This window comes from Hemiscyllium ocellatum, chromosome 6 (genome assembly GCF_020745735.1).
Source record: "Hemiscyllium ocellatum isolate sHemOce1 chromosome 6, sHemOce1.pat.X.cur, whole genome shotgun sequence".
NCBI classification, from domain to species: Eukaryota; Metazoa; Chordata; class Chondrichthyes; order Orectolobiformes; family Hemiscylliidae; genus Hemiscyllium; species Hemiscyllium ocellatum.
The window spans coordinates 65,501,964-65,574,052 of NC_083406.1; positions in this window are offsets into that span (position 1 = coordinate 65,501,964).

The window sequence follows — 72,089 nt, forward strand, 5'->3', positions numbered from 1 at the left end:
TGAAAAATATCAAGGACGGAGTCTCCTTGAGCCAAGGAACAGCTTTGAGAAATAAAAGGGATTAACTTTATGACTGCAAATTCCAGGATTTTGAACCAGCGACAATGAAGGAATGGAATATATTTCAAAGTCAGAATGTTGAGTGGCTTGGTTAGGAACTTGAAGGCAGTAGGTTTCCATACATCTGCTACCCTTGTCCTTCCAGATGGAATTGGCTGTGGGTTTGGAAGGTGCTGTCTCAGGATTATTGGTGAATTTCTGTAGTGCATCTTGTAACTAGTGTATATTACTGCTACTGAGCATTAATGGTGCAGAGAGTGGATGTTTGTAGGTGGGATGCTAATCAACTGGGCTGCTTTGTCCTGGATGATGTCAAACTTCTTGAATATTATTGGGGCTACCCCCATCCAGGCAAGTGGAGAGTATTCAATCACACCCTGGCTTGTAACTTGTCAATGATCGATAGGCTGCATTGAGGTGAGTTCACACCACAATATTCCCAGCCTCTGAGCTGCTTTTCGAACCACTATGTTTAAATGGCATGTCAAGTTCAAGTTCTGGTCAATGATAAGCCTCAGGATGTTAACAGCGGGAAAGTATGAGATAGTAACACCACTGAATGTCAAGAGATGGTGGTTAAATTGTCTCTCATTGGAGTTGGTCATTGTTTACCAATTGTGTGGTGTCAATGCTACTTGCCACTTGTGAGCCCAAGACTGGATATTGTCCAGATTGTTTTGCACTTGAATGTGAACTGCTTCATTATCTGAGGGGTCACGAATGGTGCTGAGCATTGTGCAATCATCAGCAAATTTCCCCAGTTCTCACCTTATGATGGTGGGAATGTCATTGATAAAGTGTCTAATGATGGTTGGGCTGAGGACACTACCCTGAGGAACTCCTGCAAAGATGTCCTGGAGCTGAGATGACTACCCTCCAACAATCATGACCATATTCCCCTGTGCTAAGCATTACTCCAAACAGCACAGGTTTTACCCCCTGATTTCCATTGATTCTTGTTTTGCTAGGGCTCCTTGATGCCACACTTGGTTGAATGCAGCCTTGATATCAAGTACTGTCACTCTCACCTCACTCCACCTCTGAAATTGTGCTCTTCGTCCATATTTGAACCAAGACCATAATGAGGTCAGGAGCTGACTGGTCCTGACAGAACCCAAACTGGGCATCACCGAGCATGCGCTACTTGATAGCACTGACACCTTCCATACTTTACTAATGATCAACTGATCAAATGATGGGTTGGTAATTGGCTGGGTTAGATTTGTCTTGCTTTTTGAGTACAGACATGCTTGGGCAATTTTCCACATTATTGGGTAGATGCCAATGTTGTAACTATACTAGAAGAACTTGGTTAGGGAAGTGACATATTCTGGAGTATAAGTCTTCAGTACTATTGGCAGAATGTTGCCAGGGCTCATAGCCTTTACAGTATCCAGTATCCTTCCTGAAGAAAGGCTTATGCCCGAAACGTCGATTCTCCTGCTCCTTGGATGCTGCCTGACCTGCTGCGCTTTTCCAGCAACACATTTTTCAGCTCTGATCTCCAGCATCTGCAGTCCTCACTTTAGTATCCAGCATCTCCAACTATTTCTTGATATCACATGGTGTGAATCGAATTGGCTGAGGACTAGCATCTGTGATGCTGGGGACCACTGGAGGAAACTGATGTACATCATCCACTCGGCATTTCTAGCTGAAGCCTTATCTTTTGCACTGTTATGCTGGACTCTTCCATTGTTGAGAATGGGGTTATTTGTGGAACTTGATCTTTGCGTGAATTGTTTAATTGCCCACCACTATTCATAAATGGATTTAGCAGGAATGCAGAACTTAGGGCTGATCCATTGGCTATGATATCACTTAGCTCTATCTGTCATTTACTAGTGCTGTTTGGCAAGCATGTATTCTGAGTCATAGCTTCACCAGGTTGACACCTGAGTTTTAGGTCTGCCTGGTGCTGCTCATAGCATGCCCTCCCACACTTTCCATTGAACCAAGTTGATCAATTGGCTTGATGCTTAAGTGGGGGATGTGCTAGGCCATGAGGTTACAGATTGTACTGGAGTATAAGTCTGCTGCTGTTAATGGCCCACAGCTCCTAATGGATGCTCAATCTTGAGTTGCTAGATCTGTTCATTTAGCATGGTGGCTGTGCCAAACAACACAATGAAGGGTATTCTCAATGTGAAAGTGGGACTTGGTCTCCCCAGGGACTGTGAAGTGGTCATTCTTGTAGATACTGTCATGGACAGATGCCTAGCTAGCTGGTATATTGGTGAAGATGAGGTCAAATGTATTTTTCCCCATTGTTGATTCCCTCACAAACTGCAGGAGAGCCAGTCTAGCAGCTTTAATATAAGATATAGGAGCAGTATTAGGTAATTACGCCCATTGAGCCTGGTGTACCATTCAATCATGGCTGATATGTTTCCCAACCTCATTCTCCTTTCTTCTCCCTGATCCCCATACCTATCAAGAATCTAACTGATCTTAAAGACACTCAATGACTTGGCCTCAGCCTTCTATGCAATGAGTTTCACGGATTTACCACACTCTGGCTGAGGAAATTCCCTGTCATCTCAGTTCTAAGGCATCTTCCCTTCACTTTGAGGCGGTGCAATTGGGTTCTAGTCACATCTACTCATGGAATCATCTTCTCCATGTTCACTCTATCAAGGCCTCTCAGTACTCTGTAAGTTTCAATGAGATGCCCCGCATGCTTCTAAACTCCATTAAGTACAGATCTGGAGTCCTCAACTGCTCTTCATATGATATCACTTCATCCCCTTGTAATATACTTGTAAAACTTCCTCTGGACCCCCTCCAACATAGTACATCCTTCCTTAGTTATGGGCCAAAAACTGCATGCAATATTGCAAACAAAATCTGATCTGACCAGAGTCTTACGCAGACTCAACTGTACACCTGTGCTTTTTTTTTCTATCTTTCTTGAAGTAAATGCTAACATTGCATTTGCCTTCCTAACCATTAACTGAACCTACACGTTAACCTTAAGAAAACCCTAAACAAGGATTCCTAACTCTCTTTGTGCTTCAGATATCTGAAGCCATTCCCCATTTTAAAAATAGTCTATGCTAGCGATTTTTGACAACAGTTCCAGGAATGGTCACTCCACCCAAAATGTCAACTCTGATTTCCTGCCACAGATCCTGCTGGACTTGCTGAGCTTTTTTCAGCAATTTCTGTTTTTGTTTCTGATTTACATCATCCACAGTTTTTTTCAGTTTTATCTGAGGAGAATGTGCTGGGAAAGCTGAAAGGTCTTAAGGTGGATAAATCACCCAGACCAGATGGACCACATCTAATTGGGCAGCATGGTGGCACAGTGGGCGGCATGGTGGCACAGTGGGCGGCATGGTGGCACAGTGGGTGGCATGGTGGCACAGTGGTTAGCACTGCTGCCTCACAGCGCCAGAGATCTGGGTTCAATTCCCGCCTCAGGCGACTGACTGTGTGGACTTTGCACGTTCTCCCCATGTCTGCGTGGGTTTCCTCCGGGTGCTCCGGTTTCCTCCCACAGTCCAAAGATGTGCAGGTCAGGTGAATTGGCCATGCTAAATTGCCCATAGTGTTAGGTAAGGGGTAAATGTAGAGGTATGGGTGGGTTGCGCTTCGGCGGGTCGGTGTGGACTTGTTGGGCCGAAGGGCCTGTTTCCACACTGTAAGTAATCTAATCTAATCTAATCTAATCATCCCAGTGATGGCCAATACACTCACTTCTGCCCACTGACTCTCTTGAACTTCTAGTATGGTCCTGGTGTCTTCCACTAAGAAAACTGATGCAACATATCTATTCCATTCCACCACTATTTCCTTCTTCCCCATTACTACTTCTTCAGCATCAGCTTCCAGTGGTCCAATGTCCACTCATGCTTCTCTTTTACCTTTTGGATATCTAAAATAAATTCTTGCAATCTTGTATTGTGTCACTTGCTAAATTACCCTCATATTTCATCTTCTCACTCTTATTGTTTTTTTTAAGTTATCCTCTGCTTGTATTTGAAGGCTTCCCAATCCTTTAGCTGCCCTTTACTTTTCATCACATTGTTTTTTTATTGCTTTTATGCCATCCCTGACTTCCCTTGTCAGCCATGGTTGCTTCATTCTCTCTTTAGTATATTTCTTCTTCTTTGGGATGATTTTCTGTTGTGCCTCCTCAATTACCCCCAAAAACTCCTGCCATTACTGCTCCACTGTCTTCCCTGCTAAGATTCCCATCCAATCAACTCTGGCCAGTGCCTCCCTCATACCTTTGTAGTTACCTTTACTTAATTGTAATGCCATTACATCTAATTCAGCTTCTACCTCTCAAACAGCAGGGGGAATTATATCATATTATGTTCACAGCCCCAGAGGGATTTCTTCTCCTTCAGGTCCCTAACCAACTCTGCCTCATTACACATCACCAAATCCAGAATTGTCTGTTCCTTAGTTGGCTCCAGATCAAGGTGCTCCAAAAACCTATCTTGTAGACTTCCCATGAATTCCTTTTCCTGAGATCCATTACCAATCTGTTTTTCACAGCCCACCTGCATATTGAGGTTCCTCCGTGATTATTATAATTGAGCCTTTCTGAAATGTCTTTTATTTTCTGATTTATTTTTTTCCCTCACATCTTGACTTCTACTTGGAGGCCTGTACATAATTCCCATCCCAAGGGTTTTTTACATTTGCAGTTCCTCAACTCTACCCACACATATTCTAGACCTTCAAACTCCACATCACGTTTTATTGTCAAGGTAATTTCATTTCTTATTAATAAGGCAGGTCTGTCCCCTTTGCCCATCTGATTGGAGACGTTTAGAAACATAGAAGATAGGAGAAGGAGAAGGCTTCTTCACCCAGAGAGTGGGTGGCTGTGTGGAATGCTCTGCCCCAGTGGGCAGTGGAGGCCCTCTTCTCTGGATTCATTTAAGGAAGAGTTAGATAGAGCTCTCAAGGATTGTGGAATCAAGGGTTGTGGAGATAAGGCAGAAACAGGATACTGATTAAGGATGATCAGCCATGATCATACTGAATGGTGGTGCAGGCTCGAAGGTCAGAATGGCCTACTCCTGCACCTATTGTCTATTGTCTATTGTCTATTGCCATTCAGCCCTTCAAACCTGCTGTGCCATTCATCACAATCATGGCTGATCATCCAATTCAATAGGCTAATCCTGCTTCCTATCCACAACCTTTGATCCCATTCACCCCAAGTTCTACATCTAGCTGACCCTTGAATACATTCAATGTTTTATCAACTACTTCCTGCGATTATGAATTCCACAAGCTCACAACTCCTTAGATGAAGATATTTGGATAGTTACTTCCCAGCCCTGACCCTCCTGCAGCTACATCCCTGTGATACGCACATCATTCCCTGTTTCAAACTGTTCTACATGCTAATTTACTTTTGTTCATATGTTGCATGTTTTTCAGTTCCATACCCTCAGTCCAGCTTCAACTGCCCCTGATCATGGTCGGCTCCTTATCTGCTGTGCCTCAAGTTAGATTCCTGACCCCTTCCACACTTTCTGTCCACTTACTTGTTCTGGAAAGGTAAATAACCTCTGCTATGCCCTACCCCCTTGAAGTGTTTCTATCATTTTCCATGCAACTGAACCCACACCCCTACTCTTTAGGTTAAAGTTCTCTCCACAACAATTCACCAGGACTCTGGTCCCAGCATCATTCAGGTTGACCCTGTCCTATTGCAACAGTTCTGTCCTTCCCCAGTGCTGATGCCAGCGGGCGGCACGGTGGCACAGTGGTTAGCACTGCTGCCTCACAGCGCCTGAGACCCGGGTTCAATTCCCGACTCAGGCGACTGACTGTGTGGAGTTTGCACGTTCTCCCCATGTCTGCGTGGGTTTCCTCCGGGTGCTCCGGTTTCCTCCCACAGTCCAAAGATGTGCGGGTCAGGTGAATTGGCCATGCTAAATTGCCCGTAGTGTTAGGTAAGGGGTAAATGTAGGGGTATGGGTGGGTTGCGCTTCGGCGGGTCGGTGTGGACTTGTTGGGCCGAAGGGCCTGTTTCCACACTGTAAGTAATCTAATCTAATCTAATCAGCCAATGTCTAATGAATTCAAACCTGTTTCTCCACACCAATCTTTGAGACTCCCATTTACCTCTTTCATTTTGTTCACACTGTGACAATTAGCCCCTACCCCTGCTCCTGTTCCCTCAACAGAACCTCTTTAACCTGCATTGTTGGTACCTACACAGAGCATGACAATTGGGTCTTTCCCTTGCCATTTCAAATTCCTATGTATCCTTGATCAGAGATTCTGAAGCAAGGCAGGCAACAATGCCTTCAGGACTCTCAATCCTGATCATAGAGAACAGTGTCTGTTCTTCTGACTATACTACCTCCAACTGCATTTCTCTTTTCTCCCTCCGCATGAATGGTTCCATGGACCAAGCTGCTATGATCAGTTTGCTCAACATCCTTGCAGCTCCCACACTTAGCCACACAGGGAACAAGAATCTCAAATCCTGTTAGACAAGCTCAAGGACTAAGACTCCTTCAGCACTACCTTCTAGATCCCTCCACTGCCTTGCCCATAGTCACACCCTCCTGTTCCTGACCACTGGCCAAATTTGAGTTAGTTAATCTAAGGGATGTGATTGCCTCCGAAACTCAGCATCCCCATCCCGCAACATGATGTGTCACAGTGTTTGAAGCTCAAGCTCCAGCAATTTTTTTTGATTTTAAAAAATATACTTTATTGATAAAAAATATAATTATATATGTACACAGTCACAAACACAGTTTATTTCTGTACAGTAACATATCAAGGAAACAACTAAACATTGGAGTTTGACTCTATCCTAACAAACTAAAGGCATCTCTTACTTGAACCAGCATTTGAGGTGTCAGGAGGGTCCAGTCACTGAATGGACCCCCATTTAAGTTCAATAGGAAGACCTCAGACAGTGATCTTTCCCACAATCTTTAGTGCATCCCTCAGCATAATCCTTTACCTTGGAATATGCCAGTCTGTACCATTTGCTTAAGATCAGTTCCTTGTTCTGGAAGACCAACACGTTTCAGGCAGACCAAAGAGTTTCACTCACCCGGGTGAGTCGAATGGCATTATTAGTTCTGAGGAATTGAGGAATCCTCGACAGAATCAGGGGGCTAGACCACAGCTGTGCCTGCTAACTGCCCTGTGGAGGGCTTGTCTCTCAACCATCACATTCAAAAGTTTAAACCATTACAATCTCGAGAAGAGATCAGTATATGCCTGCTGAGACACCATCTTTTCCATCACTATTTAGCAATTTCCACCTCAGGTGATAGGTCAGCTTTTATGTCACTTCTCCAGCTCTTGAATCAACCAGCATAGTACAAGTGTAAATTACATTTCTAGTGGTTGTCCTGTCTTCAGGCTGTCTTAAATAGTTTAACAGCAATTGAGATATCTTTGAAGAACAATTATTGTGTTATGTTGGCTATTGCAATGATTTCCAAACAATATAATCCTGCCAACAGCAGTCAAATAACTGAACAAATAACCTCTTGTAGTCATGATATTTGTAGAATAATGTTGTCCAGGACCCTGAGAAAAACCTCATTGTTCTTTTTCAAATAGTCCTTTGGGATCTTTGATATTTACTTAAACAAATACATAGTTCATCAGGTTATTGTATCTGCAATCAAAATAGTGCATTCCTTAGAACAGGGCCTGAACTCAACATTTTAAGACTTTGAGGCAGAAGAATTATCAGTGATCCAGTTTTATTATTCAAGTAATGGACAAAGAATATACAACACAGGAACTGGAAAGGTACCAAAATCATGGTGTAAATGAAATATGGTTTGACAGCAAACATGAATCCTTCTCTATTAATTCTGACATTGGATAAAATACAATCATAAAAAAAATGGAAATTTGAAGCAGAAATTATGAGATGCATTGAGTAGGTCAGGCAGCATCTGTGGAGAAAGGATTAAATGAATGTTTAAAATCCGTAGCACCTCATTAAATATACCTGAACAAACTTATTAACCTTGATCTTGACCTGCTCTGTACATCTATCATTTTCTGGTTTTATTTAAGATTTTCATTAGTGGCTGTGTTTTGCTTTTACAAATGAGAAATTGCTTGATTCCAAGGTTCAGAAAGCTTTTTGAGAAATATTAGTTGTTTTAGGATAGCTTTTTCTCCAATGTAGTTAATCTAGTGGTAGTTGTTGCATACTCATGAGAGATAATTGTACTATTTTCCTAAAGTTTTGTTTAGTTCTAATTCTTTATTTATTTGTTTTTCTCTCTTTACCTAAGGAAAATTCATACAATAACTTATGATCTCCATGAGCACACCATAAACTAAATTAAACAAATTTATTGAATGAGGCCTAAATGAAGAAATTACTACAAAAATTGTCCTTTTTGAAACTTTTACCTGAGCTAGTGTGCATTGAATATAAATGGACTGAATTGATTTGATGAAGAAAACAGCAGATATCAATTTAAGTAATCAACACAACAAAGACAGGATCACAAGAACCTGTTTCACTCAGCATTTAGCAGTGGCTCTGCTCACCTAAACAAGAAGGTATTTGGGGACCGATCTGATAAAAGCTTTCAAGCTATAATTTCATGGTTATGATTATGATGACATGTTTCTACACGGCCTTCCTCCTTTGCATCATATTAGTCATTCCTGTATATTTACCAGATTTCCTTTTCAATCAACCAATAACCACCGATTCTCAATTTGGTTTCTTCTAGGGAAACAGCTAATTCTTCAGCATCTCTGAGTGATGCGCAGTTTTCAAGGTTTTAGACTGTCTTAATCTGGCTCACACATAATCCCTAAAAGCTCTTGTCTCATTTTCTTCCAAAACAAAACAAACTGACCTGAAAGGCATTTACTACTTATCTTCACAAGTTTCTGTTGTGTTTCTGCTTTCTCTTTGCTTCTCTGCATTTGTAGACAGATGGGCTTCACCCTCCACTTCCTCTGTTCATAGTCCTCCTTTGTGTCTACCCTCCTGTTGGTATTATTTTCAGGTCTGTGGTCATCATGGAATATGGGTCAGTATTTCTTTTTCTCCATGGAAATTACAAGTGATTGATTTAAATTGCTGCAAAGTCTTATGAATCATTTTCAAACATGCCTAAAACCAATTAAAGATTTCACAGCCTAAAAGAAACTAAATAACCACTCCAGCTCCTTTTCTCAGCATTGAAATGAAGAACAATTTATTTTTTTTTTAAAAAATCACAAAATAAAGGCATTCTGGTAATAAAGGACAATTATAATTTTATGCATGTTTTTATACTCAAGATGAAATTGTATCGATTTTATCTTCTTTGTAAATAGTTGTCTCTATGTACACTCTGTTCAATGAAATCATCTAGCAGCGTCAGAATTTTCTTTAAATAGTTGGAAACATCATTAAAACATCTTGACATGTTCATAATGGAAATAACCTTTCTCCCATGAAACAGTCTTATTTCAACAAATGAAGTAGATTGGACATTACCTAAGATTCAATCTGTTGTGAATAGGAACAAAATTTTTTTTTCTCTGAATTGAAGTTGCTCTGCTCAGAATTCTAATCCGCTTTTAAACAAATCAGATAATTTACTCAAATTGATAAATAAGTGTGGAACTGCAAAAGGCATCACATGAATCAAATGCATTTCTTACCAAATCTCTGCCAGATAATGTGGAGATAGATATTGGGAACAATGCGGGTCAAAGCCCACTGTGAAAAACCGCCTGCCTCCAGAAAACCATTTGTAGCAAGATTCTATCTTTTTTGTTAAAAATATCTGCAATAAACAAGTCAAATCAAATCAGTAGTGTCACAAAGAAAATTGCAGGTTTGGTCTGAGTTCAACACATAACCACTTCTGTCTTATGGGAATGATCAGCGAATCTGCACAACCTTGAAGATGGAAACAAAGTAAGGGTGGGCGATAATGGGTGGAAAGCGCTGCTGAACAGAAGCTAGATATTTATTCAGCAAGTGGTGTAAATTAATTTGGAGGATTTGTGATAATCGCAGTAAGATAACAATCAGTGAAATGCATTAGAGACCACCTTAGAAACAGGCAGCACGTGAAATGCTTATGCAATTAATCAGTCTACAAGAAAAGGAGCAATAATTGCTACAGGTGATTTCAATTATCCAGAAATAGATTAAGAACAGCATGAAACATCAACAGGGGAAATGCAGAGCTGGGAAGGTGGAGGCAGAGCAAATTAAAGGACTGAAAGCATGACAGCTTTTTAACATAATGAAAGAATCAACAAGCTAGTTGATATCATGGATAAGTAACTGTAATACTGATTAGAAATCTGCTGTTACACTCACATCAATAATCAAAATCATTCTTATTTCAGATACATTTGGTAAAAGTACAAGTGACTAGAGCTTAAATTTCCCAAGTTCTACAGAGCCATTTTCTGCTGTGAAGGCTCAGCTAAAGAAGATTGATTATGAGTTTAAATTACAAAAAATGAACTATAATAGGAAAATGGTAGATTCCAACACCAATGTGAAGGGAAAGCAAGTTCACTATCATTCTGGGTTAATGCACAAAATTAAGAAATAATTTGCCTGCTCTTCTGTTAATGCTGTTATTCTACTTGGAACACAGAAAATATGATTAATTTGATGGACAAGAAAGGCCACATCCATCATAATGGTGTTACAATGCTAGGTTGCCAGTTAAGGTAAAGGCAGGTTCTGCTATGTATTTAACACATGCAGCAAAGACATGGTTCTTCTGCCAAGAAGAATTCAAAATTCAGAGCTGCTGACTGTAATGTAATCTCCTTTTGACAATCCACTGAAAGTCAGCTTTTGATTAAAAAAAGGAGGGAGAGGTGGAAATATGTTGAGAGAGCCAAGACAGCTGAAGATATGGCTGCCAATGATAGAGAGATTAAAATAGCAGACAGCTGTTCAGTATGCATGCTTGCTTTCATTTGAATAATATTAATAGGTAACTTTGCAACCATCTCCTTTACCCTTTCCAGCTGAAAGAAATTATCTGTCCCTCCATGATAAAATGGAGACTAAAATCTCATGGAGCGATCTTGCGGTCTGTGTTGCATCAAACATAGTGCCCTCATCCAATCTCAACCCAGCCCTTTTCATTACTGCAAATCTTTCTAAATCAGACTTTGAGGGCTGTATTTGAAATTGCTCTTGGGGCTGAATTTGGATGCAGGCCCAATTTGAAAATAGCACTCCCAGTTAGTGTGTCAATCTTCCGAAGCCTGTGCAACATACCGCAATTTTCAAAGAGATTAACTAGCTGTTAAGACCACTGAAGAGCTTGTTAAGAGATTGGAGAGGAACAGAATGAAATATTCAAGGTCAGAATGGGAAAAGTGAATGACCTATGGCAGACCCATGCATAGCTCTTGAAAGCAAAAACGACATGGGGGTGGGGTGAATGGCTATTGATTTAAACTCTTGAAAACAAGATGATCGTCAAACAGCTGCATTGCTACAGTGGCATAAAACTCTCTTCACATGTGCAGAGTGATTTAAATGCCGGATGATTGAGTGTTTGGGCACTCATTTGGAACATGGAGCTGTTGACTACATGCTCTCCTGTCTGATCACTTCCTCCGGGCCATGCCAAACCCAGCCATAGTTGCTATCTGCCTTTGGAAATTGCCATCCAGAGCCAGTTCCCATGCCCAGACATTGATCAGCACCTCAATATTGAGTGCTAGGCAAGCCATGTAATTTAGGGCCTTATATTTCAAACTCATGTTATGTTACTGATGGGTGCTAAACTGGAATTTGGAAATTATCCAGTGACAGCTTACAGACCCCAGATTGGAGAAATAAACTAATAATTCACCACCAGTTTGATATCTTCCCAAGGAAGATGATTATATTTGTTAAGGCTCATCATCTCAGCTCCAGGGTATCTCTGCAGGTGTACTTCAGGGTGGGAACCTGGCTCATTGCCTTCAGTGGCTTTGCCAATGACCTTCATGAAAGATTAGAAGTGGAAATGATTGTAAAATATGTCAGTATCATTTTTGATTTGGCAGGTACAGGGGCACTCCATGCCTGCATGAGCAAAACATCAAATCAGTTTTTGGCTAGATAGTGGCAAGTAACATTTATGCCACACAAGTGCCAGGTAATGCTCAGTTCCAACAAATGCAAATCTAATCAGACTGCCTTGATGTTCAACTTCATTATCATCATCATCATCACTCCCACCATCAACATCCTGAAGTCTTTCGATCTTGATATGTTTTCTACACAAAAGCTATTTATATAGTACTGTGGGACTACCTCTAAATGTCATTTTAATAATTTTATTAAGCATTGCAATTGCAGTTTCAGAGCCCTGTTTAAACCTAAATGAAAACTGCTAACATTGATGAAAAGCAGTTGTTGAGTTGTGTAATTTGCCAGATTTTTTTTACTGAGATCTCACCTTCCCACTGCTACCTTGAGATAGTCTCACAATACTGTATAAATAGCTTTTGTGCATAAGCCAAATGATCAGATGGCTCCCTCACTGACTATTGATCAAACAAACTGGCAACTGCAAATATCTCACCACAATCACATCAAAATTTGACAGTGGGACATTTGTATTTTATTTTGTAGTTGACTATGTAATCCCTCACTGTGTGCTGTATACATTATGATATGATTTTGAATTACTTTGACCTTTTCAAAACTGTACCCAAATGCGGCGGCTAATGTTGTGTAAAGGGTTATTTCAGTGGAATAGTAAGTAGATGAATGAAGGAATGAGTAATCAAGTTGGTTTGGTGATCAATGGGGGTCAGAGGTGCTCCTCAGTCCAATTACGCTGTCTAAATCTCTGTAACTTAAGGCAGTTGTTAACCAGGATAAATTCCTGGTGTAATTATACAAGTAAGTCTCACAAATCTGGCTCAATTGTCTGCAATGGAACTCAGGTATCTTTTAGTGTCTGAGGGTCCCAGCCAGTGGAAATCAGCTCATTAGATTTTGAAATGTTCCAGACAATTTTAAGGCATGTGTACCCCATTCCTGCCATCCTCCCATCTCTACCAAACGTGGTTTAGGGTGGGTAGGTCCATTGCCAACTGAGGCCTGTAAATGGTTAATTAAGGATCACTGGAGTGGCTGAGGCTATCACCAGTTTAACCCAGCAGCAAGCAAGCTTTTAACATGTAATGTTTTTGAAAGCAAAGAAGTTCAAGATTTTTATCAAATGTGGAGATTCAGTGCAGATTAGATTAAAAGAGAAGGGAGAGTTGGCAACATTTGATTGTGCAGGTATGGGGAGGGATGGTGGTGGGCATGGTGCCCCTGGAAAAGACAAACCAATGCTTAATGCCACCCATAACCATGTTTTTGACCTTGTTTTCCCCTTCTCCCTACTATTCACTGCTCTTGAAACCCTTCCAAAAAATCACCTTGCTTTGCTCCTGGATCTTCAAGATTTTAGCTTTGCTCTTCCAGCAGGAGCCATAGCCTACTCCAAGCAAGCAACTTGCAGTGAGCAGGAGTGTACTCCTGGGTTCTAATTCCAAAGAGAAGCCCACCACTGCCTTTAGAGTTGTCTGATTACCAGCCTGCCTTGCTTAAAATATCCCAACAGCTGTCTCTAGCAATGAGACCAATATTATCAAATGAAAATACAGTTTAACGTTCTTATTTGGCTTTTCTACCATTACAATGTAACAGAAAATTTGCTTCTTTAATCTCATAACAATGCATTACTAACTTGGCCAAACCCTGATTGCCTTTATAACTCCAGAAATCTGTGTTACTTCCCCTTGCTTTTTCTGATGTTTCAAATTCTATCAGCCTTGCATATAACTCCACTTGCCTTTTCACATTCTTGACAAGTTGTTTGATTTTCTTTGGTTTCAAAATTCCCTATCTTTTCTGCACAAATTGGATTCTTTTTACTCAGAAACCCACCGTGTGCAATCTCCACATTCATTTATGGAATTCCAGGATAGGTTTTTGGACTGTTTAAGAGATTGAGACTGAGACCTGCTTCCCATGTTGATGTGCCAGTTTCCTGATGGGTGTAGCATGGTCAGGTGCTTGCAAAGCTCTAATGCGAACCCAACATTGCCATGTCTCAAACTTTCGCTAAAGGAAATTGTTGGAGTATCATCATTCTCCCCCCCAAAAACAGTCCAGAAACCATAGTCAAAACAATTCTTTCTTGCCACAAAAAAATCTTACTAGTCTTATTTTGGGATAGTTAAAGTTAATTTTACTCATACTATTGGAAATATGCTGCCCTATAATTGTTCTACAAACTTTGTCCTCAATTGCCTTTCAGAAAAACTATAATATGCATTTAATACTGTGATAAATCCTTACTAATCCTCAACTCAATCTAAAAAGGATTATGGTTGGCTGACATCTGTTCAAATCATCTCTCTAACAATGCCTCACCTCCTGTTTTCCTTCTTTATTAATCCTGAAATATTATTTCCCTGTTTATTTATTCCTGAATGGTTACTTGCAAAATGTTTATTTTGCTTAGAATAGAGTCAGGATATCTAGTGCAATTCATCTTCAACCTAAAAGTCTATCGTCATCCTTTCTCCACCAAATCTCTTCACATTGATCTAATTTTGTACTTGCAACCTTCTTACAGTTTAAATTCTTAAGTTGTACCAAAACCCTCAACATTATTTTACACATTTTACTCTTTGGTAAAACATAGAAATTGAATGTGCGTGGGAGAAGCTATCTAGTAATGGATTATTGAAACTTTAGCACAGAACAATAAATGGATTACTTCTCACTGTGTCAGTTTTGCAGATGTGTAAGTTAAATTCATGCATTTTTAAATTTCCAGGCAAAATTTTGGCAGTCATCCACACTAACTCGTGTCTAACAATATTTCTCAGCCACTGATGATTTGGTCCAGTGGCCCAACAGGCACTCATTGGGAAACTCATCTATTTCCAACTGTTTTCACATTCTACAATTCTGTTCTCCTTTTCCCTGGACTTTTTGTTCTTTTTTTTCAAAGCCGTATGTCCTCTTGACTTTTTAGTTCCAATGTCTCACTTTGTCACATTACTCCATGTCTGGTCCTACATATTTCCATCTATCAGTGTATGTTTTTTTAGCTGTTCTACTGTTGTCTTATTTTCAGTTTGGTATTTGTAGCTGCTTTATGGGAGATTTTAGGATTATCACCATAATGATTGTCAGCTGCTAATATTCACATTTGGACTCCTCGATAAAGTTTTGATGGTAGTTTCAGGGAATTATGCTAGTGTCACTGATAAAGAGTGAAGATCTCAAATGTACTTAGGACCAAAATAAAGCTGCCAGACTCATCAAGTTCAGTGGCTGGACAGAACCACCAGTTGTTTGTTAGATACCAGTTCAAGTGAGACTTGGTTCAGCAGTTTGACATATTGGATGACAGCAGCATTTGCAAGGGATAAGTACAATGTGAAAGCAACTAGATATAGTTCCTTGTCAGAACAAGGTAATAGATTTGCAGCAAGAATCCTGGGAAAGCCTGGAGATAACATCACCGTATTGAGTTGGTTTAGCTGGAGGCAGAAAAGCTAGAGAAGAAAAAAATGATGGCTATGATGTATTACACAAAATGTGGAATAGATTCAGAAAATTTCTCTTCTTGTAAGATTGGAACACCTTTCGAGGACACATTTAAAAATTACAATTAAAGTAATTCTTCATTTAAATCGCCAGCTGATAAAGTAATTGTCACATTTTTTTCATATTTAAACTCAAAGCTAAGCAGTTACAGTATTTGGTGTACAAACATACAACAGAAGTTATGATTAATATTATCATTATTATGTCTGATTAACCATCATGTCTACCTTACATAAAATTGTTTGTTATTCTGTATTTTTGGACAAAAGTAGTTTGAATCAACAGCACATTTTAAGATTAGGCGAGGCAGTGGCATCGGCATCAAGGATAATTTCACTGGATTAGTAACCAATAGTCTCAGGCTAATACTCTGGCGACATTGATTTGAATCCCACTATGGCAGATGGTGAATTTAAATTCAATAAATATTTGGAATAAAGAGCTAGCCTACAGGCGACCATGTAAGCACTGTTGATTGTCATTAAAGCCTAAATGGTTCTTTCGGGAAGGAAATCTGCTAACTGCAATTTAACTCTTAACATTCAACCACACAGATAGATAGTGACACAGAAGAACAGGCAGTTTCAAGGAACATTTTCAAGGAACAAAGAGAGATAGAGAAATTGAAAAGTTTAGTGGGGGAATTCCAGAGATTGGTGTCTAAGTAAATGATAGCACAATTAGTAATGGTAGTTGAGGATATGCAAATGATGAAGGAATGCATCATTCTAAAATGGTTATAGGCTGCAGGATAAAACAGTTGTATATAATGGGAGATGTAGGGAGTTCTGGTCGGCTTATTCTACATCAGCTCCCTGATCCTGACACTGGGCTTACGTAGTGAGATGTGGTGTGGTGCACAACGCAGGAGGCAAATGCTTCAGAGGCGAAGGAAATTCTGATTTTATTAAAATAAGCAAATTTGAAAGTATATGCAATAGAAGAAGGAAAATGAATATTTCAAAAAGGCCCAATGTTACAGGTCAAGTAACGTAAGACTTACCTAACAGCTAGCACCCCAGTTAACTGTAGTAGCTCCGACTGGGTACTGTTGGTTTAAAATTACACAGAGCTGTTAATTACTGGATGACAGAAGAAAGGAGAGAGAGAGAGAGGGAGGAAATGCTAATCTCAGGGTCCTATCTTTCTTCCTCCCCCGGAGGTGTCCTGCATCTTCGGCCACAAAGTCCACCTTTCATACCCTATCTAACTGAGCTGGGACAGAGGGTCTCAATGACCTTATGCTCACTCATGAAGTGGCTTCTGTTGGCTTGGATGGTAGTGGATGTCGCTGGTGCTGGCCCGTCGGTATCTTGGCTCTTCAGTCACTTACGTCACTCTTGTCAGTACATGGCGGTTCATGGATGAGAAGTTTGTTTGCTCTCTTTCTTTTCCTGAATCTGATGGTTGCAATCTGTGACTCACTGCTGTGCCTGATTCCTTCCACTCTGGCTGAACCTCTCACTGAACCAAACATCCTTAGAGATCGGGGTACCCCAGTTATATCGACTGTCGGTTCTCCTTATCACCCACCAAGTCTGGATTTGATTACTGAGCTGTTGTTCTTCCCCTCAGGGCTGAATGAGCCTCCTGATTATTAAATGAGGTGTGAATGGTTTTCTAATAAAAGTAAATGGGACTCCAAACGTTATGAAGGTCCAGTATTTCTCTTGGATGGATTTAGGTTTGTAGTTTTACTGGTCGTGCAAGTCCTTCACATTTAAAGGCAAACAGGTTTGCATGCAGTACACATCATGTGGAACATTCAGTATCTCTGTGTCTGATCAAAATGATTAAAAGATGAATGGTTTGTAAGTTGTCGGGTCAGAATGTCTCAGTTGTTTGCTCTGCAGTTTGGTGTTCATCGTCTTTAGCTGAGGTGTTGGTGGGGGTCTTCCTTTAGCTTTAACCCCTGTTCCAGACAGCTGCCCCTAGGCTTGCATACTACTCAGTCTGTCTGGAATTTTTTGAGAATGTAACTCTGAAGATGAACAAGGGAGATCCAATGGGTGTAGTGTACCTGGACTTTCAGAAAGCCTTTGATAAAGTCCCACATAGGAGGTTAGTGAGCAAAATTAGGGCGCATAGTATTGGGGGCAAAGTACTAACTTGGTTTGAAAGTTGGTTGGCTGACAGGAAACAAAGAGTAGTGATAAATGGCTCCCTTTCGGAATGGCAGGCAGTGACCATTGGGGTACCGCAGGGATCAGTGCTGAGACAGCAGCTTTTTACAATGTATATGAACGATATAGAAGATGGTATTAATAGTAACATTCGCAAATTTGCTGATGATACTAAGCTGGGTGGCAGGGTGAAATGTGAGGAGGATGCTAGGAGATTACAGGGTGACCTGGATATGTTAGGTTAGTGGACAGATGCATGGCAGATGCAGTTTAAGGTGGATAAATGTATGGTTATCCACTTTGGTGGCAAGAACGGGAAGGCAGATTGCTACCTAAATGGAGTCAAGTTAGATAAAGAGGCAGTACAAAGAGATCATGGGTGTTCTTGTACACCAGTCAATGAAGGCAAGCATGCAGGTACAGCAGGTAGTGAGGAAGACTAATAGCATGCTGGCCTTCATAACAAGAGGGATTGAGTATAGAAGCAAAGAGGTTGTTCTGCAGCTGTACAGGGCCCTGGTGAGACCACACCTGGAATATTGTGTGCCGTTCTGGTCTCCAAATTTGAGGAAAGACATTCTAGCTATTGAGGGAGTGCAGCATAGGTTCACGAGGTCAATTCCTGGAATGACGAGACTATCTTACATTGAAAGATTGGAGTGACTGGGCTTGTATACCCTTGAGTTTAGAAGACTGAGAGGGTATCTGATTGACACATGTAAGATTATTAAAGGATTGGATACTCTGGAGGCAGGGAACATGTTTCTGCTGATGGGTGAGTCCTGAACCAGAGGACACAACTTAAAAATAAGGAGTAGGCCATTTAGGACAGAGATGAGGAGAAACGTTTTCACCCAGAGAGTGGTGGCTGTGTGGAATGCTCTGCCCCAGAAGGCAGTGGAGGCCCAGTCTCTGGATTCGTTTAAGAAAGAGTTGGATAGAGCTCTCAAGGATAGTGGAATCAGGGGTTATGGAGATAAGGCAGGAACAGGATACTGTTTGAGGATGATCAGCCATGATCATAATGAATGGTGGTGCTCGCTCAAAAGGCAGAATGGCCTTCTCCTGCACCTATTGTCTCTTGTCTATTGTCTTAGCTCGAGAGCTCAGTGACTCAGTTCAAACTCATGTCCCAAGTTCAGAGGATTTTAGATCAGGGTGTCTGATGGGATTTTTTTTGGCCTCACTTTACAGGGAGCATAAAAGGGATTAAGGATTTGTAAACAAAGATGATAATTTTAATTTTGAATTACTGTTGGATCTAATGCAAATGTAGTTCTGTGAGCAGAATGTTCTGACGCAACTTAAGAAAGAGATATTAAGGCTTTTTTAATCAGCTAAAGAAAGCACACTAAAAATAAATACGTACTCACTATTCCACCAATATGGTCATCCTATTTTGTTTCTGTATAATAACAGGACAGAGAAAGTGAGGACTGCAGATACTGGAGATCAGAGTCGAAAAGAGTGGTGGTGGGAAAGCCCAGCCCATCAGGCAGCCTCCGAGAAGCAGGAGACTCGACGTTGCGAGCATAAGCTGTTCATCGGATGAAGAGCTTATGCTTGAAACGTCAACTCACCTGTTCCCCTGATGCTGCCTGACCGGCTGGGCTGTTCCAGCACCACACTTTTCAACCAAAAGATCTTGTCACATCTTTTAGTTCGTGAGACAATTGCTCCAATTTTTTAGTAAAATTGTGTTTTCAATCCTGATGAATTATCAAGAATCATAACAGAAATTACATGTTGTGATGGAGTAAGTTGTAACTTATTTCAGTCGGATTTCAATCCAAGTTTTGCTGGACAAGGGTCTAAGCCACTAAATCACACAGCCAGTAGTTCAATATTATTCTCTTCAACAGGCAAATATTTCAAATCTGTCAGGTTAGGAGATGAAATCAAAGCAAAACAAAATAAATTAAAATTTCAGCCTAATTCACTGACAATATAAATGTGACCCAAATTTCTTAAGTACATCCATGTGCTATCATTTAAATATATACAAAGATACAAAATTACTTTTTGCATCTACATGTTCAGTATTTCATGGAAAGTACACTTTAGTCACAAACTTTAGACTTGCAAGCTGGTCTTCATTTGTGGACTACCTTTCAGTATCATATTAGACAAATAAAGCACATGTTCATTTGAAGGTTCGTGGTTGTTGAAAATCTCATTGGTTTGAACATTGTGGTTGTATTTCCCCTTGGCAACAATACCCAAAGAGGTTCTGAAGAAGACTGAAGAAAGCAACTTATAGAACAGGGAACGCAGTATTGTGCATAGGAAGAATTTCACACTGGGCCACCACTGAAGAAAGGAACTTGGACAGCACAAATAGAGGAAGTTGCAAGCTGGGCATTGCTGGATAAGCATCAAGAAGTATGTTATGTTTGATCTGACTTTATATCATCTGGTTTTCACCCACTGATTATTGAGTGTCTCATCTATGTACGTAGATAGAGATCATAAAGGATGATGAAAACATGGCTACATGATCTCCAGTTTCATACCTAAGATACACTGTGTGTGGAATTTTAAGTCCAATTAGTAGCACTAAATGTCAACTACCTTGATCTCAAACTGACAATATAAAATGTCACATGATGCTATGTATTTTGAGCATTCATTGCTCTGATTTTCTAATTTCCTGTGATCCATGTTAGGAATGCCAGATTTTTGGCTAAAACTGGATCGAATAATGTAGAGAAAATTCTGAAGTACTCTGAAAACTTGTAATTATTTTAGAAGTATAACTATGGGTTATGGAAGTTCACTCTGTTTTGCATTCACAGATAATAGCATGATTTTGCATTGCATCTACCGTATCATCTAATCAACACTCTCATTGTTCTCCTGCACACTGAAGTATATTTGCATTAATTTATTGTTGACCACCAGTCTTCACTAGCAGTTGCTTTCTACATCTTACTGCTCTATCATTGTTAAGCGTATAAAAGAATTAAGACAAAAGGGACTGATTATTTCTCCATGGCAGGGGTATGGGGAGTTGATGGTGGTTCTTTTTGTTTTTGCCTACAATGACAAGGATGAAAAAAACCTTTTATGTTATAGCATGTTTCTTTCCAAAGATCAATGGCTTGCAAAATGAATTATGGCTATGTGTTGCAAGAGTAGGTTGTATGTACTATAATTTTTAATTAGTTTCAGACTCATGGAAGTGTATACAATTGTTTCTCAACATTTTTGAAGGAAGAAATAATTTCAGTTTATCCAGTACCTCCAGATCACCTAAAGCTTCACAGCCCGTAAGGTGTTTTTTAAAGTGTAGTCCCCCTAGGAAAATGCAATAACTAAGCTGCACATAGCAAGATCCCATAAACAATTGTGAATTAAGTGATCTATCAATCTTTTATCCCATCTTGGCTAATAGATAATGTTGGGCAGGATGCTAGAATAATTACTCTACTCCTTGTTGAGTAATGGTGTGCAAAAACTTCCTCCAATTAAATTATGGAAGTTTGAAGCCATTATTTTTGGCCCATTAAAATCTCCATTCCCTAATGACTGACTCTAACTCTTTCCCTGACAAGTCTGAGATGAATGTAGTCTGTTTGTTACTTTGGTGTCACATTTGATCATGCAATAAGCTTCCTGCCTTTTATGGCAATCTTTTCCATTCTTCATAACATTTCCTGATTTCATTCATACCTCAATTCATCTATAGGGGCAATCCTCTTCCTTGTTTTTACCACCTCCAGTGTTTATTATTTAAATAATGAACTGCCATTATTTAATATACAGCCAGTCCAATCCCCCGCCATCCCGAAACTCACTGATTTATATTGACTTCCAGTCAACAATGTCTTGACTTCAAAGTTTTCATCTTTGCTTTCAAGTCCCTCCATGAATTTCCCTACCTTTCTAAAATTCTTAAAGTGCTGCAACTCCCTAAAATACCTGTGCACCTCTAATTCTGATATCTTATGTATTCCCAATTGTAATTGCTCCAGCTTTGGTGACCTAATCTCTGGAATTCTCTCTGACAGCACACTTTTTCTCTCCCTCATTCCCTATCTTTAAAGTGCTCCTTAAAACCTACCTCTTAGACAAAGATTTTGACCATCTGACCTGCATCACCTTATTTGACTATCATATTTTGTTGCATAATGTTGCTGTGAATTACATCATGTGAAGGTGCTGTAGAAATAAAATTTGTTGGTGTTTCAACACTCAAGAGAATAGAATGCTTTGCTGAAACATTAATCCAAGAGATAACACCCCGAATATTACAGTACTCCCTCAATATTGAGGCAAGCTTTAATTTGGATAAAGTGACCAAGCGTTGGAGTTGAACCTTGGATCTTCTGATTCAAAAGTTATGACTAAAATATTGTCAAAGCTTCATAGTTATTGTTGGAAACAATGTTGTTTTCATTTTCAACATAACATAATGTTCATTAGTTGAAATGCATGCAAGAATGTAAAGATAGCCATATCCATGTGTGCTTTTACACTGAAACCCCATATTTAATTGTAAGTATTTAAATTTTAAAACAAAAATAACAAATTTAATATATATCCAGGGATTTTAACATTTGCCAAATCAAAGTTGAGTTTTTGTCAACATTAACTGAACAGCACAGTTAATACCAAAAGGAATGTGATTAAAAATGGAAAACTACACCTGTCAGATAGGCCACAGGAGGCAGGGCGTTGCTGCTCTGAGTTGTGCTCGCTCTTCTAGTATTGCAAATGCAACCATTTTCATAATAATGCTTTTGTTATTTCAGTTATAATGACAGCAACAAAAGCTACATGTTTTAGTAACATACAGGAATTCTGTTAATCACTGCTAGGCCAACTAACCAATACATTTGATTGTAATACACAGTGTAACATTCATGAATTTCTATGAGACCTGAGATGAGGATAACCCTTACAGCCCTCAGTACTCCTGAAACAATTAATCAGTTAAATCCTCCAAAGTAAGTCAGATACATGTCTGGGAATAGATTGTATTTTGTATCATTGTATGCAGACTGAAATGCACTATTACAATGAACATGCAGTAGTTGTGTTATATATTCCGATTAAAATTGATTCAGAATTAGTTACTCGAGCAATGTCAACATCTGCAACCTGAGCTGTTATCCTGTTGATCTACAAGTATCAGACATTTATTTGGAGAAATGCAGTGACTTCCTCTGATTTGATACTTCTTTATTTTTCTATTTGAGACTTGAAGAATACGCCTTTAAAGCCAACAGATTGAACATAGTGTCAGAAGTGTGCAACTGACTTTGAGTACTATTAAAAGATGTGTACTGTAAGAATTAGAGATTTTTTAAAAAAATTCAGTCTGCAACTTTGTATTACCGGATCAATCAGTAAAACTGTGAATTTTCCAGCCTCTGCTCTTTTTAAAGATGAAAGATGAGTTGAGATATAATTGGAGATTCTACTGCTCACAGTGGCAAAATAATGCAATAGCCACAGAGATAAGCAGAAAACCTGATCAAATCAGACTAACAACTCTCTGTTGGTGTAGGAAAAATACTGCTGCAAGCTGTATTGTACACAAGACCTCATTGAGTAGTGGAAAAGTCCAACTGAAGAAGTATTGAATGCCTTAAAGTTTATTTTGAACCCTCTAGTCATGTTGCTTATGAACAGTATGTATTTCATACCAGAACTCAGCAGCAAAAAAAGAAGCTGAATGATATTGCATGCAATTGCTTTGCTGGAAAGATATGAGGCAAGTCTATAAAGATGGCTGTTACAGAGATGTCAGATGACCATTTTGATGAATCATTTTACACTGTAAAACAGGTTGGCACCATCTGTTCAAGGATAACAAATGGTTTGTGATTGTTAGAATGATGACTGCTGAAGGAAATTATTAAGTGAATCTGCAATATCAGACAGATATCAATACGCCACGAACTTTGCAGATGATTCAAGGTAATGATCCAAAATTGAAGCCAAAAAGTAATGCTGATGGTGTAAAATGAAACAAAATCCAATGCAATAGGAAGAGTAAAGATCTGCAAATCCACAGAGTTGACATTAAGCAACTCCACTCATCTCAGCTGGAACAAGCTTAGACTGGTTACCCTACATAAACCAGTTAAGATTTAAAGCATTCCTCAGTTCACTAAGCTGTTGACTGCTGAACAGATGCTACAGAATGACAAAAATATTTTCAGATGTCTTGGATGCCTTTCTAGAGAATAAAATCTTCAAGTAGATGAGAGTGAAACTCACCAGCATCTGCCAAGGAGAAGTCAGGCTTAAAAGACAGAACAGAGGAGCTGAAGAGGAAGAAAGAATCAAGAAAGTGTTAACCCATACAGCTGGATTAGCGGTGTGGTAGTATTGAATAAAAACCGAGAAAGCTGATAGTGTTCTTAGATCAGGAGGATCTCAATAGAGCTTTGAAGATATCTCACTACCCATTTCAACCATTGAAAAATTCTACCACATCCTGCCATGGCAATGGTATTTAGTACGTTAGATATGAAGAATGCAAATTGCCAAGTAAAGCTGGATGAAAATGATGAACGTTTTTGATTGTATTCTTATTGTTTTTGGAAGGTACAGATGGTTGTGCATGTCAGTTTGTTATTTCTACTACTCTAAAAAGTAACAACGCAGACAGTGATTATGGCTGATCTGCTAATCTATGGACATGGAGGAATGCTGGAAGTTATCAGAATAATGCTGTAAGAGAGAGTTCACCAGATAAAACTGAAGCTTAAGAGAAAAGTAGCAATTGACAATGGAAGAAGTAAAGGACTTGGGTCACCTATTAATAAGCAAAGGCTTTTGCACTGATCCTAATAAACTGAGAGCTATAGTGCAGAGACAGTGACAAAAAGATGTGGAAGTGATGCAATGATTGGTGGTATTGGTAAAATACCAAGCAAAATCCTGTGTAATTTGTCATCAGAGAGTAAACCTCAATGGAAACTCACTGCTAAAGATGTGAGTGGTATTAGGGCACAGAGATGGAGTGGCTTCACTTGCATCAAACACCAGGGCAGACACACAACAATGTCAATGATAAAGTTAACCTTAACTGTGATGCCAGCATCACAGGACTTTAAGCGACCCTTAAGCAGCAAGTACTTTTTGGGTTCATTTTAACTTTAGTTCAAAGATATACATCAGATATAATTCCAGACAAGGTTTGATAAACGTAATCCAAACATTTACTAGTCCTGATTGGATAACAGACTGATTCAAGAATATGTTTTCACAAGTTTTACAAAATTTATTAAGTATATCTTAACAAATCCAAAAGAAACAATACTTAAGGAAAGCAGTGCTATTTCAGTCTATCCACTTGTTGACACGAGTTGGCTGGATTCTTACATACAATTAGTTGCCCTAGCCCAGTATGTTAATGCAAATTGAATGGCACTACACACAGACTGAGAATGTCTTTGCTTGTGAACATTTTATCAATGTCTGTCAGAATAGACGAAGTGACGGGGGAGTCTGATCACAAACTGCTTTGAAGCACTTTTCTCAAACTGGTTCAATCTGCTTGAAAATGTCTGCAGAGAATGTTATTTGTAGAGGTCTCATTTAGAAATTACATAAAAGCAAGGGAAGCAGATGTACTTGGCCAACATGCTGTCAAAAGTTGCACGCCCATGAAGAATGTTGAAGATGCTAATACAGAGTGTGAAATCCTTCAGGTTCAATGAGAAACAACAGCTTAACATTCTCTGGAAGTCAATCTGAAATACAAATGCCTTGCTCTGATTAAGCAAATTATTCAATGAGATAGAACTGTTGGAGGACTATAGGAAATAGTATTAAAAGGATGCCTGAATCCATCAAGGATAGAACTATAGAAGACATTTGAGCATATGTGAGTTTGGGCATATAGAAATGAAATTATTGCTCTGAATAGGAATCATAAAGTAACAAACTAGATCCAATATCCCTAAAGAGATTAGAAAACAGATGCTGAAATGCATCTTATCGTGGAACTGAGTCTAGTCTGAGGAAGGAAAAAAAAACAAGCGTTCTAGTCAACTAAAAGCAATTTGATTGAGGATGTTACAAGCTAGTACAATGTTTATAATTACTAAAATGCTGAGCGAGCCAAAGAACAGCTCATTACTCATGACATTCTGGATAGAACATGGATGACACTTGGAATAGAAAACTTCACTTGTGCAGGAACAGATTATTTTGTGCTCAAATCCCATTCTGAAAAGGTTCAGGAAAGATTGACAAGGATGTTGTTAAGGTTGGAGGATTTGAGCTATAGGGAGAGTCTGAATAGGCTGGGGCTGTTTTCCATGGAGCTCCAGAAGCTGAGGGGTGACCTTATAGAGGTTTATAAAATCATGACTAGGATAAATAGACATGGTCTTTTGCCTGGGCGGAGGAGTCCAGAACTAGAGGACATAGGTTTAGGGTGAGAGGGGAAAGATATAAAAGAGACCTAGGGGACAATGTTTTCAAGCAGAGGATGGTATGTGTATGGAATGAGCTGCCAGTGGAAGTGTTGGAGTCACGTACAATTGCAACATTTAAAAGGCATCTGGATGGGTATATGAATAGGACCGGTTTGTAGGGATGTGGGCCGGGTGCTGGCAAGTGGGACGAGATTGGGTTGGGATATCTGGTCTGATGGATGAATCGGACTGAAGTGTCTGTTTCTGTGCTGTATATCTTTATGACTCTGTGACTGTATAATGTTTTGGTGTGAGTGCCACAATCAGGCACTGATCAGCTATTTCTTTTAAAAGAATAATAGGTTAGAAAATTAAGCATTGTCTAAAATAAAACAGAGCTGGAAACAAAAAGAAAGAAGCCAAGAAAATAAATAAAAATTCCTGCAATACAGATTCTTTCTATCATAATTTTGAGAAATAAAAAGCTGTACAATAAGTATGAAACTGTGTTGCTGGAAAAGCGCAGCAGGTCAGGTAACATCCAAAGAGCTGGAGAATCGACGTTTCGTGCATGAGCCCTTCTTCAGGAAGAAGGGCTCATGTCTGAAACATCGATTCTCCTGCTCTTTGGATAGCGCCTGACTTGCTGTGCGCTTTTCCAGCAACACATTTTCAGCTCTGATCTTCAGCATTTGCAGTCCTCACTTTCTCCTTGTACAATAAGAATGGAAAGCACCCACCAAACATGGATTGACATTTAAATTGCATTAAGTCAGTATTTCAGTTCTTCAAAGAAAGAAATAATTTTCATTTCCTTGATCAATAGCTCATAGAGATAGACAAGCTTTGGAAATGAAAGATTGCAAAAAAAGGCCTCTAGTATTCGTAGTGATACCACAGCACTGCTGAAAATATTTTCTGACTTTTAGATGATTAGCTGAAGGTGCGAGTCAATTTAAGGATGCATAGATTTGAGTTCTTGTCATATTGTCAACTGTTGGGTGAAAATGTTGACAAATTCATAGACTGATGTCAACACAAAGATACAGAATTCACTGAAGCCAACCTAGCTGAAAGGCTCATGAAACCGGTCATTGACACCTATCACTTTGTCGAGCTATCCCAGATTTTTGTTTGTTAATCAATTCACCTCTCATTCTTCTGAAGCCCAACGTGTTCAGCTTTTATCTGCAAGTTCAAGCTTCCATGAGAAACCAATTCTGTGATTCCTTACGTAATCTTTTCCCTGAATCAATATATTTGGGCAATAGCTCAAATTCTCAATGCCATGCTGGAGGACTGCTGTGCTTGATGGATAGGACCTCATCCAATTAAGTTGAATCTTCACCAGCATGTTAGATTGGCGAAACCATGTACATATTATTTTCACCGATATTAATGATCTAACGGAGTTTAAAGTCGAGCCAATTTTGATCAGTGTATGCTAACAGTAGAGAAGTGCTACAAACAATGTGTTAGCTTTTGGAAGTTAAAGCAATGAACATTAAACACTGATTTAGTAGGATAATAGAATAATTATGTTCATTATTTGAACCAAGGTGATAAAAAGTTCACTAGCAATTGAAATCATGGCTTTTAAACAACTATGTACAAAAAAAGCACAAATAGAAATCTTGCCACTTCAATAACATGAAAATATCAGCTATAAACAAGGTGACCCTATCATATTACTGATCATTTGCAATTCAAAATACAAATAGAAAAGCAATGCAGCAAAGTGTGAAGTGTGTTGTGTGTGGCTGTGAACATAGCATTTTATTCCTATTTACAAAGGTAAAAGTTGGCAAAATAAACTCAGTACTTTGCTTCTTTTGTACATTAAACTACCTATTTATATAGTCGTGACAGCTGATGGTGTCACATCTCTTGTGAATTTGCAACATGTTTGGATCTGCTGTAACACTAATTAACACTTAACAAACATAAAAGTGCATGATTTATTTTTGTACTTATCAAAGTGATGCTGACTCAGTGCTAACCAAAAGATTCCTTTTGCTTTACCAGTCATTGGACACGTTTTGTATTTGTTAGGTGCTCTGAACAGGTCACCTAGAGTTAGTGTTCAAGCAAGTTGGTGCTGTTAAATATTTAACACATAATTGTAAGTAGCTTAGAGCCTTATAACATAATTATTAATAATCTAACCTACCTTGCCTTCTGTACACAAACCACTCTTTGTGTAACATTTTGACTTTAAGATTGACTAATTTGGAGCATGTTCTGTCCTTTTATGATCTGATTTAATGAATTATTTTAACACATAGTGCTTGTTCTTGACATGATAGAATATATATGTCAAAAAGCTTAGCCCTGGCTTCAAAATGATGCATCCTGAAACCATAAACTACATAATACATGTTACATTCATTTGTTATCACACATTTCTTTATCTGTATCTCTTTCACATGCCACTGATTTGGGAGCTATTTCTCATCATACCTGGAAACTTAAAGCATAATATATTTAATTAAGTTGTATCCTTTGGTTGGATTTTCCTTGGACTTGGAGTGAAAATTGAATGATATGGAATGGGGGATGTTTAAGAATTTTGTTTTAAAACTTATTCCAAAACAATACTTTTCCATTTGCTAATCAATCATCCAATTGGATCTAAATGTTGCTGAGGCTGGTTAATACTCCTCCTTGCCTATTCACCTAAATTTCCAAGCTAAATCTAACCTAGACCATGGGTAACTGAGACAGGAATTGTATTTTGGCCACTTTTTCTTCAGTAGTAACTATTTAATTCAACTTTGCCTGTATCCTCTATTTGGTTTTCTGCAGGGTCTGCAAATGTATTATTTCATAGGCTACAGACATTGCTGATAACGCCGGTGTTTGTTGCCTTTCCCTGAAAGTCCTTCAACTGAACAGTTTGTTCAGACAATTCAGAGCCAACAACATTGCTGTGTGTCTAGAGTCACATGTAGGCCAGACCCAGGAAAGATGACATGTTTCCTTCCTTAAAGACAATAATGAATCATATGGGTTTTAACAACAAGTAATACTTGACATTTTGGTGCTAGTTTTCAACTCCAAATTTGGACTTTAGGATCTGTATGATAGAATTTGAATGCATGTCCCAGAGCATTACTTTGCCTTCTGGATTTTATTTAGTCCAGTTGTCACAAAGCTAGTCCCTTTTTTTCTAAAAACTGTTCCGTGACTCAAGGAGACTCTGTCCTTGATTTTTTTTTTGGCGGGGCAATCAACCAGGCCAGGCTCCAATCAATCTGATTTGTTACAGAGATCAAAAGGGTTTTGAGAGGCCTTTTATTTATTTGTAAACAGGTGAGACTTCAGGCCAAAGTGGTCATTCTTTAGAAGTGACCTGTATAATGGAAGTGGAGTGGTCAGCTCTCTAGCTGAGCTGAACAGTTTTAGTCCAGTCTTGAAATGGGAAGTTCAACAGTGGGTTTTGTGGAAACCCTCGCTCTTTCCTACCCTTCAGCTTCAACCTGTAAGCATGTGTTCCATTTTTATTGTTTTTTTTAAAGGGAGTTTGCTTATTGGGACTGTTGTGTGTATTCGGAACAACATAATTAAGTCTAGTTGGATAGGCTGAGTTCTGTAGAGGTTCTTTATTCTGTCCTTTGTGTTTCATTGTGTAATTTTGTGAATAAATTTTTGTCTGTTTTAAATCTAATAGTCAACCTAGTTTACTTACTCTGGGTAGTTTTCACTGTACACTTACTGAAACAAATTGCAAAGTTTTTGTCTGAAGCTGCCTGCTTAAGAATGTTCTCAGTGGTGTGGCCTAGTCCATTACACAGTTACATTACCACACATTTTACTACATTGTTTAATTGTTCTACAACTGTTGAGAGGAGGCATGGCATTTCTGATAGGAACGTCAATTCTGACATTTTGGGAAGAAATTTAAGAAATAGAAAAAGTTAGATTGAAAGAGAGAGAAGGCGTGACAAAATATATATTCCTGAGTGCAACCCATTTGATCTAGATTAACAATGTTACTTATTCAAGTCAGAGCCTCCACTGTTCTGAATTTCTTTGAACTGCATTCCTTCAAAGCACAAGTTGCTATCTTTAATTACATTAGTCAGATAGCAGCTCACCATGATAATGGAGTGATCGCTGTTCAATGAGAATGGGTTGTGTAGTTCACCTACTTCCCAGTGGAATCAGAAGAGAAATGAAATATATCCACATGCAACAGAATGACAAGGTTTCAACAGAAACATTGAGCAATTTAGAAAACACTCAGAGTCCCAAATGGCAAAACCTGAACAGGAATCCACAGAATAAGGTGAGGTTTATTGTGTGTGAGCTAAGAATCAATTATTTCAGTGAATTACTTGTCAAACTGATGTGCAATGAAAATTGGTTTATGCTGGTTGACAGGACATTATCATGACAGTGTCATAATGTGACAATTTACCATATCAGGCTTCAAGTTATGCAAGGCAGTTGGGGATTAAAAATGTGCAGCTAAAGCCAGAATTTAACATGGAGCTATTCACCAAGAGTCAGTTGCCTGAGCTTTTGACCACCATGAGGAAAGCTGATTGCCTCTCAGAGCAACAACAGGTCTAAAGTCCAAGAACAACAGAACAAATAGGAGTAGCAGTAGGCCTATTCAGCCTCCTCTAACATTCAATTGGATCTTCTATTGCAATGTCATATTCTCCCTTTCTCCCATGTACCTTGATGCCTTTAAAATTGAGAAATTAAATATCCATCTCTTTCCTACATATATTTAGTGATGTGTCATCCATGGCTTTCTGTGGCAGAGAATTCCATTGGTTCACTATCCTTTGAGTGAAGCAATTTCTCCTCACCTCAGTCCCAAAGTCTTTACCCTGTATTCTGAGACTGAGATTCCTGGTTATGGACTCCCCAGTTAGGGAAAACATCTTCCCTGCATCGTTTGTCAGCCCTGTGAGAATTTTACATGTTTTACCTCTCATCCTTCTAAACTCTAGTGAACCAATCTTACCTCAAAGGACCATCCTGCTATCCTTAGGATCATCCTGGTGAATGTCTACTGCATTCCCTCAATGGGAAGTATGTCATTTCTTAAATAGGGAGGCAAAACTGCATACTCTAGATGTGGGCTGTCCTGTATAATTGCAATAAGACACCACACCAAGGTACACAAAACTATGAGAGGCAGAATAAGGAAGATTGTGAGAATCCTTTCCCTATGGCAGACACATCTAAGATCAGAAGGTGCAGTTTAAGGTGAGAAGTGGTTTAGAGGGGATCTGAGAAAAAAGAAACACTCAGCCAGAAGGTGGAAAATATATGGAATGTACTGCCTGAGAGGGTGTGGAGGCAGATATTCTCATAATATTTAAGAAGCATCTGGCTGAGCACATAAAATTCCATATTAGGCAATGGACCAAGTGCAGGTAAATGGGATTTGTGTAGCTTGGTATTTGTTGGTTGGCATGGACATGGTAGGCCAAAGGCCTGTTTCTATGCTTACTCGTTGCCTTCCAAAGTGCTTAATGCACCTGCATGCTTACTTTATTGAATGGGGACAAGGACACCTAGATCCCTTTGTACATCCACAATTCTCAATATATCACCTTTGAAGTAATGCTCTACCTTCCTATTTTTCATGCTGAAGTGAGGAACTTCACATAAAGCCACACTGTACTCCATCTGCCATCTGGTTGCCCATTCAATCAACCTGTCTAAATTATCTTGCAGCCTGTTACATAATCCTCACAGCCCTCAATGCCACCCAGTTTTGTGGGTCATCACCAAACTTGGAAATATTGCATTTGATTCCCCCATCCAGGTCATTTACGTATATCATCTGTAGCTGGTGCCCAAGCATTGGTCCTTGCAAGACCCTACTAGTCACTACCTGCTATTCAGAAAAAGACCCATTTATCCCCATTGTCCCTTTCTTCCCTGTCAATAATTGGGTAGCATTGCGGCTCAGTGGTTAGCACTGCTGCCTCATAGCACCCGGGACCCTAATTCCATTCCACCTTTGGGTGACTGTGTGGAGTTTGCACATTCTCTGTGTGGGTTTCCTCTGGATGCTTTGGATTCCTCCCATAGTCCACAAGATGTGCAGGCTAGGTGAATTGGCCAGAGGAAATGGAAGGTTACAGGGATGGGTTCAGTCTGGGAGGGATGTTCTTTGGAGGGTCAGTGTGAACTCAATGGGCCAAATGGCCTGCTTCCATGAATCATGTAAATGAGCAGCCAATAGGATATTGGCACCAGCCACACATTACATCAGTATTGAGCCACAATGTACAGGCTTATTTTTTTCATTTAATTTTTTTTTAATCAACCAATCCAGAGATGTTATTACACAACTCTGAAGCAAGTGGGACTAGAACCCAGGCCTCCTAGCTCAGGGGTAGGGACTCTACATCTGCCCCACAAGAGGTCCATCCCAGGTTTGTTTTCAGAAATGTTCCCAGTTAGTCCCATGACTGCTTAAATGATATTTAATGGATTTCCAGAATGAGGTGCCGAGATTAAAAACTCTGAAAATAACTAGCCATTACAATAGGACAATTTAAGGATCCTTCCACATGAATAAATTAAAATTGCAAGCGGCACAGTGGCACAGTGGTTAGCACTGCTGCCTCACAGTGCCAGAGACCTGGGTTCAAATCCCACATCGGACAATTGTCTGTGTGTGGAGTTTGCACATTCTCCCCATGTCTGCATGGATTTGCTCCAGTTTCCTCACACAGTGCAGGTCAGGTGAATTGATCATGCTAAATTGCCTGGAGTGTTAGGTGAATGGGTAGATGTAGGGGAATGGGTCTGAGTGGGTTGCTCTTCAGAGGGTTGGTGTGGACTTGTTTCCACACTGTAAGTAATCTAATCTAATGTGCTAAGTGTTCTTGCTCGTCTACATATTTCCATCTTCTATTCTGTTTGACTTATTGGTTCTGCCTTTGCGAAGTTTTAATGCTGTGGGAACTGTGAATGTATCATCCATTTGAAGATTCCAACAGTCTTTAATATCTTTACTTTTGTTTTGCTCAGATTAGTGAGCACAATTACTAATTCCATCTTGCAATTCCATCTGTTTTAAGTAACAAATCCTATTAGTATGTACAACACTTGTCTAGTTTCTTGACAAAGAAAATTAACTCATTTACTTTGGAAGTAAGTTGCAAAGCTGTTATCATGTTCCTGACTAATTTTGCATCTTGCAATTTCAACCCAGATCATGACTATGTGGTGCAATGATGCATTTTTGCACAATTTACATCATGACATTGGTGAGCTGGATTTATTTTCCCACAAGATTTGAACTGCTCATCTCGGAATGAGAGAGATTATTTCATATCTGCTTTTAAGCTGCCACAAAATTAATTGTTAGTGTTAGGTTTGATTATTATAAATGCTTGTGTTGGAGCAAATAAAAGAAACACTTCACTTTAACTCGTGAATGAGTAGATTGGTGTCAGATTAGTCAGCTCCGAGAGGATGACTACAAAAGAATGGGAATAATTACGAAGAAACGTAGTTTTGTGAACGCTCATGTCCACCTCCCACTCGGACACTTGGTTCACAGAATTTGCTTCAAAAGATCCAGCTAGTATGAGGACATATTTCATTTTACTCCCTCAAGCACTGCACTGCAGGCTGGCTCTTTGATCTTCACTGAAGTGCTTAGCAGAAGTTGTCTTATCTCTAGTGGCAGCTGTCACTTTGCTTATGTTCGCACCCGTGTATTTGTGTCACCCATGTTTACCGCAATGTGAAGCTTCTTAGTTCTTGATGTTTTTCCCAAATATGTCCAAAGCCTGAGCAGAGAAAAAGAGAATTCTGTCACAGTCCTGCTGGCCTGTTTTTAATGAAGTTGATGCCTATCAAGTTTAATTTTATTTTCAAACTCCAGCACACAAGTAAGAGAACAAAATCATCACAATATGAATCCAGGAAATCGGGGCACAATATGATCACTTCCATGTATTTAAGGATCCTTTTCTTACGTATGAACTAAAAAAAGTTGAACATTTAAAGCTCTTTCTAAGTGTATTGAAGGGAATTCATTTTTATCCTTGTACTTTGAGTAAAGCTTCGCCAAAATCTGAAAATAGATATCCTTATCAGAATATTGCTTCATGCTTTGTAAACAACAAAAAATAAGTTTTCAGCAGTTGTGAGAGTCATTGGCCCAAATCTTCTTGTCTGTGTCAAAACTTTTCTTTCTGATGCTGACCAGACAAAACAATACTTACTTTCCTTCCTCCAGTTCTTTTGGCTGATTCTCCCAAACCCAGCTCAGAAATCCTCCGACAAAGCAATGAAAAAGCCATGTGTCCCTTTTCATAGCACTAGCTAGAGTATTCTGTTAAGTTACAAATACATTGAAAATGTTATGGATATTCAAATAACCTTTGATAGCTCAAATTCACATTTGAAGGCATTTGCATGTGATCCCTGGAGAACAGGGTAATGTCACCATCAGAAGTTGAAACTGCTTAAACCCTCCCCATAGATTAAGTGTGTCAGAACTTTTGATTAGATGAGATTCCTTACAGTGTGGAAACAGGCCTTTTTGGCCCAACCAGTCCACACTGACGCTCCGAAGAGTAAGCCATCCAGACCCCCTAAGTAATGCACCTAACTCTATGGGCAATTTAGCATGACCAATTCACCTGACCTACACATCTTTGTGACTGTGGGAGGAAACAGGAACACCCAGAGGAAACCCATGCAGACATGAGGAGAATGTGCAAACTCTACACAGAGAGTCACCCGAGGCTGGAATTGAACCTGGGTCCCTGGCGTTGTGAAGCAGCAGTGCTAACCATTGTGCCAACTGTCTCAATCCATCTTTAGAGATAGGTGAAGTCTCCAATGATCCAGAGACTGAAAGACCTCAGCCTTTGAACTCTTGAAGTTAATACAAGCAAGATTTCGGGCAGCGGAATCACTTCTGCGTCCTATCCTTCATCTTTACCAGACCAGTAAAAGAGAAAGGAAATTATTATCAATATTCCTTTACTAGGAAATTGGAATTCTCTTAAATCAAATGTGATTTTGAATTGATAAATGTGGTAATGCCAAAGCGTACTTTGAATCCAGTCATTATTTACCAAACCAAAGGTTTGATTTTACCAATTTTATTAATACTGGAGCTATTTCAGCGCTAACTAGCCCTCTTGGTTTTGATATTTTTAACCAACCTGATTAGAAATATAATTACACACTCCTGGAGTGGGTGGTTTTTGAACTCAGGCCTCCTGGCTCAGAGGAAAGGACACTGCCACTGCACTATCAGACCTTTTACCAATACTGTTTTAAAGCACTTGATTGAACAAAGTTGTTCAAAATAGATTTTTTTTCAAATTTGGATTAAAATAATGAGCAATATCATTGAAATATACATCCTGAGTATCTGTAAAAAATGTGTATTGAATTCTTTACTGTTTTTATATACATGTAGGGATGAAATCTGTATTTGACTTCTAATCATGTGTCTACTACATTGCACAGTGACTATACTTCCAAAGCAAATTGGCAATGAAGTATGTTGGGACATCCTGCAGTTATGGAAGAAGCCTTACAAATGGAAACTTTTAGAACTCAGCAACTGAGACATTTAAATAAGCACATGAATAAAATCGAGTTCACCCAAATATCCTACATTTAATTTCAAACATTTTTTTTGAAAATTAGTAACAAAAGTTCAATTCTTGCTTTGAGAAGGTACTGCATAGTAAATAAAAAGCTTCCACTTGTATCGCATCTTTTGTAAGGCTGCCCAAAATACTTTACAGCCAATGTGCTTAGGAAGTGTAGTCACTGTGCAATGTAGAAGACACATGATGAAGATTAGAACATGATGAATCAGAAGACTAGGTAGTGTAGATAGGAAGTTAAAATGAAACCTAACAAAAAAACTAAGTATAGGTGCAAATTTGTTCCCCAGATTGGCCATTGATTGGGAAGAATTTTCAAAAATATCAGAACTGGAACCACAGTTCATACAAATAATTTTTTGAGTTCAGCATCAAACTGTGAGGTAAAGTTAATGCAGAGGGTGACCACAACAAAATATAGGAAGGCAATGAAAATGGCGACATAATTTTCAAATCTCAGAATCATAAAATTGTTATAGTGCAGAATGAAGCTTTTTGATTGTGACTGGATCAGCTCCCAAAGTGAATATTATGACTCAATGACCATTGTCCTGCCATTTCCCCAAAGCATTGAAAATTGTTGTCCCCATAACCCTGAATATTGTTTATACTGAATGATCTCCGGAATTCCTGATTAAGCCTATCTCTACTATGCTTCCTGACAGTGTATTTTGAACCTATACTTCTCATTTGTATTTTTTCATAGCTCACCTGTTTCTTTTGCAAATCACATCATCTGTCCCATGCTTTAGCATCCATAGAATTATACAGCATGGAAACAGACCCTTCAGTTCAACCTGTCCATGCTAACCAGATATCCTAAATTGATCTAGTCCCATTTGCTAGCTTTTGCCTCATATCCCTCTAAACCCTTCATATTCACATCCCCATACTTTTCCAAGAGGCAACAGTTTCTCCCTATCTACTCTGTCCATGTCCTCTCTTGATTTTACAAACTTCTATCAAATGTTGCCTTGTACCTCTCAACTCCAAAGAAAATGGTTATAACTTCCCAAAATCTTCAAAACCGAAATTTCTAATACTAGAACAATGCTTGCAAATGTCTTCTGCCCTCTTCAGTGCTTTGACATCTTTCCAAAATGACAGTACTCTGAACTGCCCATAATACTCCAGCTAAAGTTTATCTGATGTCTTAGACAAGTTCAGCATAATCTCTTTGATCCATACTGCATTCCCTGATTATCACAGTTTAGGATATTCTCTACTTTCTTAATTGCTTTCTCTATCTATCCTGTCAACATGACTGATTTATGCATATAGCAATTCTCCCTGCTCCTGCACACTTTAGGGTTGTGTCATTTTATTTTCTATCTCCATGTTCTTTACACCAAAATGAATCACTTCACATATTTCTATATTAAACTTCATCTGCCATCCCACTCCATCATTCTTTTAAAGTTCTACACTGCTCACCTTACAGGTTACAGTTCAAAATTTCATATCAGTCACAAACTGGGAAATGTTCTCTTGCACACCAAGATCATTAAAACATATCAGGACAAACAAGGCTCTCAAATCCAACCCCAAGGGAACCACAGAACAAACCTTCCTTCAATCCTCAAAAAAAAATGCTTTAATCATTACTCTTTGCTTCCCATTCCTTAGCCATGTTTGTATCAATGTTGTCATTGTTCCATTTATTTCCTGAGTTAAATGTTTTGTCAGAAATCTGTTGTGTGCCATTGTAATATCTTTTGGAAGTCAATTCATACCACCTCAACAGCACTGTCTGCACCAACTCTCTCTCTCTGTTACCCTCTTAACGAATTTGGAGGCTTTTTTAACACACAATTTTCCCTTATTTCATGCAGGCTCTTCAAATGAACCCATATTTTCTACAGAACAATGAATTCTATTCTGAATAATTGTCTTAGGTTTCCCAACTACTAAAGTTAAGTTTTCTAAACTGGGACTGCTGAGGATATCCTTACAACCGTATTTTGAACAAGAATATTTTACTCAGGTTTTCCAGTCCTTTGGCACCAGCCAAGTCAAAGAAAACTGGAAAGGTTCTTTTCAGAGTCTTCATTTTTGACTGTCATTTTACCCGATATCCTTGGATGCATTTCGTTTGGTTTTGGTGTCTTTGATAAAAACCCTTCTCGTGACTATGTTTCTTTCTCTGACACCGTGGCTTGTACAATGTCAACTCCTTACTAAATGGATTTCAATATAAATAGGCCTGACGTAGAAAAAAAAAGCCTTATACTGGTGAAAATTAAAAAGATAATTGGAAGAGAAGACCATAGGGGCCTTGATATGCAGATATCCAGATAGTAGAAAGTAGTTCCACAGAGTAACAAGGAAATAAAAAGCAAATACAGCAGTAAGATTCATTTCTAGAAAGACAGAGTTGAAAAGCTAAGAGCTTGTGCCAATCTTGTATAGAATCTCAGTGAGGCACTTGGATATTTGTGAATAATTGTTGCCTCGAGTTTATGCTACTTATGGAGAAAAACAAACCAAAGTAAGCAGAATTATTGAATGCCATACCTGTCCTGAAATAAATTTGCCAAGATTCCACTTTTTGTTGCTGTTACTTTAAGAAGTCAGAACCAGCATAAATTAAAAATGAATTTACAGGCCAATAATGGTTCAAATAAATGGTAAACATCACTAAAATAAAGGATGCAATAAAAGTATATGTTAATTGACTACGTGTACTCGCATGACTGCAGGCACAAATGTGGCTTTATACAGTGACACAGTTTCACAGTAGACTGATCTTTATTCATGTTAAATGGATCAGGAAATCTGTTGGGCAACTACTTTCACATTTGAGCTTCACATGGCCAATTATCTTCAGCAAAGAAAGTATCAATGAGCCCTCTCTATCTCAGGTTATAACAGTCCTTAATGTGGCTTTCCAGACTTCCTGATGAAGGGCTTTTGCCCGAAACATCAATTTCACTGCTCCTTGGATGCTGCCTGAACTGCTGTGCTCTTCCAGCGCCATAAATCCAGACTTCCTCTTCAACTGACCAACCAATAACACCTGGGATCGTAGTTTGACCACTTGAGGGAAAACACTGGCTAATCAGCATCTTCAAACTATTTTTACAGCTTTTCAGGCTTTGAACATTTTTATTCAGCTTACGTAGAACCTCTAAGAGGTCAATACTCTTTTTCTCCAAAACAGAAATTATCTGACCACTTCTCAAGATTAATTTGCTACTTCTGTCAAGAATTCAGTTTTGCTTTCTGTCCTTGTATATATTTCCCTTTGTGTCTAAGCTTATGAGTTATTGTCTGCGCCTTCCAGTACATGCCTGTCACTCACCTATCTTAAATTTCTTTCTTAACTTCCTGTGGTACTGTTACCATGTCAAGCATCATTAAATGGAATGGGCCAGTATTTCTTAATGTCTGAGAAGGGGGTCAGTTTGTCCCTTTACTGTTCAGCAAAACAGTTTGTTTCTCTGCTGTAAATATCTTGTACTATTTTGGAAGATAGCAGCCTGTGGCCTGAGTAAACTCGGCCTGAGATTTAATTTGCGTTATCCTGGTGATGGCCAAACTGGTGATGCATTTGACTTGTTCAAGCCTGAATTATCATGGCATAAATACTGATTGAATCTGGAAATCTTAAGTCCCACTCCTAATCATAGGAGTTACTGTTTTCAGCAAGATGGAATTGGGAGTGGGCTGGAGTGCATACATCACAGTTCACAGAGGTAATTGGCCATTTTAAAAAATCAGCTGATTCCAAACAATTTGGATGTTAGCATCTTGGTAATGTGTAAATGGGCCTGGGCAAAGTGGGACTGGTCAGCATGGGTCTGTCAATAATACATTCTCTCGAATCGCCCTTCAGAGGTAAGGTAAGCTATCACATTGGATCTGGTACTGGGACACCTTTGGTGAAGGCAAACTTCACTTTGCTGGAGGTAAGAGACCCTTTGGGTAAAGGTAAGATGCCCCTTTGTGGCAGGCCAAGTATCTTGTGAGATTGTTAAATCCCATCATGCATTTGTGCATTAAAAAGTCACCTCATTGGAACTGTGAAACTGACAAAGAGCTGTAAAAGCTATCATGTAAAAGTCAAGTATTGTAGATGCTGGATGTCTGAAATAAAATCAGAAAGTGCTGTCACAGCTCAACAGGTCTTGCAGTATCTTTGGAGAGAGATAGAGTAAATGTTTTGAATATGACATGACTCCAATTTGAAGCAATAAACTGTCAAAGTGTGAAGGGGATGTGACAAGACTAGTCTAGGCCTTTTTGTCTTTGAACAAAAGAGTGAAGATTTCACAAAACTAATTACTTTCTATTTATTTTCATTTCTGTCTAAGTTACCATGAGAATTTCTATCACTGGATTCGTGCAACATGACTGATTTTTCAAGAATTCACTATCTCAGTGGGATGCCTTCTATTTCACATTTGGATTGGTATATGCAAATATATGGGAAAACCTAATGGCATTATTTTTAGACTATTAATCCAGAGAGGAGAATGTGAAGACTGCACGTCTGAAGCATTGATTCTCCCGCTCCTCAGATGCTGCCTGGCCTGCTGTGGTTTTCCAGCACCACACTCTCGACTATTAGTCCAGAGCCCCAAGTAATGTACTGAGCGACCTGTGATCGAAATTTGAAATTAATAAAAATCCGGAATTAAGAATGTTATGATGATCATGAAACCATTATTAATTGTCAGAAAAAAAACCACCAATAATGTCCTTTGATGAAGGGAACTTGCATCCTTACTTGGTCCAGTCTACATGTGACTCCAGACCCATAGCAATATAGTAGATTCTTCACTGCCCTCTGAGTAATTTTGAATGGGCATAAATGCTGTACTTGCCAATGACAATCATATCCCATGAAACACTTTTTAAAATTCTGTACTCTTTGAAATGGACTTCAAGTTCCGATCCTTGTTACACCTGAAAGAAATGCTTATTTCTATAAGCTTTTATTGAGGTAAAGGAATTTACGTGAACAAACTGAGCAATATTAGCCTCAGTTTAGCAAAGCCTGTGACACACTTAAATTATTGAACAGAACTTTATTTTTGTTCTCTGTTCATGGGCCTTAACATCCAGGTGAGAAGACATGATAGGTACAAAGGCAAAGGATGGTGGATGTGGGGCCTGGATTAGAAAGAGTTGACACAAAGGTTTGCAAGGGGCTCTCGGTGCCAGGGAGTGTGTACAGGGGTGTAGCTTGGCATGGAGTGTCTTAGGGGTTCTCGGAGTTGAGTACAGGGGCATTGCCTGGAGTGGATGTCAAGCAAGGTAAGTAGCAGAGCATTGATTGTCATGATGATGGAAAGCCATGGTGGGAGATTAGCATGTATGGAGCATGGGACTGTGTGTCAGAGGGCAGAGTGTGAAGGATGAGGACTACTTTGGGTTTTATTACTTCCATTATGAATCCTTTACATAATACCACTGAATAATGGCAAGTCTCGCACCCAGTTCACAGCAGGCAGTCCCTGTACACATTCTGGGGTTACCCAGTATGACTTCTAGGGAATGTTGCCACCACAAAACCATGTCTGATCCTTTGGGCCTGTTTTCTTCCTTGTCAGTATTACATAGCTGGGAAATGCCCAGTCTCTGTTCGCCTGACCTAGAACAAACATCAGGACTTTATTAAGTTTGGCCAGGAAGAGTGTTGAACAAGTATACCAGTCAGACCTGCGAGGCCTTTTTTTTTTTGCAGAGCCAAGCAAAACCCTCCTGCTTCATTGAGTTTGTTAGAAATGAATATCTTAAAAACTTCCTCCACCTTTTCAGATCAGTGATAGCAATTCCTTTACGTTCTACCAAGATGTTGAACAAATGAACAGAGAATGCACAATGTAAGTTCTATCCACTCAGCAAATGTTTTTAATTAAATTCCTACAATTGAAGTTAGCACATTGCCAAAGAATCTTGGGCCTGGAAGGTCATGATCCAAAATTTATTTGCTCAATGAGAATTTGGTGTGTTTTGTTATATTTGATCATTGAAATGGGCATTCCCTGGCCAGGCCAGCATTTATGGTCCATCTCTAATTACCCTACAGAAGATTCTTGAAACTTTGCAGTACCATTAGTGTAAGTACTCTTCATGTTGCTATGTAGGGAAATGTGATGAGCAAGTATCCTTTTGATTGTTGGAATTTTATAATAATTCAAGTTTTATAGATTTTATTAATGGTATTTGAATTCTTTAAATTGCCTTTTCCTAGTGAGCGTGATTGGACTGCCATTTAAATTTGCTACCAACAAAAAGCTTTGGTAAAATGTGAACTATGTTTGCAAATAGACAGTTCACAAATACAAAGGGAAAAAAGGGTTAAGGTGATGATTAGTTATATACAGAAGGATCTGGTCAGTGGTGAGTAGTTACTAATAACATAAATGAGGCATTGGACAAGTTCTGCAGGGCACTGGATTTCAAGACTGATCAAACAGCAGTGGCATTGTACGGATCAAAGATGAGGTCAAAGTTGAAATAACACTTCAACTTGGATCACCCTTCCTTAAAAATAACATTATTGCAGTTCTAAAGTCTGCACAGAAGAATGAGCAGGATAATTTGCAGGTCTTAGTCAAGAAGTAAAGATCCAATGCGCAATATGAATGCAAGTTATTTTTGTAGATATAGTTAGTCTTGTTTTTGTCTTGTCTTTCTGGTTCATAAATTAAGGGTTCATGTTTGTGAGGAAATAATTCTTTCCATGGTAATTGTAACCAACTCTTGGATGAAGCAAACATTGCAGGCACTTTGTTGTATTGGAGTTTATGTTACTCTGTTTTAAGCAAGATTTTAAAGTTATGTGCTAGAGGAGTGCAAATAATAGCAATGTGGTACGTGATATACATTTCTGAACCACTAAATAAAAGGTTTTTTTGTTCACATTTCAAATGCTTTTTTTTCTTGTTCCTTCAGGGGATGTGGATATCATTGACATGTTGCCTATCTTGATTGTTCTTGAACTGAATGGCTTGCTAGGCTGTTTATTGCACACAACTCTTCAATTACCACTTTAAAACGGTCTGCTTTTAGTTTTTTTTTCCTTTTGGAATAGCCAAAACATACATATTGAGTTAATAATTTTGTTAAAAACACATTTCTCGTGGCATTCCTGTGACAATATTTTGCTCCTGTTAGAATATTAAAATACTAATTCAGGATTTGAGTAGAATTCGCTCTACAACCTTTTTAGCTATGTAAACTACCAATGGAATTACTTGCTTAAGCCTTTATGACAAATGGATAAGGCAAATATTAAATTAGCCTTTTCATTGTTTCGAAAATTTTGAGGGATGATGTCAGGAAAGTTGTTGTTTCAGGCTGTTCACAATTTTGTTATCCTACTTCATTCAGAGCAAAGTTTTCACTTACATGCAAACATAATTCATCTCAATCCCACATCGACTTCTACCCCTTTCTTAGGGAAACGGCTTTTGAACTATCACCCTAGCTGTTGTCATCTCCAGCTGCAACTATTTCAATATTCTAGTGGCTGAGCAGCCATCATCAATGTCATGTGGCACAGAAGGTTTTGCTCATCTTTAACAATTCTGAACTGATCTGCATTGCCTCACAGTCCTTCAAGGTTTTCAATTAGAATTCTTTTTTGCATTCAATGTTGTGGAGATGTCAGTGTTGGACTGGGGTGGACAAAGTTAAAAATCACATGACACTAGGTTATAGTCCAACAGGTTTATTTGGAATTATAAGCTTTCAGAGCGCTGCTTCTTCAGACAAGCAATATTATGGCAGATGACCAATAGCTTGAGCCAAGATTGTAGTCTTAAGGAATATCTTAAAACAGCAAAGTGATGTAAAGAAGTGGAAAGGTTTAGTGAAGGAATTCTGTAGGTTAGAACTTCCAAAGCTAGAGGCATGTCCACGGTTGGAAGAATGATTAAAATGGTAAGCTGAAAAGCCAAATATTTTAGGAAGTTGTTCAGCTGTAGGAAGTTACAAAGACCTCAGGGCCAAGATCACGGAGGGACCTGAAAATAAAGAGGAAAATTTTAAAATGGAGGTGATGCTGCTGGGTGCCATCACAGAGGTGACCCAGATTTGTTTTGGGTTAGGACAAGATATGCAAAATTCTGGATGACCTCGTTTACATTAGGGAGAATATGGGAGATGAGCCAGGAGAGTATTAGCATGTTCAAATTTGAAGGTAACAAAAGCATGGATGATGCATTCAGCAGCAGTACAGTTGAGATAGCTATGGCGTCAGGCAGTATTACGGATGTGGCATTAGGAACATAAATTATAGGAATTTGTCTCGCTAACATGATTGAATATTTTTGCAGGAGTGACAAAGAAGTTTGATGAAGGCTGAGGAGTGGACATGGTTAAAATGGATTTCAGGAAAGCTTTCAGCAAGGTTCCGTATGATAGACTGATTAGCATGGTTAGATCATGTGGAATCCAGGGGGAGATTGCCAATTGAATTATAAAGTGACTTGAAGGTAAATGGCAGAAGAGGATGGCGGGAGAGGATTGTTTTTTAGACTGGAGACCTGTGACCAGCAATATGCCCCAAGGATCAGTACCGGATCCACCACGTTTTGCCATTGATATAAATTATTTGGATGTGATTATCAGAGAAATGTTTAGTACATTTTCGCAGATGACATCAAAGTTAGTAGTGTAGTGGACAACGAAGTTTATCTCAGGGTACACCAGGACCTTATACAACTGGGCTGATGGGTGGCTGGTGGCGTTTAATCTACATTCATGTAAGATGTTGCATTTTGGTAAGACAAACCAGGGCAAGACTTATGCACTTAATGATAAAACCCTGGGGAGTGTTGCCAAACAAAAAGACCTTGAGGTGCAGGTTCAAAGTTCCTTGAAGATGGAGTCACAGGTAGACAGGATAGTGAGGAAGGTGTTTGGTACACTAGCCATTATTGATCAGTGCATTGAGTAAAGGAGTTGGGTTTGTCATGTTGACATTGGTGAGTCAACATTTGGAACACTGCATTCATTTCCGGTCGCCTTGCTATAGGAAAGATATTTTTCGACTTGAAAGGGTTCAGAAAAGATTACAATAATGTTGTTGGGGTTGAAGGGTTTGTACTTTAGGAAGAGGCTAAATAGGCTGTGGTTATTTTCCTTGGAGGTTGAGATGTGACTTTGTCGAGGTTAATAAAATCATGAGGGTCATGGATAAGGTGAATAGCCAAGGGCTTTTTTCCAGGGTAGGGAAGTCCAAAACTAAAAGGCAGAGGTTTACAGAGAGAGGCAAAAGATTTAAAATGGACCTGAGGACAACTCTTTCATGCAAAGAATGGTGTATATATGGAACAAGCTGCCAGAGGACATGGTGGAGGCGAGTACAATTACAACCGTGAAAAGGCGTCTGATATATTCAAAGCACAACGGAGGAGGTGGTGACTCCTGGAGGTGAATGCGGAGTGGAGGCTGGCATGGAAAAGCAGTCCCGGAGTGGAGGCTACTGAGGGGATGCAGTCCCGGAGTGGAGGGTAGGGAAAGGAAGCATTCCAGGAGCGGAGGGTAGTGTGGAGAAGCAGTCCCAGACCAAAGGGTAGGGAGGGGAAGCAGTCTAGGGGCGGAGGGCAGCAAGAGGAAGTTGTCCTGGAGCAGAGGGTAGTGAGGGGAACCTGTCCCCGAGCGGAAGGTAGTGAGGGGAAGCTGTCCCCGAGCAGAAGGTAGTGAGGGGAAGCAGTCCCGGAGCAGAGGGTAGTGAGGGAAAGCAGTCCCGGAGAGGAGGGTAGTGAGGGGAAGCAGTCCCGGAGTGGAGGGTAGAGAGGGGAAATACGAACAGAGCGGAGGGTAGTGAGGGGAAGCACTCCGGCAGCGGAGGGCAGTGAGGGGAATCATTCCCGGAGTGAAGGGTAGCAAGAGGAAGCATTCGGGAGCAGAGGGTAGTGAGGGGAAGCTGTCCGGGAGCGGACAGTAGTGAGGGGAAGCAGTCTGGGAGCGGAGAGTAGTGAGGGGAAGCTGTCACGGAGCAGAGGGTAATGAGGGGAAGCATTCCAGAGGTGGAGGGTAGTGAGGGGAAATATTCCTGGTGCGGACGGTAGTGGGGGAATGCATTCCACGAGCGGAGGGCAGTGCAGGGAAGCAGACCAGGAGCGGAGGGTAATGAGGGGAAGCAGTCCCGGAGCGGAGGGTAGTGAGGGGGAGCAGTCCCGGAGCGGAGGATAGGGAGGCGAAGCAGTCCGGAGCGGTGGTTAGTGAGGGGAAGCAGTCCTGGAGCGGAGGGTAGTAAGGGGAAGCATTCAGAGAGTGGAGGGTAATGAGAGGAAGCAGTCCCAAGTGGAGGGTAGTGAGGGGAAGCAGTCCTGGAGCGGAGGGCAGTGAGAGGAAACAGTCCCGTAACGAACTGTAGTGAGGAGAAGCAGTCCTGGAGCAGAGGGCAGTGAGAGGAAGCAGTCCTGGAGCGGACGGCAGTGAGAGGAAGCGGTCCGGGAGCAGGGGATAGTGAGGGGAAGCTGTCCCGGAGCGGAGGGTAGTGAGGGGAAGCAGTCCCAGAGCGGAGGGTAGTGAGGGGAAGCTGTCCCAGAGCTGAGGGTAGTGAGGGGAAGCATTCCGGGAGCGGAGAGTAGTGAGGGGGAGCAGTCCCGGAGTGGAGGGTAGTGAGCAGAAGCAGTCCCGGAGTGGAGGGTAGTGAGGGGAAGCAGTCCCGGAGTGGAGGGTAGTGAGCAGAAGCAGTCCCGGAGTGGAGGGTAGTGAGGGGAAGCAGTCCCAGAGCGGAAGGTAGTGAGGGGAAACATTCCTGGTGTGGAGTGCAGTGAGAGGAAGCGTTCCAGGAGCAGAGGATAGTGAGGGGAAGCCGTCCCGGAGCGGAGGGTAGTGAGGGGAAGCTGTCCCAGAGCGGAAGGTAGTGAGGGAAAGCTGTCCAGGACCGGAGGGTTTTGAGGGGATGCATTCTGTGTGTGGAGAGTAGTGAGGGGAATCATTCCTGGAGTGGAGGGGAGCGAGGGGAAGCAGTCCCGGAGCAGAGGGTAGTGAGGGGAATCATTCCCGGAGCGAAGGGTAGTGAGGGTAAGCAATGCCGGAGGGGAGGGCAGTGAGGGGATGCAGTCCCAGAGCGAAGGGTAGTGAGGGGAAGCAGTCTTGGAGAGAAGGATAGTGAGGGGAAGCCATCCCGGAGTGGAGGGTAATGAGTGGGAGCGTTCCGGGAGCAGAGGGTAGTGAGGGGAAGCAATCCGGGAGCGGAGGGTAGTGAGGGGAAGCATTCCACGAGCGGAGGGTAATGAGTGGGAGCGTTGCGGCAGCCGATGATAGTGAGGGGAAGCATTCCTGGAGCGAAGGGGAGGGAGGGGAAGCTGTCCCAGAATGGAGTGTAGTGAGGGGACGCATTCCGAGAGCAGAGGGTAGTGAGGGGAATCAGTTCCGGAGTGGAGTGTAGTGAGGGGAAGCAGTCCAGGAGCGGAGGGGATTCAGGTGAAACATTTTCAGTGCGGAGGGTAGTGAGTGGAAACACATTCCTGATGCGGAGGGTATTGAGGGGAAGCATTCCGGTGATGGAGGGTAGTGAGTGAAAGCAGTCCCAGAGAGGAGGTTATTGAGTGAAGCATTCCTGGAGCGAAGGGGAGTGAAGGGCATCATTCCAGTTGAGGGGGGTATTGAGGGAAAGCAATCCCGGAGCAGAGGGCAGTGAGGGGACGCTGTCCCGGAGCGGAGGATAGTGAGGGGAAGCAGTCCCGGAGCGAAGGGTAGTGAGGGGGGAGCAGTTCCGGTGTGGAGGATGAGGGGACGCACTCCCGGAGTGGAGTATAGTGAGGGGACGCAGTCCCGGAGTGAAGGGTAGTGAGAGGATGCATTCCATAAGCGGAGGGGAGTGAGGGGAAACATTCCTGGTGCGGAGGGTAGTGAGGTTAAATATTCCCGGTGCGGAGGTTAGTGAGGGGAAGCATTCCTGGAGCGGAGGGTAGTGAGGGGAAGCAGTCCCGGAGCGGAGGGTAGTGAGGGGAAGCAGTCCCGGAGCGAAGGGTAGTGAGGCGGGAGCAGTTCCGGTGTGGAGGATGAGGGGACGCACTCCCGGAGAGGAGTATAGTGAGGGGACGCAGTCCCTGAGCGGAAGGTAGTGAGGAGAAGCAGTCCCAGAGCGGAGGGTAGTGAGGTGAAGCAGTCCTAGAGCGGAGGGTTGTGAAGCGAAGCAGTCCGGGAGCGGTGGGTAGTGAGGGGAAGCAGTCCCGGAGCGAAGGGTAGTGAATGGAAGCGGTCCAGGAGCGGAGGGTAGTGAGGGGAAGCAGTCCCGGAGCAGAGGGTGGTGAGGGGAAACATTCCCATTGCGAAGGGTAGTGAGGGGAAACATTCCCTTTGTTGAGGGTAGTGGGGGAAAGCATTCTGGGAGCGGTGGGTATTGAGGGGAAGCATTCCAGGAGAGGAGGGCAGTGAGGGGAAGCAGCCCTGGAGCAGAGGGTAGAGAGGGGAAATGTTCCCGGTGCGGAGGTTAGTGAGGGGAAACATTCCCGGTGTGGAGGGTAGTGAGGGGAAACATTCTGGGAGCAGAGAGTTGTGAGGGGAAGCATTCCGGGAGCGGAGGGTATTAAGGGGAAGCATTCCAGGAGTGGAGGAGAGTGAGGGGAAGCAGCCCCGGAGCAAAAAGTAGTGAGGGAAAACATTCCTGTTGCGGAGGTTAGTGAGGGGAAACATTCCTGGTGCGGAGGATAGTGGGGGGTTGCATTCCGGGAGTGAAGGGTAATGAGGGGAAGCATTGCAGGAGTGGAGGGAAGTGAGGGGAAGCATTTCAGGAGCGGAGGAGATTCAAGTGATACATTTCCGGCGCCGAGGGTAGTGAGTGGAAACATTCCTGGTGCGTGGGGTAGAGAAGGGAAAGCATTCCGGTGGCGGAGGGTAGTGGGGGAAGCTGTCCCGGAGCGGAGGGTAGTGAGGGGAAGCATTCCTGGAGCGGAGTGGAGTGAGGGGAAACATTTCCATTGCGGAGGTTAGTGAGGGCAAGCATTCCGGGAGCGGAGGGTATTGAGGGGAAGCATTGCAGGAGTGGAGGGAAGTGAGGGGAAGCAGCTCCGGAGCAGTCGGTAGTGAGGGGAAACATTCCTGGTGCAGAGTGTGGTGAGGGGAAGCATTCCAGTTGCGGAGGGTAGTGAGGGGAAGCAGTCCCGGAGAGGAGGTTAGTGAGGGGAAGCAGTCACGAAGCAAAACGTATTGAGGGGAAGCAATCCGGTTGCGGAGGGAATTTGAGGGGAAGCATTCCTGGAGCGGAACGGAGTGAGGGGAAACATTCCCATTGCGGAGGGTAGTGAGGGGATACATTCCCGTTGCAGAGGGTAGTTAGGGGAAACATTCCAGGAGCGGAGGGCAGTGAGGGGAATCAGCCCTGGAGCAGTGGGTAATGAGGGAAAACATTCCTGCTGCGGAGGTTAGTGAGGGGAAACATTCCGGGAGCGAAGGATATTGAGGGGAAGCATTCCAGAAGCGGAGGGGAGTGAGGGGAAACAGCCCCGAAGCAGACGGTAGTGAGGGGAAACATTCCCAGAGCAGAGGTTAGTGAGGGGAAACATTCCTGGTGCGGAGGGTAGTGGGGGGATTGCATTCCGGGAGTGGAGGGCAGTGAGGGGAATCAGTCCCGATGCAAAGGGCAGTGAGGGGAAGCAGTCCAGGAGCGGAGGGCAGTGAGGGGATGCAGACCCGGAGCGAAGGGTAGTGAAGGGAAGCTGTCTTGGAGCGGAGGGTAATGAGTGGGAGCATTCCGGAAGCAGAGGGTAGTGAGAGGAAGCAATCCGTGAGCGGAGGATCATGAGTCCGAGCATTTCTGCAGTCGATGATAGTGAGGGGATGCATTCCCGGAGCGAAGGGGAGTGAGGGGAATCAGTTTCAGAGCGGAGTGTAGTGAGGGGAAGCAGTCCGGGAGCGGAGTGTAGTGAGAGGAATCACTCCTGGAGCGGAGGAGAGTGAGGGGAAGCAGTCCCGGAGCAGAGTGTAGTGAGGGGAAGCATTCCAGGAGCGGAGGGGATTCAGGTGATACATTCCCGGAGCGGAGGGTAGTGAGTGGAAACATTCCTGGAGTGGATCGGTGTGAGGGGAAACATTCCCATTGCGGAATGTAGTGGGCGGAAGCATTCTGGGAGCGGTGGGTATTGAGGGGAAGCATTCCAGGAGCGGAGGGCAGTGAGGGAAAGCAGCCCTGGAGCAGAAGGAAGTGAGGGGAAACATTCCCGGAGTCGAGGTTAGTGAGGGGAAACAATCCTGGTGCGAAGGGTAGTGGGGGGTTGCATTCCGGGAGCGAAGGGTAGTGAGGGGAAACAGTCCTGGAGCGGAGGGTAGTGAGGGGAAGCAGTCCCGGAGCTGCGGGTAATGAGGGGAAGCAATCCGGGAGCAGAGGGTAGTGAGAGGAAGCAATCCGGGAACAGAGGGTAGTGAGGGGAAGCAGTCTGGAAGCGGAGGATAATGAGTCCGTGCATTTCTGCAGCCGATGATAGTGAGGGGAAGCATTCCCGGAGCAATGGGGAGTGAGGGGAATCAGTTCCGGAGCGTAGGGTCGTGAGAGGAAGCATTCCTGGAGCAGAGTGTAGTGAGCGGAAACATTCCGGGAGCGGACGGTAGTGAGGGAAAACTGTCCTGGAGTGAAGGGTAGTGAGGGAAAGCTGTCCAGGAGCGGAGGATAGTGAGGGGAAGCATTCCGTGAGCGGAGGGTAGTGAATTGAATCATTCCTGAGTAGAGGTGAGTGAGGGGAAGCAGTCCGGGAGCGGTGGGTAGTGAGGGGAATCAGTCCCGGAGCATAGTGTAGTGAGGGGAAGCATTTCAGGAGCGTAGGGGATTCGGGTGATACATTCCCGGTGCGGAGGGTAGTGAGTGGAAACATTCCCGGTGCGGAGGGTAGTGGGGGGAAGTATTCCGGGAGCGGTGGGTATTGAGGGGAAACATTCCAGGAGCGGAGGACAGTGAGGGGAAGCAGCCGTGGAGCAGAGGGTAATGAGGAGAGACATTCCTGGTGCGGACATTAGTGAGCGGAAACGTTCCCGGTGCGGAGAGTAGTGGGGGGTTGCATTCCGGAAGCGAAGGGTAGTGAGGGGAAGCAGCCCAGGAGCGGTGGGTAGTGAGGGGAATCAGTCCCGATTCGAAGGGTAGTGAGGGGAAGCAATCCGGGAGTGGAGAGTAGTGAGGGGAAGCAGTCCGAAAGCGGAGGGTGGTGAGGGGAAGCATTCCGCAAGCGGCGAGTAATGAGTGGGAGGATTCCAGCTGCTGATGATAGTGAGGGGAAGCATTCCCGGAGCGAAGTGGAGTGAGGGGAAGCAGTCGGGAGCGGTGTGTAGTGAGAGGAAGCATTCCGGGAGCGGAGGGTTCTGAGGGAAAGCTGTCCAGGAGTGGAGGATAGTGAGGGGAAGCATTCCATGAGCAGAGGGGAGTGAGGGGAAGCAGACCAGGAGTTGGGGGGGGGGAGGAATTCAGGTGAAACATTCCTGGTGCAGAGGGTAGTGAGTGGAAACATTCCTGGTGCGGAGGGTAGTGAGTGGAAACATTCCGGGAGCGGAGATTTGTGAGGGGAAGCATTCCGGGAGCGGAGGGTATTGAGTGGAAGCATTCCAGGAGTGGAGGGGAGTGAGGGGAAGCAGCCCTGGAGCAGACAGTAGTGAGGGGAAGCATTCCTGGTGCGGAGGTTAATGAGGGGAAACATTCCCGGAGAGGAGAGTAGTGAGGAGAAGCAATCCGGGAGCGGTGGGTAGTGAGTGGAACCATTCCAGGAGAGGAGGGGATTCAGATGAAACTTTCCCAGAGCGCATGGTAGTGAGTGGAAACATTCCTGGTGCGGAGGGTAATGAGGGGAAGCATTCCGGTGGCGGAGGGTAGTGAGGGGAAGCGGTCCCCGAGCGGAGGGTAGTGAGGGGAAGCAGTCCGGGATAGGAGGGGATTCAGGTGAAACATTCCAGGTGCGGAGGGTAGTAAGTAAAAACATTCCTATTGCGGAGGGTAGTGAGGGGAAGCTGTCTGGGAGCAGAGGGTAATGAGAGGAAGCAGTCCCGGAGAGGAGAGTAGTGAGGGGAAGCAGTCCCGAAGCAAAGGGTATTGAAGGGAAGCAATCCGGGAGCGGAGGGTAGTGAGAGGAAGCAGTCCCGGAGAGGAGCATAGTGAGGGGAAGCGATCCCAGAGCAGAGGGTAGTGTGGGGAAGCAATCCGGGAGTGGAGGATAGTGAGGGAAAGCAGTCCGGAAGCGGAGGGTAGTGAAGGGAAGCATTCCCCAATCGGAGGGTAATGAGTGGGAGCATTCCAGCAGCCGATGATAGTGCGGGGAAGCACTCCCGGATCAAAGGGGAGTGAGGGAATCAGTTCTGGAGCAGAGGGGAGTGAGGGGAAGCAGTCCGAGAGCGGAGTGTAGTTAGAGGAAGCATTCCAGGAGCGGAGAGTAGTGAGGGGAAGCATTTCAGGAGCAGAGTGTAGTGAGCGGAAACATTCCCGGTGCGGAGGGTAGTGTGGGGATGCAGTCCCGGAGCAGATGGCAGTGAGGGGACGCAGTCCTGGAGCGGAGGGTAGTGAAAGGAAGCAGTCCCGTAGCAGAAGGTAGTGAGGGGATGCAATCCCGGAGGGAAGGGTAGTGAGGGGAAGCATTCCAGAAGCGGAGGGGAGTGAGGGGAAATATTCCCGGTGCAGAGGATAGAGAGGGGAAGCATTCCGTGAGCAGAGGGTAGTGAGGGGAAGCAGTCCCGGAGCGGAGGGTAGTGAGGGAAAGCTGTCCAGGAGCAGAGGGTTGTGAGGGGATGCATTCTGTGAGCGGAGGGTAGTGAGGGGAATCATTCCTGGAGTGGAGGGGAGTGAGGGGAAGCAGTCCCTGAGCAGAGGGTAGTGAGGGGAAGCATTCCAGGAGCGGATGGCAGTGAGGGGAAGCAGTCCGGGAGCCAAAGGTAGTGAGGGACAGCAGTCCCGGAGCGGAGGGTAGTGAGGGGAAGCATTCCGTGTGTGGAGGTTAGTGAGGGGAATCATTCCTGGAGCCGAGGAGAGTGAGGGGAAGCAGTCCCGGAGTGGAGGGTAGTGAGGGGAAGCAATCCAGGGACGGAGGGTAGTGAGGGGAAGCTGTTTCGGAGAGGTGGTTAGTGAGGGGGAGCAGTCCCGGAGCAAAGGGTATTGAGGGGAAGCAATCCGGTTGCGGAAGGTAGTGAGGGGAAGCTGTCCTGGAGCGGAGGGTATTGAGGGGAAGCATTCCAGGAACGCAGGGAGTGAGGGGAAGCATTCCTGGAGCGGAGGGGAGTGAGGAGAAACATTCCTGTTGCGGAGGGTAGTGGGGGGAAGCATTCTGGGAGCAGTGGGTATTGAGGGGAAGCATTACAGGAGCAGAGGGCAGTGAGGGGAAGGAGCGCTGGAGCAGACAGTAGTGAGGGGAAACATTCCCAGTGCGGAGGTTCGTGAGGGGAAACATTCCCGGTGCTGAGGATAGTGGGGGTTGCAGTCCGGGAGCAAAAGGTAGTGAGGGGAATGAGTCCCGATGCGAAGGGTAGTGAGGGGAAGCGGTCCAGGAGCGGAGGGTAGTGAGGAGAAGCATTCTGGAGAGAAGGGTAGTGAGGGTAAGCAGTCCCAGAGTGGAGGGTAATGAGTGGGAGCATTCCCGGAGCAGAATGTAGTGAGGGGAAGCAATCTGGAAGCGGAGGGTAATGAGGGGAAGCTGTCCTGGAGCAGAGAGAAGTGAGGGGATGTGGTCCTTGAGCAGAGGGTAGTAAGGGGAAGCATTGCTGGAGCGGAGGGGAGTGAGGCAAACATTCCGGTTGCAGAGGATAGTGAGGGGAAACATTCCCGTTGTGGAGGGTAGTGGGAGGAAGCATTCCGGGGGCGGTGGGTATTGAGGGGAAGCATTCCAGGAGCGGAGGGCAGTGAGGGAAAGCAGCCCTGGAGCAGGGGGTAGTGAGGGGAAACATTCCAGGACCGGAGGGGAGTGAGGGGAAGTAGTGAGGGTAAGTAGTGCCGGAGCAGAGGGTAGTGAGGGGAAGCAGTCCCGGACCGAAAGGTAGTGAGGGGAAGCAGTTCTGGAGCGGAGGGTAGTGAAAGGAAGCAGTCCCGTAGCAGAAGGTAGTGAGGGGATGCAATCCCGGAGGGAAGGGTAGTGAGGGGAAGCATTCCAGAAGCGGAGGGGAGTGAGGGGAAATATTCCCGGAGCAGAGGGTAGTGAGGGGAAGCAGTCCTGGAGCGGAGGGTAGTGAGGGAAAGCTGTCCAGGAGCAGATGGTATGAGGGGATGCATTCTGTGAGCGGAGGGTAGTGAGGGGAATCATTCCTGGAGTGAAGGGGAGTGAGGGGAAGCAATCCCTGAGCAGAGGGTAGTGAGGGGATGCATTCCGGGAGCAGAGGGTAGTCAGGGGAAGCAGTCCCGGAGAGGAGGTTATTGAGGGGGAGCAGTCCCGGAGCAAAGGGTATTGAGGGGAAGCTGTCCCGGAGCAGAGGGTAGTGAGGGGAAGCATTGCTGGAGCGGACAGGAGTGAGGGGAAACATTCCCGTTACAGATGGTAGTGGGGTCATGCATTCCGAGAGCGCAGGGTAGTGAGGGGAAGAATTAGGGGAGCAGAGGGTAGTGAGGGGAAGCATTCCAGGAGCGGAGAGTGGTGAGTGGAAACTTTCCTGGTGCAGAGGGTAGTGAGGGTAGTGAGGGGAAGCAGTCCTTGAGCAGAGGGTAGTGAGGAGAAGCATTGCAGGAGCAGAGGGGATTCAGGTGAAACATTCCCGTTGTGGAGGGTAGTGAGTGGAAACATTCCTGGTGCAGAGGGTAGTGAGGGGAAGCATTCCAGGGGCGGAGGGTAGTGAGGGGAAGCTGTCCTGGAGCAGAGAGAAGTGAGGGAATGTGGTCCCGGAGCAGAGGGTAGTGAGGGGAAGCATTGCTGGAGCGGAGGGGAGTGAGGCAAACATTCCGGTTGCAGAGGATGGTGAGGGGAAACATTCCCGTTGTGGAGGGTAGTGGGGGGAAGCATTCTGGGAGCGGTGGGTATTGAAGGGAAGCATTCCAGGAGCGGAGGGCAGTGAGGGGAAGCAGCCGTGGAGCAGGGGGTAGTGAGGGGAAACATTCCAGGAGCAGAGGGGAGCGAGGGGAAGTAGTGAGGGTAAGTAGTGCCGGAGCAGAGGGTAGTGAGGGGATGCAGTCCCAGAGTGGTGGGTAGTGAGGGGACGCAGTCCCAGAGCGGAGGTTAGTGAGGGAAAGCAGTCCCGGAGCACATGGTAGTTAGGGGAAGCAGTCCCGGAGCAGAGGGCAGGGAGGGAATGCTGTCCTGGAGGGAAGGGTAGTGAGGGGAAGCAGTCCTGGACCGAAGGGTAGTGAGGGGAAGCAATTCTGGAGCGAAGGGTAGTGAAAGGAAGCAGTCCCGTAGCAGAAGGTAGTGAGGGGATGCAATCCCGGAGGGAAGGGTAGTGAGGGGAAGCATTCCAGAAGCAGAGGGGAGTGAGGGGAAATATTCCCGGAGCAGAGGGTAGAGAGGGGAAGCATTCCATGAGCAGAGGGTAGTGAGGGGAAGCAGTCCTGGAGCGGAGGGTAGTGAGGGAAAGCTGTCCAGGAGCAGAGGGTAGTGAGGGGATGCATTCTGTGAGCAGAAGGTAGTGAGGGGATGCAATCCCGGAGGGAAGGGTAGTGAGGGGAAGCATTCCAGAAGCAGAGGGGAGTGAGGGGAAATATTCCCGGAGCAGAGGGTAGAGAGGGGAAGCATTCCATGAGCAGAGGGTAGTGAGGGGAAGCAGTCCTGGAGCGGAGGGTAGTGAGGGAAAGCTGTCCAGGAGCAGAGGGTAGTGAGGGGATGCATTCTGTGAGTGGAGGGTAGTGAGGGGATGCATTCTGTGAGCGGAGGGTAGTGAGGGGAATCATTTCTGGAGTGGAGGGGAGTGAGGGGAAGCAGTCCCTGAGCAGAGGGTAGTGAGGGGAAGCATTCCGGGAGCGGAGGGTAGTGAGGGGAATCATTCCTCATGCGGAAGGTAGTGAGGGGAGTGAGGGTAAGCAGTCCTTGAGCAGAGGGTAGTGAGGAGAAGCATTGCAGGAGCAGAGGGGATTCAGGTGAAACATTCCCGTTGCGGAGGGTAGTGAGTGGAAACATTCCTGGTGCAGAGGATAGTGAGGGGAAGCATTCCGGTGGTGGAGGATCGTGAGGGGAAGCGGTCCCGGAGCAGCGAGTAGTGAGGGGAAACCATCCCGGAGGTGGAGGGGAGTGAGGGGAAACATTCCGGCAGCAGAGGGCAGTGAAGGGAAGCATTCCTGGAGCGGAGCGGAGTGAGGGGAAACATTCCCGTTGAGGAGAGTAGTGAGGGGAAGCAGTCCCGGAGCTGATGGTCGTGAGGGGAAGCCGTCCCGGAGCGGAGGGTAGTGAGGGGAAGCATTCCGTGAGTGGAGGTTAGTGAGGGGAATCATTCCTGGAGCGGAGGAGAGTGAGGGGAAGCCGTCCCGGAGCGGAGGGTAGTGAGGGGAAGCATTCCGTGAGTGGAGGTTAGTGAGGGGAATCATTCCCGGAGCAGAGGGTAGTGAGGGGAAGCATTCTAGGAGCAGGGTGGGATTCAGTTGAAACATTTCTGGTGCAGAGGGTAGTGAGTGAAAACATTCCTGGTGCAGAGGGTAGTGAGGGGAAGCATTCCGGGGGCGGTGGGTAGTGAGGGGAAGCTGTCCCGGAGAGGTGGTTAGTGAGGGGGAGCAGTCTCGGAGCAAAGGGTATTGAGGGGAAGCAATCCGGTTGCGGAAGGTAGTGAGGGGAAGCTGTCCTGGAGCGGAGGGAGTGAGGGGAAGCATTCCTGGAGCAGAGGATAGTGAGGGGAAGCAGCCCCTGAGTGGAGAGTAGTGTGGCGAAGGAGTCCGAGAGCAGAGGGTAATGAAGGAAATCGATTTGCAGGGCAAAGTATGGCATCAGGAAATAAGTCCTGGAAAAAACATATTTTGGAGCAGCTGAGAGCCGGTGTATAGCAGTTTGGAGGCTTGGAGCGGGGAAGCAATGCCTATTAATCTGGAGTCTGGCGTGGGCCGGCAAACCACGCGTGGAAGCCCCTGCGTTTAGTTACTGCAATGTAGCCTTTATTTGTCATTTATTTATATGACTGTAAGGACTATCCTTTGAACTATGTCATATTTCTGTACAGTAATGCAACTACCTTTTTTTTATTCCTCTTTTTGTATCGAAGAATTGTACCTTGGTGCTCGTACCTAAGATGACGCCATAACCAGCAACATTGCAAAATGTTTTACTCACTCCTGTATGTCTGAGTGCACATGACAATGAATGATATTCTATTCCATTCAAAACACTGGCAAATGGGACTAGATTAAGTTAAAATATCTCGTTAGTATGAATGAGTTGGACCAAGGGGTCTCTTTATATGCTATACAATTCTATGTCTCTGTGTCTCTCTGACTCTAACACTGGTGCTGATAAGTTGTTGAAAGTACATGTAGAGACAAAGTGTAACACTGAGGTTGTAAGCACTCTCCTTCATTTTCAGACAGTTGGGAAATAGCATACAGTAGTTCATGGCAAGAAGGTAGAGCTTGTGGAAGAGACTAAAGATAATGGCTTCAGTCTTCCCTATATGCATACGTTAAACACTTTGAAAGAATTTTCTAAATAAAAAAGATAAGAGTTGTTGAAAACATCATTTGTTCTACTTTAGAAATATCTATACACTCAATACCAGCATTTTGCTGTTGTATGAACACTCTATTCTTGTTGTTTTTCTGATATATTTATTCAAAACATTGCAATTGCAGAATGTAGCATATAATATTTAAGTATGCAAGTGATCGACAAATGTACAGCCGATTCCTGCTGTAAGTGGCAGCATTAAGCGTATGCAGAATAACCTGTTTCCGCAAAGCAGACATAAACGGGACGGTATTTAAAATATTGCTTTGGAATTTGCAAAGAGTGCAGGAGTGGTTTGATATGAAAATAACTCTGCAAATGTTGACAGCATAATTGCAGGAATTGTCATGTTCCACTGCCACTTAGTTTAAGTGCAGTCAGTGTCGGTTGCCATTAGTTTCTCTGAGCTGTGTGAATATCTTGTTCATTACAGCTAAGAACAAGTTTTGAGAGTACCTTTTTATTTTTGGTTTTACATTATGGTAAGAAGTCTTTGGGCAGCCTGACATTGTCATGCTCAGAGAGTCATTTCTTTTAGTTCATAACCCAAGCTAGTCTGTCATCGTCTTTGGGTGTGTTCTGTTCGATCAGATAGATAGATTCACCGGATATGTTGGTGCAATGGGATGGAGTGACCCATAGCATTGTGAACATTGTCTCCAGACTGCATAAAATCATATGAAGGATATCTGTTGATTATCATTGACTGCTAGCCTAATGCATCAGTACTCCTCCAAATTGAACAGCAGCTTTATGAGTCACTCAATTCTATGGATTTCTTTACCGCAAAGTGCTCTTGAGGCTGGCTCATTATCAATATTAAAGGCTACGATAGACAGATTTCTAATTAGTCATAGAGTCTTCGAATTATATAGTACGGAAACTGATCCTTCAGTCCAACGTGTCTGCACCAACTAGATATCCTAAAGTGATCTAATCCCATTTGCCAGCATTTGGCCCATATACCTCTCAACCCTTCCTATTCATGTACTTGTCCAGATCCCTTTTAGATATTATAATTGTATTCATCTCCACCACCTCCTCTGGCAATTCATTCCATACACACACCAACATCTGCGTAAAAGTTGCCCCTCAGGTCCCTTTTAAGTATTTTCCCTCTCACCTTAAACCCATGCTTGCTGATTTTGGACTCCCCTACCCCAGGAAAATGACCTTGGCTATTCACCCTACCCATGCCCCTCATGATCTTATAAACCTCTATATGGTCACCCTCAGTCTGGGTCCAGCCTACTCAGCCTCTCCCTACAGCTCAAACCCTCCAAACCCAGCAACATTTTTGTGAATCTTTTCTAAACCCTTTGAAGTTGAACAACATCTTCCCTGTAACTGGGAGACCAAAACTGAACACAGTATTCTAAAAGTATCCCATACAACTGCGACATGACATCCCAACTCCTAAACTCAATGCACTGACCAATGAAAGCAAGTACCTTCTTCAGCACCTTGCCTATCTGTGACTCCACTTCCAAGGAACAATGCATCTGCACCTCCTACCGCCCCCAACACTCCCCAGGGCCGGACCATTAAATGTATAAATACAGCCCTTGTTTGCCCTTTCAAAATGCAACACCTCACAATTATCTAAATTAAACTCCATCTATCTCTCCTCAGCCCATTGGCCCAGTTGAATAAGTTATGGTTGTACTCTGAGATAATTTTCTTCACTTTCTTCTAAACCACCAATTTTGATGTCATCTGCAAACTTACTACCATATCTCCTACAGTCATATCCAAATCATCTATATAAGTGATGAAAGCAGTGGAACCAGCATCAATACTATGGAACTCCAGTCCAAAATACAACCCTCTATCACCATCCTCTGACCTCTACCCTCAAACCAATTTTGTATCCAATTGGCTGGTTCCCCCGGACAGTTAGGTAATTAAAGGTATGGGAAAAAGGCAGGAAAGTGGAGTTGACGCCACCTGTGAGTGAAAACCGAAAGCAATCTAACTGACAGGCTGAATTGCAACTCTATACACATGCAGCACATGGATTCCTGAGATAAACTCTCTCGAAAGTCAAGGTGCACATGCAACAGCATCTCAAATGTATGCCCTCGTTACACAAAATAGAACCAATTAATTCCAACCAATTACCATTCTATCAATCTATTCTGCCTCATTGGGAGAGTGATCAAAGATGTCATATTTCGGCCTCTCCCAGGATCTCTTGGCTGCAGAATCCATCATAATTTTGGTACAAGCATGGACAAATGAGTTGAGATGAGGGTGGCTGCTCATTATACTCAGGCAGTATTTGACAGAGGTGACAGTGAGGAAAGATATACTGGCATTGCAGTAAAAGTGCAATCAATGGGATTCAGAGAGAAAGCTCTTCCACAAGTTGGAGTCACACCAAGTAGAAAGGCAGAGAATTGTAGTTGTTGGAGACACATTAACTTAGCCACAGAATATTGCTGATTTAGGCCTGACCATCATTTTCCATCCATCATAAGGTCAGATGTTCGAATATTTACTAATATCAATGATCTATTACTTAATTCCATTTGTAAATCCTCAGCTGATAAAACACACTGTCTATATGCAACAAAGCCTGGGCAGGCAGAGTTGGTAAGTGGGACATAACATTTCCACAAGACAAATCCTGATGAAGGGCTTTTGCCCGAAGCGTCGATTTTCCTGCTTCTCGGATGCTGCCTGACTTGCAGTGCTTTTCCAGCACCACTCTAATCTAGACTCTGGTTTCCAGCATCTGCAGTCCTTGTTTTTACCTAACTGTAAAGAATGGCAGAGTCGGACTACCTTCCATTCACATTCAATGACATGATTACCTCGAGTAAGTCCTTTACTCTCAAGACCTTGGTGCCACCTTTGATCAGAGATTTAGCTTGACTGGCCTGGTAAATACTCTGAAAAACATAATATATCAGAGGTTTGAGATTATATGGTGATTGTCACACCTTCTGACTACCCAAAGCTGATCCACCATTGACAGTATACGAATCAGCAATGTGATGGAACACTTTCCAATGCCTGGATGAGTGCAATTCCAATTACACTCGAACAGCTCGGTATTTCCCAAGCCAAAGCAGCCTCCTTGAGCCTATCTTCTCTACCGCTAACATACAGTAATGGTTTGCACAATATCTACAAGATGCATTGCAGCAACTCAGTAAGACTTCTACTTGAGCACCTTTCAAATTTGCAACCTCCACCACCTCGAAGGGCAAGCAGTGAGTTCATGTGAATACTACCACAAGTATGTTTCCTTCACTGCCATTTTTTGTTCAATATAGAGTCAAATCCTGGAATCCCCTCTTCTGGGTGTGCCTGTACCACACTGATGGCAACAGTTCAAGATGGTTCATTATCTTCTGGAGGGCGATTAGGAATCAGCAAGTAATACGAGACACATTAGTGATGCCCCTTGTCATGACTGAAAAAGGTGTTTGTGTGGGTAGAAGAAGAATTTGAGTGTCGAGACACTAGAGGTCTTGTGCTCAAATCACCAAAGTTTGTTATCATTTTCTGGATTAAAAATGCTAGAAAGAAATCTGGATTTGATTCTGTGTGGTGATCAACATGTGGCAGAACAGGGACACATAACTGGCTTCACATTCAATTGGTGTTGAAAGACATCCATGAAGATTCCAGCTATTGAAAGGATTGAACTCAGTTATATCAACCGTATAGTTGCATAACCCACAAACAGAAAATCTCCTGTCTATATAGTTGCCACTGAATTCCAAAGTTAGGAGTGGTAGGCATCAAGAGCTGCTGAATTGTGAAACTGTTGTTATAGTTATGGCCTGAATAACTGAAGATTTGGGAGAAATTATTTGAGGAGGAAATGAACCCTTCTTCTTTAATTTTTTGTTTGAATTTCTAGGTGTTAAGTAAAAGACGTACAGAGCATTGGTTTTACCCCATGGAGTACTGTGAGCAATTCTGATCTCTATATTACAAAAGGGAAAGGACAGAGAGGGATTGGCAGAAAATGGATGTAGCAGAATGAAATCAGAACTGAGAGTCAGAAAAGAGTGAACAGGCTGGAGTTTTTCCTTTCTCCTCAAATAGGAAAAATTGAAGTGTGACCTGAAAGATCTGTTTAAGATAATGAAGCTAAAATTGCACAACACCTGGTTATAGTACAACAGGTTTATTTGTAACTACACATTTGCAGAGTACTGCTCCTTTGTCAGCTACCTGAAGAAGGAGCAGCAGTCCAAAAGCTTGTACTTTCAAATAAAGCTGTTTGACGATATCCTGGTGTTATGTGACGTTTATCTTTGTATCTTTATTTCAGTAAGGCTTTGATAAAGTTCCCCATGGTGGCTATTGCACAAGTAAAGAGGCATGGAATTAAGGATGATTTAGCGGTTTGGATCAGAAGTTGGCAAGCTGAAAGAAGACAGAGGGTGGTGGTTGATGGGAAATATTTATCCTGATGAACATCTAGTGGGATACCGCAAGGATCTATTTTTTGTCATTTACATAAATGACCTGGATGAGGGCATAGAAGGATGGGTTAGTAAATTCGTGGATGACACTAGGTAGGTAGAGTTGTGGATAGTGGTGACAGATGTTCATCAAGGATGTGGTACGTTACAGAGAGACACAGATAAGCTGCAGAGCTCGGTTGAGAGATGGCAAACGGAGTTTAATGCAGAAAGTGTGAAGTGATTCACTTTGGAAGGAGTAACAGGAATGCAGAGTACTGGGCTAATGGTAAGATTCTTGGTAGTGGAAATGAACAAAGAGATCTCGGTGTCCAGGGTAAATAGATCCTTGAAAATTGCCACCCAGGTTGATAGGGTTGTTAAGAAGACATACAGATTGTTAGTTTTTATTGGTAGGAGATTGAGTTTCGAAACCACAAGATCATGCTGCAGCTGTACAAAACTCTGGTGTGGCCAAATTTGGAGTATTGCATACAGTTCTGGTCACCACATTATAGAAAGGATATTGAAGCTTTGGAAAGGGTTCACAGGAGATATACTAGGATATTGCCTGGTGTGGAGGGATGGTCTTATGACAAAAGGCTGAGGGATTGAGACTGTTTTCATTAGAGAGAAGAAGGTTGAGAGGCGACTTAATTGAGATGTATAAGATAATCAGAGGGTTAGATAAATTGGACAGTGAGAGCCTTTTTCCTTGGACGGCGATGGTTAGCATGAGGGTACGTAACTTTAAATTGAGGGGTAATAGATATAGGACAGATGTTAGAGGTAGTTTCTTTACTCAGAGGGTAGTAGGAGAGTGGAATGCACTGCCTGCAACAGTAGTAGATTCGCCAACTTTAAGGGCATTTAAATGGTCATTAGATAGGCATTTGGAAGAGAATGGAATAGTATAGGTTAGATGGGTTTCAGATTGGTTCCACAGATCAGCGCAACATCAAGGGCCGAAATGCCAGTACTATGCTATAATGTTCTATGTTCTCTATTCTATGTTTGTCTACCCTATTCCAACAGCTCTACATCTTAAGATAATGAAAACATTTGACACGATGAACATGGAGAAGATGGGCTGGATTCAATACTCCAACATCAGCAGATTTGAATCCCAGGCCATGTGAATTTTTTGTCCTTGTACCTTTTAGACATCATGGCTTTTAGGTAGTGAGTTGTTGCAGAGCATATTGTAGATGGTACATGCTTTTGCCACTGTGTATCAACGTTTAAAAATGGGAAAATTGAAAGTGATGGAAGGGAATTTGTATCAAGCGGGTTGTTTTGTCCTGTGTGGTATCAAGCTTTTTTGAGTGTTGTTAGAGTTGCACTTACTTAGGCAAATAGAGAGAAATCCACTTCAGTCTTGAGAACAGTTGAGTGGCACTGAGGTGACAGGTAGTGAGTTACTCACCACAGACATCCTAGCCCCTGACTGACGCTTGTAGCCACAGTGTTTGTCTGGCTGCTCCTATTGTTATTGGTCAATGGCAATCCCCAGAATGTTGATAGTGGAGGAATGTCAAGGAACATTGGTTAGATTTGCTCTTGTTTGAGAATTGGCTTGGGAATATTACTTAGGAAAAGATGAGGTCTGCAGATGCTGGAGATCAGAATCAAAGAGTGTGGTGCTGGAAAAGCATAACCGATGAAGAGCTTATGCTCAAAACATCAACTCTCCTGTTCCTCAGATGCTGTCTGACTGCCAGTGCTTTTCCAGCAGACACTCTTCGACTTGTGAGTATTACTTACCAGTATTAGCCCAAACCAGGTTGTGCTGCATGTGAAAATGGAATATTGGATATCTGAGGAGTCACAAATGGTGCTGAACAATATACAATCAACAGCAGACTTCCCCACTCTGACCTTGTTTAAATGTGCTCATCCTGTTAAATCTGGATTTCTGTGGATATTTGCAGCAATTCCATGATACAGGGAGGTTAAGGGTGAACTTCCACCTTCATCAGAGTAATCAGCGAAATAGTAAAAAGATGGTCTTACAGCTTGCGGTATTTTACAAGTCACGAGTTAAGTTTTCTTTGTCAAATGATGTTGAAAGATTTGCATATTGAGAATGGAAAGTAACTTGAAATTCGCTGTTGTTTTGATCGCAAAAACTGGGGCAATATGTTGACGTGCTTAGTCCTATGTTGTATATTACTTCTGATTTTTGATATTTATATTGGTACAGTTCCTCTAGTAAATAGGGTACAAGTGGCTAGCTGTGTTGTCAGCTGACTTCTACAAAGGATTCAGAAGCCAGTGTTTGTACCTGTGTGATTATCCATGTCAATGTTTCATTTCTTGAGTTGATGTACTCCATGATTTGAGAAGTAGAAATGCTGTCACTTTCCAGGATTCTGTGATAACACACAGAACTGCTGATATTATAAAAGTCAACTGGCTGATTTTCATTTGGGCTGTTGACAGATGCTCAACACAATACAATATTGAATACTATAATATTGAATCTTTGAATATTCATTGTAGCTTTCTCTAAATAAGATTAGATTAGGTTACATTACCTACAATGTGGAAACAGACCATTTTGCCCGCACCCATCCACTGAAGAGTAAACCTCCACCCCCAGGCCCACTTCCCTCTGACTAATGCACCTAACATGAGGGGCAATTTAGCATGGCCAATTCACCTGACCTGCACACCTTTGGACTGTGGGAGGAAACTGGAGCACCCGGAGGATACCCACGCAGACATGGGGAGAATGTACAAACTCCACACAGACAGTTGCCTGAGCTGGAATTGAATCTGGGTCCCTGGCCCCACTGAGCCACCATGCTGCCCTATAAAGTCACGAGTGATTGCATTGAGTGTCCATGAGAAATATCTTTCTCTCATTGAGTTATGTAGGTTGTCACTGCTGATAAAACTGGTATTACCACGTGGAAAACAGGCAGTCTGATTTAGCGAGGAAAACTCTATTATTGATGTCATAATTCTCTTCACAATGATGGCATGTAAAACATAATAAATAAGAATGCGGAATTTGAAACACAAAGAGATCAGCCATGCTCTTACTGAATGATGAATCAGGCTTTATAGCTGGCAAAAACAGTAAAATGGCACTTACCCGTTCCATGAAAAAAATTATATTTAGACCAAAGTAGTAACACTCACTCCCATGACAGTGGGACATCCAAATATTCAAAGGAATTGCTAAAGTTAAACTAAAGTCAATCATACAAAACTTCACCATTTTAATAGCTGAATTTTTAAAAATTTTTAGATGATGGATGATACAAGTTAAACCTACTGGATGTCGGTCTACAGGGGTGAGGTTACCCAGTTGCAAACAGCAAATTTATTTCGCACAACACGGATTGGTAAGGTAAGAGATCTGTTTCTTAGAGAACATATGATTGTTGTAACATTGTGCTAAAAATTTTTTGCTTCAACACTAATGTTTTGTCACTTCTTTTGAAATAATGTATTGAGAGGTTATAATTCCTCTATTCTTGTTCTGTTTAACATTGCAGATATAAACATAGTATTAGAAACCGGAGAATAGCTTGGTATGCTATACTGTGCACTTAGCATGAATAGAGAGGATGGCACACAAAATGATCACTGATGCTAGACTATCCTATTTTATCACCAATTCTGCAGAAAGCCTTTTTAAAAAGGATGTTTTCTCATGAGAAGACAAGAACATAAGAAAATATTGTTTTCATTACTCATGTCAATACATGTCTCAAATATAATCCACTTATTCAAAGATAACAATGAGCAATGCTTCCAATAACAGATATTTTGGCATATGATTTTACTGGATTTGTCGCTACATATTGTTACTTTACAATGTGAGTGAAAGGCAGTATTAATTCCTCACAAGATATTGGGGACTGTAAGTGAAATAACATAGAAGACTGGATTTTGCAACTGATGTGAAGGTCCTGATGAATTCTGGGTAAAGAACTTGGAAGGCCAAGTAATGCAACATTTCATTTTAAAAATTCAGCAAACTTTGTTTTAACCGGCACTTACAAACCAGCATTTTTGATACAAACCAGCAAAAATTACATGCATCAAATACTGGAAGTTTCCTGAGTTACCGCAATCTCCACGATGTCCAAGTAGTTAGTTGAGGCTGAAGTTGAGAAGCCTCTCTGCTGGTAAATTTTATCTAAGGCAAAGTTTCATTAATAGTTAAGTGATTTATGATGGAAATAACATTTAACAGTGATTTGTAAACCCTCGCATTATGTTTCTGTGACTTAAAGTGTGTTTTTGCATTGATTATGTAGAACTTTTAATCACTTGGAATATTTGATCATCAACTATATTCCTGATCCCAAAGGTACTGGTTAATAAAAGTTTGCTGTAATCATACAAAAATGTTAAGAGTAAAATTCTCAAAATGGACATAGTTTTACGTGTGCAGTTAGCTAATGACAATGAGAAGGTATCCTCTGGTAAATCATTTTGATTAATTCTCCTTTATTTGAATAGCTGAACTTTCAGAAGAACACAATGATATGCTGAAGTCAGGTTCTGTGCACCAGAGCAGCAATGTCAGGGGTAGGCATGCCATTACCGGCAGTTTGCTATGCTTTATTTTTGGCTATAGCCCTTCAATTAGTATGAGTTGAGACTTCCATCTGACTCCAGAAGGAGGTCCTACCTCATAGAGCTGCTGGCTGAGTGGAGGCCAGCAATTCTGCACTAGACGTATCTGTGTTGGAGGAGACCTGTGTTGGAAAAGGCACAATTGATCATGGATACCCCGAAACCTGAAGAGTTGGTGATCTCATTAAGGCCCATGAGGCAGACTGCAGATGGTTGAGGGTGGGTGGGGTGGCAGTGGGGGTGGGGGTGGGGGGGATTTGGGGGTGGGGGGATGTTCATATTAAAATGTCATTGGAGCTGAATGAATATGGGGAGGAAAAACCGTAAAGGGAGGGCTCCAATTGGTGAGAAAGGCCTGAAAAGGGGTCACCCTACCTTTCACTGACAGTACTCTGCAGGTTTGAAACTGGACTACATCACTGAAATGCCTCAACAGCTCCAGGAACAGGCAGTTCACCTGTTGCTTCCAGCTTAACCATAAAATAGTGGCCAGAGTAGAAGTGCCCTAATTTCCAGGTCCAACCATTGTTTACCCATCTGCTGGTCGCCTGTAAATGTTCAGCTCACTTATTCAAATGTACTCAATAGAAAAACAATTATGGTGTTGTTTCATAAACCAAAGTTTTCCCTGGCGGCTGCACTTTTAGTTATTTTTTATTTATATGTAATTCATTTTTCTGTGCTGCAACATGGATAGAATTACATACGACTTAGCTCCATGATCTCGAAAGAAGCAAATGTCAACCTCCAGGTTTAACTGACTCTCCCTAAATGCAATTCATTGCACTATCATTTATTGCATTGTTTCTGTACATGATTCAAACTTTGGAACGCACAGGCTATAAAATGTAAATGTCTTGCTTTCCTTAGTGAATATTGAATTGACGTCACAAAGATTATCCAGTCCAAACCTTTTCGATAGTTAATCAAAGACATTTACCTTGCAGCTTCAGAATTATTTGTTTTTAAGTTCTGACAACTTGCTTCATTTGCTGAATGCAAACCCTAATACTGGATTTGACAATGTTCATTTAGCAACTACTGGTACCTTTCTGCTGACTGAAAATGACAATCATGTGATGTGAAACAGCTGTTATGATGGTGTCTCTTAAGGATCTTGCATAGCAAATCATTTACCTGATCCTTGACATCCTATCATTGCACACGTTCTTTGACTGTATGTCTACAATCTTGATTTTCTCATGCTGGGATCCATTACACTGCTGGTCTTAGCTTTGGCACTATGCACTGTTGAACTCTCATCTCTTGAAATAGATTAATCAATGATGATCAGATTGCTGTCCAAGATTTCAACCTAAAATCATTTTGTTTTCCCACTGTTCTTGGAAAATGTAGTTTAAGTTTGTTCTTCTCTTTTCACAACTGCTGTTTGTGAAGCCACCTTGGTCTATGATTTACAGGCTGTAAACAGAAGTGATAGACATTGATGAATTAGCTTTATTAATATCAATACATAAGAACAGTAATGTTGCAGACAGCAGCTATTTAACTGAGATGTTTCTTCAGAATCAATGTTAAATGGCAGAAGCACTGACTAAATTGCATGGTGCCGCCACAATCTACTCAATTCATTAAACTGAATCTAAGTTGGTAATATTTTTATTTTCTTTTTATACTTCAAAATATGTTTTGTACAGATGAGTGATTTGTAATTTTTTTACGTTATTTGCTTCTTGCTAATTAATTTACAGAATTGTTTATTTAAGTATTTTGTCCTGTTGGAAATGTATGTTATTCTACAGTTGTTTCAAATAGAAATTACATTTGAAACTTAAATGTTTGTTTTTAGTTTTGGATTAAAGGACGAATTTGCTACAAAATAAATGACAAGGTTACCCAAAAAACAGTGTGAACCTTTTGTGTTATAAGTTAGGCAGTGCATATTTGGTGTGACATGAGTTAGTTTTCCTGTTAATAACCTTAGTATGTTTTTGTTTTCAATCTGAGCAGATATTTTGATTCAATTGTTGCATTACAATTTTCAGTTGCCTTGCACACATATCAAACTGGAAAATTACAGTTGTACATAGAATTAGTTGAAACATTGGAAGCTAAATGATCCACGGTGCTGGAGCTTTGCAGAAGTGGCAAGTGTAGGATTAAGACAGGAGGGAAACCTAAGCACAACAAGACCAAGGGAACTTCACATTGAGTTCAAACAGACCTCATTTTGACTCTTTCAAGGTCCTTCAGCTACAGGATGAGAGTCAGAAATCAGTGTGGTAAAATCTAAGAACTCTTATAGACTAGTTTATTTCTGGTCAATTATTTGAAAAGACAAGCTCCCATTTCTACAGAATTGAAGGGTCTCTTCCTGGCTGTCCAGCTTTCAAAGCCTGCCAACCTTCTTTAATTATTAGTCCATTCTCTGGCCCCCACTTGACTAAATCTGGCACAATCACAACTGGGTAACTGTTGCCCCCACACTGCAATAACCTGATTGACATTTGATTTTGACATCAGTCCAAACTCCAAAGGTAAACTTGTCCATTTATACCTGTTACCTGAACTCTATCAATGCTTGCCGACCTGTTGAATGTTTCCAGCAGTTTTCTCTTTGTATTGCAGATTTCCAGCTTCCACTGTGTTTTATTACAACTGGTTCTTTTTGGTTGGCCTAAGTAGATACTCATTGAGAATCTGTTTTAGTGACTGACTGTAAAATTGGAAGAAGAAACCTCCTTCAGTGTTTTGCAAAAACAAAAAGCCTCCTGAAAAAACACTCTAGAGTGAATTATGCAGATGTTTTTCCCCAGCTTTGTTCTGAACAAATGCAATGTTAAATTATATTGACCGAATAAACTTTGCTGTTAGAAACTGTGGCCTACTGACTGCATCTGATATTTCTACAAGCAAAAGACATTACAACTTACCCAGAGTTGGCCATAAAACAACTATTCCATTATACTACAGGAATTTGACAGTTGAATTGAATTGAATTGAATTGAATTGAATTGAATTTATTGTCACACGTACCGAGGCACAGGGAAAAGCTTTGTCTTGCGAGCAAGCAGGCAGATCACAGAGTTAAGAAGCATAGATAAGTAAATAGCAGATAAACAGTGGCACAAACAAAAAAATACAGGTACAGGTGAATGTTAAGAGTTTGTGAGTCCGTTCAGTATTCTAACAACAGTAGGTTAGAAACTGTTGAATGGCTGGTGCGTGTGTTCAGGCTTCTGTATCTTCTACTCGATGGTAGGAATTGCCAGGGTGGGATGGATCTTTGAGAATGCTGGCGGCCTTTCCTTGACAGCAGATCTGCGAGATGGATTCTATAGATGGGAGGTTAGCCTTTGTGATTGTCCGGGCCAAGTTCATCACTCTCTGTAACCGTCTTCTATCTCAAATGGTACAGTTACCATACCCCAGGTAGTGATATATCCAGACAGACAGCTAATTATAAAGGCAATATTTAAAAACGATTAAGCTTGATCGTTTCTTAGCAATCAAATGAACTCAGAAATTGGCAGTTTGACTATCCCTGAGACTACTTCCACAAAACAATATTATTGAAGCAGCAGGTTATGTCATTTGCTAAGTGTAAGAATTCACAGAATGTTGCTTTGTGGTGAATTACTATTTTTAAAATCATACAAGTTGGAAAAGAAATTACAAAGTTGACATGTGAACAAAACATTTTGAAGTAATCTTAATTTTTTGAAACACTTTTTCAAAAGGGATAGAGTTTTCTACGAAGAATTATTTTGTAAATATTGAACCACTTTTTTAAAGATGTAGATTTATGTCTAATGTGTCAAATGTTTAAATTACAGCTGTGAAAGGATCATGCCATAGTGTACAAATAGGATAACAATTTAATTGAATCACAATAAAAAGATAATACGTTGATGTAAATAAATTTACATGACCACATGGTTAACACAAAGGAATAAGAGTGACCTAATTGCTCCATATCACCTCAATGAGCCAAAAGACCACTTATAATGCCTTAATAACTATATGGCTGGAATTTTAGACTGCCAGCTTCTCCAGTACTGGACTAGCAGGTGAGGAGCGTGTAAAATTGGAGCAGCATGGTGAGGGCACTGTGACCATTAGTTGTGCACTTTCACTCATATTTTACAAGTTGTGGCATAAGTATTGACCAGTTTGCGTGACCTTGGTAAAATGGCCCAAACTACTTTGCAGTCCAGAATCCAAGGAATTCCTCCTAGGAGTTGGCTGCAGTCTCATTTGATTTTCTGATAGCTCTTAGAGATGGTGCAGAGGTCGGGACGTGAACCAATCAACACCCACACGGCTGTAAGATCAGGTCATGGTTTACAAGTCCTCCAATGGCAACTCTGTGCCTGTCTAACCTGAAAATACTAATATTCCTCATTGCTGAAAAGATGTAACAATTTTAAACAAGAATCTCAAGCTGTCTATTCGTGTCTTATTTCTGGAGGGCTATCGATGGCAGATGTCATGATCCTGTGATTTAATCACATGACTGGAGCACTGGGTATATCGAGCCAGATATCCTTATAAGCAGGTTTACACAAGAACATCTCAGCCTCAGCAGATTATCACATGATTGCATTTAATCTTTTTGATTGACTGTCCATAAGTACTTGAATTGCGAATGCAATTCTGAATTGCTGGAAAAGACAGGCACTCACATACCTTATGATCAAAGCCGGCTATGTGTCGATCTGTCTAGGAATGTACTGGCTTAATAAAACAAGCACAGATTTGTGAATTTCTCCACCTGCTATGAACTTGAGAACATCCATCTGCCCAGAACCTAATTTGAATCTACCTCACTTATCTGTCACACCTGGTTCACAAGCTTGTATTGACTTCTTGTCCAGCAACATATCAATTTAAAATGCTATAGTAGCACCCTTACAGTCTCTTCAAACAAGTAAGGTTTTTCCAATGCCTGAAGCAAATTAATGTGAGCAATTTGAGGTCAACCTAGAAAATACTGTGCTGGTGCATTCAGAAAATCAGAGGTACAATCAATCCTCAATTTTGACAATATCCGTAAGCAAAGTCCAAACGTTGTGCTGGTGCATGAGGGGACCAGGAAGGTTGGAGCAATCCTCAAGTAGTTTGCTAGTTTATTAATGACTAGCATAGTCCTACAGTTTAAGATTAATGTGGAAACAAGCTTGTCTGCATGTAGTTTTAAATTCTGAACAGATGCTTGTTGATTATGTACATACAGACAATGACAGGACAGCATTCCTGTGGAACAGCTGAATTTAGAAAACAGCTGTTTCCCTGCCCCTAAGACTGATTCACCATGTTATGTAATGTGTCAGCATCCCCTATGGGTATGATTTATAGGCACAAAAGTCAAGGGGTGAGAAGATTTGCCTTGCTGTTGAGATCTGAAGATTTTAAAATGTGTGCTTCCAATAAACCTTTTACCTAGCATAGCTATGTATTTTGCCTATTTTCTGTGCTTTATATTAAAATTTTCAGTGCTTGAGGTGCAGGTTAGTTCCTATAACTGCCTCTAGCTGTGTTTTTAAGTAAGCTTCAAAACTATAGTAATTTTTAGCATATGCTAAGTATTGGGGCATAGTTAAATTGCCCTGATAGTTGATGGATGATATGGAGCTTTTAGGCAGATAATTAGAATCCAACTGGTGTGCAAAATTAATGAATTCTTGCCTTTTCTTTTGGGAAAGATATGTCATTGGTCTAGTAAGATAATATGCTTGACCTGATGTATGAATTATAATTCTACCTCGAACATCTGAACTTTTGTAGTGATGAAGAGGCTCTCTGTCTTAGGCAAAATAGCACTAAAGCACTGAGTCCTGCCCTAAGTCTGACATCCACCATGGAGACAGAGTG